General features: G+C 46.2%; 1 protein-coding gene across 1 annotated transcript; it reads left to right on the top strand.

The window, feature by feature from the left end:
• Positions 1-18870: 18870 nt before the first annotated feature.
• On the top strand, positions 18871-33604 carry LOC136506698 (uncharacterized). Its single transcript, XM_066501595.1, has 5 exons — positions 18871-19176; positions 32883-32959; positions 33067-33228; positions 33310-33378; positions 33447-33604. The coding sequence occupies exons 1-3, from the start codon at positions 18915-18917 to the stop codon at positions 33190-33192; spliced, it is 465 nt and encodes a 154-aa protein (XP_066357692.1). The 5' UTR covers positions 18871-18914; the 3' UTR covers positions 33193-33228; positions 33310-33378; positions 33447-33604.
• Positions 33605-72089: the final 38485 nt, after the last annotated feature.

The raw sequence follows: 72089 nt of genomic DNA, 5'->3' as shown, positions 1-72089 counted from the left end.
TAGATGTATTTTTATTTTAAAAGTTGCTGTTGTTGTATTACTAAGTGTTGCATCATCATTTCATGCATGTAGATCATGAGTTGGTAGAGTTCATGCCTGCGGACGAACAGGACTACGAGGAGATTATTGAGGAGTACGAGGAGGAGGTTCTCATATAGGAGGGAGCCCTAGAGCCATTCGTTGCTGACTTTGTTGACCCACCGCCTGCCCAAGGCAAGCCCTGGTGCATAACCCCTATTTTTTAATGATCAGTGAATATATATATGATGTGCATTTATGTTATAGGCATTTTATGGAAACTACATACATAAATATATCTACCTATAAGTCCTACTAGTATAGGTCAAGTAGCTACTATGCTTAGGATTTTGGTAGCATGAGTAACCTGCCGTTACTCATAAATAGGTGATAATTATGATCACTCATGATAAAATGGTGGAAAGGAAAAATGGTTGTCGGGCAGGGATATGGTTTGTGTATTGGTGGGTGTAAGAGGTTGTGTCCTATGGCCAATAGGGCATAGCTTGGTTACACTTTTTCCCTATCTATGTCGGTTAAGGACCGGCCATTGCATTGGGCTCTAGGCAAGTCACAGATTTATTATCCTGAGCACATACTTGGGTATGGACGTAGGGAAGACTTGTTGCTCTCTTGTCATGGGTTCTAGCTCTTTTCGGACTGACTGATTGGAGACGGGGATGGTGGAGGTCCTTGCACCGCACTGAGTCTGGGACTCAAGAGCGGGGGCTTAGAGTCTAAGTTTGGATGGGGACCTAGACCCCATGACAGGAGGGTGATGGGTTGGTCCTGCTTGTGCCTGGGGTACAAGCGGGGTGTATATTTTTGGGGTATCTAGCTAGGGGCATTGATTCGCAAATCGCCATCGTTCTGGTATGGCTTGTCTACGATCTAGCACCGTAGTAAGAACTGAAAGATGAAAGCTAAAGAAATGGAACCAATTGCTCAACTCTTGCTTGAAAGTAGAACATGTGCTTACATAGAATGGCTAGGCGATGAATTAATCATGGCTGCTAATAATAATATAAATAAGGATTCACTATTAGTATTGCTTTCTGCAAAAAGAAACCAGCAAACCATAAAGCTTATCATAATCCTTGGAGTCAGAAAATTATTCCCACTAGTCGGATAAGTCTTGCGAGTACATTGTGTACTCAGGGTTTATTTACCCCTATTGCAGGTATTGCTTGAGACGTAGCTATTAGGTGAAGGATTCTTCTGGTGGGCACAGACGGATCCTTGCTTCTTATTGATAGATGTTTATTATCATCCCGCTGTTTCATATTCCGCACTCTGAATTTGGCAATGTAATAATGAATTTCTAAGAACTCTGGATGTATGAAATGTACTAAGTATTGTAACTCGTACTCATTATTGGATCCTGGGGGAAAATGTGGACTATTCGGGCTCTCCTTTAGGGTGTGCCCGACAGAACCCGCCCGCGGTGGCGTGCTTTTGGGGCGCTTAGTGTCTAGTGGAAGATGAGTGCCTCCGTAAGTGTGTTATTTCGGGCAGTTCTGCCACACTTATGGCAATGAATAATTAATTCTAAGACAACCGAATTTAAGCAACTCATCAAATATTCGGTCACACTTAGAGAAATCAAAAGTAAATTTCACTTCTTCTTGCTTATTCTTGTGAATCGTCTTGACAGAAGTACAAGTGACCAATTTGTTTTGTGCTGGCCATACAAATTCAGCAGCTAAGCATTCTTTACTTTCATCGTGCGAGCTATTGAAATAGCTTTCTATGACATGCACATTTGGATGACAAGACATGAACATCACGACATTCTTTTAAGCGAGATTTGACCGCAACAGGCCTTTCATAGCAATTGATTAACATTAAGAAACTCATAATGCTCAAGTTTTTCTTTGATGCTATAATATAAACCAACAAAACAAAAATCGGTCAAGTCTCTTTCAGAGAACATTAAATGAAAGCATTGGTTCTTAATGTCCCTAAAGTGTTTAACAAAATCAAGAATAGATTCATTATGCCCTTGATGAACCGATGTAAGGTGAGACAATCTAGTTTCAGACTCCTTTATTTATAAAAGTGATTATGAAATTTCTCCTCTAATTCAGCCCATGAACCAATAGAACAAGATGGTAATGAAGTAAACCAAGCAAAAGCTATACCAGTAAGAGATAAAGGAAAATGACGCACATTCATAAAATCTATGGTACTTGCTTCACCCAGTTGTGCAAGAAACATACTAATATGCTCCATGGTGGATTTTACTATCATCACCACTAAATTTATAAAAATCTAGTAGCCTCCAATCATCGGGCGCTTTCATGAAATCAAAAGTGGAGGGGTACGGCTTATGATAAGTATTCCTATTGGGTTTAATTGGCACACCAAAATTGCTCTCAAGAGATTTAGACAAATCTTCTTTAAACTGATTCAAAGCTTCATTAATATCGGTCGTGGAAGTATTAGGAGGAACATTAAACATAGGAATAATTTGGCTAGGTGACTTCGGTGGGTTGGGAAGAACCATATTATACCCCCCCCCCCCCAAAAAAAAAGCTCGATTCGTTGTTGCCCCTTGATCAGTTCACATAATACGACCCAAATTTTGAGCAAAAGTGAATGTTGGTGTTGATGTACTAGCTCCAACACAACTAGCATTGTCGGATTCAGGAGCTGAAGGGGCCGATTGAAGCTTATGAGCTGATGCATAGGAGCTTTGATTCTCATAAAAATTTAAAGGCATGCCAAATTGGGGTTTCTTAACGCCCGATTGACCACAATCGGTTGTCTTGCCTTCTAACTTATTCATGCGAGCATTAAGCAAATTATCAATATGTTGAAGATTATTTGTTTGAATGTTTCTTTCATCTAAAAACATCTTAGCATAATTGGCATGACTAGGATAAGAATCATCATTTACCTCTTCATTGACCTTAGCCTTTTAAGGTCCTAAATGGCTAAAGGGGGTGAATAGCCTAATTAAAATTCTACAAAATTACTAGAGCAAAGTGTTAGATAATAAGATGATGAAAAAGCAATTTTACTCTAGCTCTATAGAGGGTGCTATGCAAGCCACCTACCGAATGCTAGTTGCTATGATCTCTACATATATATCACACAACAATTAAGCTACGTCGCTACTACTACCATAACTAGAGAGCTAGCTAGAAAACTATTTACAACTAAAACAACTAGGCTATTCAACTAGCAAGAAAAACAAGCACTACCAAAAAGCAAGTATAACAAAGAGAAGTAATGCAAAAGTGGTAGAGATATATACCGAACCGACCAAGCAACAAATCAATCACTAGAATACCAAGGATGACACAATGATTTATTATGTGGTTCAGTTGCTTGCCAGCAACTTAATCATGTTGTGACGATGCACTCACTTGGTGGTTGATGTGTTAATAGGCACCACACGCCTCGCCCTACACAAGAACCCCTCATAATCGAATGATCAGAGCCGGCGACAATCACCAATAGCCGCTCAACGATCCTCCAAGCTCCGGGCCAGCTAGGTGACAGCAATCACCAAGAGTAACAAGAAATCCACCAGCCCAATGTGTCCAACTAGTGCCACAAGATGCAGCAACTTGATGCAATGCACTAGAGGCTCTCAATTAATCTCACTCATAAATGTGATCCCAAGTGATACAAGTGAGTGGATTGCGTTCTATTGCTCCCAATAGTTTTGCTTAATAGTTAGGGGGTCCAAGAGAGTGGCCATGGCTAGCCAAGACGGGTGTTTACAACCCCCACCACGAAATAGAGCCATTACACATTGGAGCAACAAAGTGCATGGGCACCAGACAGCAGCGGTGGCACCAGACAGCTGGTCCAGTGCCTTCCCGATGGCTAGTACCATTGTCTGTGTCAGAGGCACCAGACTGCCAGTCTGGTGACCTTCACCCATGACGATCACATTTTCCTCCCTCTCTAGAAAAATAGGGCGGTGCCTCTGTCCGGAGCACCAGACAGCCTGTCTAGTGAACTCTGGGAGCGAAGTCTCGTTTTTGCTAGTCTCTAGAAATAAAGGGAGGTGCCCTTGTTCGACGCAGCGGACGAGCCATCGAACGCCGAGTTCGGTGCACACCAGACGTAAACGTGCTGGCCAGAAACGTGCTCGCGTGCAGCATCTCAGGCGACCCTGTCCGGACCCACTGAACATCCGGTCCATTGCCAACCAGTTGACAACACTAAGAGCCCAAGCTATCCTTCGCAAGCATTGCTAACTCTCAAACATTTTTCCAAAGATGTTAGAGCCAAGTTAGCATTTTCAAAGCATTTTTCATAAACATTTTCGCTTGCTTTCCGTTGCGCACTAGGCCTAAACACATATGCATAGATGTCCAACACCTAGTGGCACTAGATGACCGAATTATCTGATGAGCTCCACTCTTAGTAGTACGGCCATCTATCCTAAATCCAATCACACACTCTATTGCGTCTTGACCGGCAAAATAAAATCGCTATTTATACCTTTGCCTTGAGCACCATAGGTTTTTGTTTTTCTCTTTCTTCTTTTCCAAGTTGGAGCACTTGATCACCATCTTTTGGCCATCTCCATCACTTGAGTGCCATCTAGCTCCGTCACTTGAAATCAGAACAACCTATCTCAATTACACACTTAGAGCATAGGGTTAGTCCACTTAGGTTTCATCAATTATCCAAAACTAAACTAGGGCTTTCACCTTTTCATTAGGCTTTTCGGTGGCCTTTGCCTCGGACTCAGAAGATGTAGAAGTAGTAGCTTCTCCAAAGGTGGGCTCACAGAATTGAGTAACCTTGTCATGCCGATTCTTGGTGCAGCTCTCCAGGAAAGCCTTGATATCGGCATCGAGCTTGACTTGAAGCTTTTGGCGCAACTCATCAGGAAGCTTATCCATGGATTGTGGGAAGATGATGTTGGTTCGTTGAAGAGGCTAGTCTTGTCGCCCTTCTCACCACCATCGCCTTTGGCTGCCATCTCGCTAGTAGATTGGTTCTTGATTTGCTTCTTCTTCCCCAGCAGAGTCGCTAAAGAATTTGTTCACATTGGAGGGTGTCCAAATCACACACCAGCAGGGGATAGCATGCACAAGAGGTTGCAAACAACCTACAATGCAGCAAGAACGTAGCGTGATCGATGAAATTGATCTAGAGACCAGTGAGCCTGATGTTGAGCCTAGTTCTTGGCTAAGATAGACTCATGAACTTCTCCCGAGAAGACCCATCGAGGAGGAGCATGTGGAGGGTGTCCTAGGACTAGCAAGGCCGCCTAGAATGTCATCGAATCTCGCTGGGAGATGCGACGAATAGCAGGAGGGGTTGGAAAAAAGGTAAAGGGTGTAGTAGATGTGTTTTTTGACGATTAGATGGTTGGGAACTCAACCGGTCGTGATCCTCTCATATATGTTGGGGAGGTCTTATCCTAGTAGGAAACATGTCCAAATCGTAATCTCCAAATTTCCCACATAAAAAATATGCCAAAACCGACTTTTAGATGTAATCTAGTTGGTTTCTATGCACAACTTGGCTTAGCTGACTCCTGGATTACTTAACCTAAACGACCCCAATCCAACAAGCACAAGGATCCAAACCAATCCACAACCCATGGATTTGCCATGAATTCAACCCATTTGACATGTGTGTTAATTAGCCTAAAAACCATTGGGTTACCTAAATTAGTCAACTAACAAGTAATAATGCTTATAAGTTAGAACTTATACGTGGGACCCACATATTGATCTAGCCCTACTAATTTGCACAGAGTAGCTGATTGTCATACGGTGTTATCTCCAACAGATTTCAGTTGATTTATAATGCGCAAGATTTGTCATACACCTCTAAGTTATCACAGTGCCATCTCCAAAAAAGTAAGACATACCCCTACCTTCGTAGGTCATGTTTTTTTTTAAAAAGCCTCTCATCTGGGTATAGCTGTAGTATCCGTTTATACGCGAACACACACCCAGACCACACACGCACACACCATGCATGCGTGCACAACTAGATCTACAAATACACGTAGATTAGAAGACCACGCCCTTCTAGAAATCACCGGGACCCATGCATCCACGCGCTAGCCACATGAGCCTAGCTCGGCTCTCGTAGGTCGCGTAGTTACTGAAACTGAGATTCATGGCCTGTTCATTCTCTTGCTTCACTATGGTAAAAAGAGGGATTGGTTAATAGATGGCATCAATATCAATGCAGCCGCAATCTTTGACAAATGCATATGGTCTATAGCATGAAAAGCTTCAGGTAGAGCTAAGCAATCAGCCATGTGTAAGATGTAAATCCACCAAATAAATCACATGAAAACTCTCACAGTTGCAAAACACACTATTTTTTTTTTTTGAAACCGAAATGCAATTCCATTACTCTGTGTCTGCACGCTCTGCAGCAACAATGTTCAAGATACAATCTGGAGGATGAGTTATGATAGGGTCATCGTCCACCGAACACACACATCCTAAGAGCAGCTAGATCATGTGCCACACTATTACAAGAACGAGGGACAGCCCTGATTTTAAACTCCACACAGTTCAGACTCACAAGCTCTTTGATCTCCCTAATCAACCCTCCGGCCATGGAGAGGTCCCATCTCTGAGACTCCACTGCTTGCTGAACTTGCACGGCATCAGTTTCTAGATGAACTCTGGATATGCCCAAGTCAATCGCAGCTTGTAGCCCTTGTAGACATGCCACTACTTCAGCTTGGAAGGGTTCCAAAATGTGGGAAAGTCGACCCCGACCAGCCGAGATCATATCACCGTCCTCATTCCGGATTATGAACCCCCAACCGCTGTCCCCTGTCTCCCTGCGAAAAGATGCATCGCAGTTGATCTTCAAAATATTTTGTGCCGGTCGCTGTCACTTTTGGACAGTTCTGATCACCGTTCTGGTTTCCTTGGCGTTCTGTTGTAGAAGCTCCCCCGTGTAGCATTCTATCAGCTTGACTATGACACAGTCTGGTCTTCGTTTGCCTTCTTCTCTGATTTTATTTCGCTCCGACCACCATGTCCACATCCCAACCGCCATTGTTAGCTGTGGAAGTTTTGGCAGTCCCAAAATGTACCGCACAGTTTCTCTTGCCGATTCAACACTGGCTAGATGTTCACAGTGTGATGACATGCCCAGCCCTGCTGCCCATATTGAGGTCACCCTGCTGCATTTAAAAAATAAGTGGCCTCCATCTTCTCCCTTCTCATTACACACCACGCATCGATTATCAATATCCATTCCTCTGAACTCCAAATTAGACCTGAGCGGTGACTATTGTGAGCAGCTCACCTAACAACAAATGGGACACAATAATAAAGCATCTCCAACAGTATCATGTAATCCTTCCTAATCCATGATTTTTTAATAAAATAGAAAAAATTCATCTCCAACAACTCCGTAACTCACCTCCTAGTCTTTGAGGACCGGGGAAAACCTCGCCCCCGGCGCATAAAGTTACGCGCACCCCCGTACGCGTGTATCGGTGTTTCCCCGCTCGATCTCCTCCTTCTACGCTAGTGTTTTCCGCGAGCAGTGTTCTTCGCGCCAAAAGTCACCGTCCAGGCGAGAGGAACTTCGCCGCCGCCGACCTAGGACTAGGTAATCCATCGATCTTGCTCGCAGTTTGCCGTATTCTCGTTTGTTTCGGTCCTAGGGCATGGGGGCTGCCGCCACCGTGATTGGTACGGCCGCCGCCGTGATTGGTATGGCCGCCGCCGCCGGGGTTGTTCTGGCCACCGCTGGGATTGGCCTGGCCGTGGCCGTGGCTGTGGCCGGACGGTGCCCCAGTGATTTTTTTTAATTTTAACCATTTTTTGAATATAATTTTAAATCTAACACTGACGATTTTTTTTAAAACTAACACTTTTGGCCGCGCCTATTGCCCTGGCGCGGCCAAATGCCTGTGCCGCGCCATGCATGGTGGCGCGGCACAGGGCTGACGTGGCGTGGGGCGGCCGGGGGGGCCGCTGACGTGGCCGGTCCTGCCGCGCCACCCATCATGGCGCGGCACTGCAGCGCCCTGAACCTATGGCGCGGCAGGGCCAAATAAATATAGCGCGCGAGCCCCCCGCCCGCACGCACCCCTGCCCGCCCGCGCACTGCCGCCAGCCAGCCGCCGCGCCCCTCCGCCGCCCAGCGCATGCCTCCAGCGCCCGCACGCGGCCTGTGCCCCCCACGCCGCGCCCGCCCGCACCCTCGCCGGCCACTCCCGCCAGCCACGGCCGCCCGCGCCTCACAGTACCCTCGCCGGCCGCGCCACGAACTGCCGGTGCGTCAAGGCCGCCCACTCCTAAGATACATCTCTCTTGATTTAAAGTTATTTTGATTATTATTGTATTAGGATAATTAGTTTGTGATTTACGTAGGTAGTTTTTAGATTTTAGGTATTTATTATTTAGTTTGTGATTATTATTGTTTTAGGATATTTAGTTTGTGATTGATTAGGTATTTATTATTTAGTTTGTAGTTAGTTATTTAATTAGGGATTGTAGCGAGCCGGTCGATGGATCATAATTCATTCGAACGTTTCGATCGTGGGTTAATTCTACCGTGGCCGTAACGCTGAGCGTAACTCGCTCCCTCGCTTCTTGGTTGGTCTTTATTTTACGATCTCTAGCCCCTATCCACGCCCATAGCACATGGCCATCGGGCTTTACCTTTTTTGCTCGCTTGTTTATCCTAGCCTTGTGCCGATATATATATGTGCTTTCAAATTGCATTACAAGTAGTTCAAATTTTGCAATGCTACATAATGTTAATTTAAATTTTGTTAATTTGAATTCTCTAACGCTTTGTTTATCAATTTGTAACAGGATGGTCCTTCCCACGCAGCACCCGTTGTACCCCATTCTGGAGGTGGAGTACGACGACCAGCACCGAGCACACATCTTGAGTGACAACGACGCAGAGGTGTCCTTGCCTCCTTTGAGGCTCCGCACTCACACCAGGGCGCATCAGTGGGACGAGCGTTATACGCCATACATACGGCGTGCCGGCTTCCTCGAGCTTGTCCGTGTTGTCAACCATGGTCTTCCGCCCCTTGACCCAGCACTACTTACTGCAACTGTAGACAGGTGCGAGTGCATTCTTTGTACGTAAACTTTCTTGTAACAAATTAGAGGCAACTAACAATCATTCTATTCTTATAATAGGTGGAGGCCTGAGACCCACACGTTCCACCTACCTTGTGGCGAGATGACCTTGACGTTGCAGGACGTGAAGGCTATTTTAGTCCTTCGGTTGGGGGGACTTCCAGTGACAGGGATAGTTGACAACGATCACTGGAGGGAGCTGGTGGCTTAGTTTACTGGTTTCCTTCCACCAGACGACGAGGCTTCTAAGAAAAATAAGTGAGAAATTCAAGCATATTTAATACTTGCATTGCTTTCCTGCAGCAATCGGGTCTCATTTTCTTTGATCAATTACAGAAAAAGTTTCAGTGTTTCGTCGTCCTGGATCACAGAGCGCTTTGAGTACTTGGACCCACAAGCTGAGGAGGCACAGATTGATATGTTCGCTCGAGTGTGGCTCTGGCACTTTCTTGGTGCTTTCCTCTTCCCAGACGCCTCGGGCAACACCATAAGCTAGATCTTCCTTGACATACTTCGCCAGCCGTGGGAGAACATAGTGGGGTACAGCTGGGGCAGCGCAGTCCTGGCATGGACGTATCGACAGCTATGCGTTGCCTGCCGTCGCACCTCAGGACATGCGAACCTTGGGGGTTGCTCCTACCTACTCCAGGTTTGGTGTTGGGAACGATTGCCTGTTGGGAGGCCCCTTAATAATGGTTTATCGGTAAGTACTTCGGTTCATTATATTCTTCTAGGTAGTTAGATATGATGAGATTATTTGTTGCTAATTCGTTATCGTATTCAATGCAGCAATGAAACGGGCATGATACACTCCCTACATCTCTGTATATCTGGACGGAAGCACAGTTAGTTAGAGGGGATGCGTAGCGCAAGTACAGGGAGTATACGGATGGTCTCGACGTCCTGACACAACACCAGATTACGCTCTCTATACTATCGTAGCAGTGTCTTCTTCGATATACACTATATCACAACTTAACACAATTACGAAATTTTAGGTGTTTTGGTGTCCTTGGGATTCACCGGAGCTCCAGGACTATCTGAGTCCTATCACTAGGGACGAGTCACACGAGTACCGCTGTGACATCCCTCTTATTTTCTTCCATATGGTCGAGATTCACTTGCCCATCCGGGTCTGCAGACAGTTTGGAAGAATGACATGGTGCCTACCACCGCTTTACTCCACCAATCAAGAATTGCACGGGTGCGTTATCGATTAATAACAATGCTACAATTCAGAGGTGTGTTTGGTACAACTAACATCGTTTTGTTGCAGGTTTGATTGTAGGAAGAGGTACAAGACCAAGGATTGGCGCGTGACACACAGCTCGTACATCCATTTGTGGCAAACCAGGGTACCACATGCGGTCCTTGAGGGTTCTCCACACGACTAGCACACTTTCGACGAGTACCTGCGGTGGCTTCACAGGTCTACGAGGACATATATCAAGCCCCCGTACACTGACGTGGCTATTGACGAGGACTCGGAGGAAGATGTCATCGAAGATGTGTACGACGTCACCACTAGGGAGGACACACAGCTATAGAGAGACCCGCTTTAAAGATACGTGGTAAGATACTTGAATGGTACAATTTGTTATCCTTTTGGTATTAAGTATGTGTACTAAAACTGTCCAATCGCGTTTCTGTACCCAGGCGACACAATTGTGAAGGCTATCCAACGAAGCAGCGTTCCGGCTTCATGAGTCTAGAGGGCAGGGGCCAGGCATTCTCACGGCTTTTGTGGAGGTAAACATAAACTTGTCCATTTCGAAAATATTTCTTTATTGTATATGTGTTTGACTAATGAACTAACTTTAACGTCTATTTATGTAGAAGGTGAAGAAGAGCTGCAGGAAGCTAGCTCAAAAGTTGAGCTACATGGACACCCCTTATGAGGAACTACCACTCCCCGCGCGGTCGGGTGGCACGTCTTTAGCCTCTTTGAGGACACCAGCCGGCTCTTCTCAGGCGATGACGCAGGGTGCCACTTCCGCGGTACGTACACCACCACATCTTAGCGCTGGGAAGGACCCTACAGCCGAGGACGAGGAGGACGACGATGACGACGACGACGAACCCCCGGGCTTCCGCGGATAGCACGGCCAGTGGGACGAATGGCCGCAGGACGAAGATCGGCATGTCTCAGCTAGGTGGTGCCCCATTTGGCACCCAAGGAGCTTCACATGTACTAACAAAGATAGTTTATTTCAGTACGTAGGCTCCATGAACTAACGATCATAAAGAATTATAAGTAATCGTGCGTATCATATACCTGCAGGGTACGAGCCGTACGCACCGTCGACGCGACCATACTGACATTGGCTACACTCCCAATGTGTTGCCAACAAATCCGAAGAGACAGAGGCGTCCGAGGGATCCTTACACTCCTGGGTCTTAGTTTGTTTTGGTCAAACGAATATTGACATCCGAAACTTGCAGGGTTATTTGGTTATTTTATGTCAAACTTATGTCAAAACAATGAATACGTTATGTGGCAGCTTGTCAACTTGCTTCTTATTCGTTTCGTTGAGTCGCGGCAGCACTGTCGGCGAGATTAAGTACCCTGCGTTCGGGAAACCGGCAGTCCCGGCGTATCTGGACACGGGTGGCAATTTTTCGTAATTGATTAGTTAAAATGGTGCATAACCATATTATGAAAGACGAAAAACTAATCATTGGCTTATCAAATTCTCTATTCGGCCGTGAAAAAACTCAACAATATACTAGCGCGACGCGTTTCGATTCTACCATCCAGGTAGCCCAGGCCGGCGGCAGGGCGCAGCGGCAGGTGTGGGTGCTCGTGCGGTATGTTTGGTCCAGCCGCGCCACGCAACATGGCGCGGCACTGCTGCGCCAGGGTCGGTGGCGTGGCACTGCCGCGCCATGATGGGGGCAGGACCGGCAACGTCAGCGACCCCCCAGCCGCCCCACGCCACATCAGCCCTGTGCCGCGCCACCATGCATGGCGCGGCATAGGCATTTGGCCACGCCAGGGCTATAGGCACGGCCAAAAATGTTAGTTTTAAAAAAAATTCGTCAGTGTTATATTTAAAATTATATTAAAAAAAGAGTTAAGATTAAAAAAAAATCGCCCCAGTCGAAGCACAGCATCAACGTCCCCAGGACCAGCCCCAGCATCTGCAGAGCGAGGGCCTCTCCTAGGCACTTCCGCCTTCCCATCCCGAACGGCATCATGAATAGCCCTTCGCCTCGGCCGTCCTCGAACCGCTCTGGCCAGGACACGGCTGGGTCCGCCCACACCGCGGATGGTGTCTCTCTGTGTATCCGTGTATTTGGTTTGGTAGTCTGTGTTGGAATATGACGCGGATGGCTACTCGCTAACGTAAAAATAAGATCATGTAGCGTGCTAGCACTCGTTGATGCACACGGACTGCAACAGATCAACCGATACGGCACATGAACCCTCTCCACGGCCTCTCCTGTTCACCCGGGCACTAGGCACAGAGAAGCGGCAGCGTGCGTGGTGGCTGAAGGAACTAGGTTAATTGCCCTCTAGCCAGGTCATTAGCATTTATAGAATTGCTAATGGGCCAAGCATGAGCTAGTTGGGCCTGACCATTGGGCATTTATCCAACAATCTCCCACTTGCACAAGAGTCAGCCAACCATTGAGGCCATGTGTTGCAATATCCTGGATTCAATCCAATTGATCCATTTGTCCTTTGAGTTCTTTCTCCTTAAGTGTATGACCCCGTAGGTTCATGCAACCAACAGTCATGACCCGAAAACCATTTCCGCTCAATAGTTAGCATTGGCCACTGGCAAGGCATACTAACTCCTGAAGATTCATGAAGATCATATCTTGCACAACCTTTTAACACTCTCCATTACTATGTCCTTCTGTCACATGACACCTAGCCAAGTACAAGGCGAGTGAAGTGCTACCCTTGATTGTCAGCTATTTCTCGCTCTGTGCAGAACTAAATTTATCGACTAACCATTAGTCAAGGCATGGCCATACACTTTCAGTTCCTACACATCGAGAGGGCCCAAAGGAATCTCTCCTTGATACAAGAGGGGCAGATCCCATCTTGACTCGATGCACCCTGCAACTTGCTTCAGAACATACCCAAAAGTTACTTTTATGACTACCCTAGTTACGGAGTAGTGTTTGGAAGCCCCAAAGTATGACTTGCACAATCCGGGACTCTACGTCGATCTCAGGTTAGAGGACGTTAATATGTGTGTCATTTGTGAGACAAATCGATAACACATATTCACGGTGTCTCATAGTGGGTCGATCCGACAGTGTATTCTCAACACATGTCTACATTGTTGGTGCGATATCCAATATCGCTATGACTCATGAAACATGATCATCCACCCAACATATGTACCAACTTATCTCTACGCCACAGTCCCACGTGACGGATAGAAGTTGGGGATATTATTTAGTACATCTTCAATTTAAATCATGGAGTTGCACTAACGAATCACACATTCATTAATCGCATATTATGAAAAACGTCATGGAACATCTCATTGAAACATGCAAATTACAAATGTTGATATGATGTCATCATCCTATGACTACCATTAAGGTATACATCATCATAAGCCTCCCACTCACATTAGAGTTAATCATGCCAGCATCTTATACCCATCGCTATTATGTGTGTCTCATGCTTTTGCTTGTGGTTGCGGCTTGGTCAATGAACCTGCCATGTTCAAGTTAGTGTGCACCTTGCATATGTTCACATCTCCTTGACTAACAATTTCTCGAATCAGGTGATAGCGCCTCAGTATATGCTTATATTTTTGGTGCGACCTAGGCTCCTTTGCTTGTGCAAAAGCACCATTATTGTCACAATAGAGGTCTATCAGAATGGAGTAGTTAGGGACCACACCCAACTCAGAAACAAAATTTTTGATCCATACAGCTTCCTTTGTAGCTTCCGAAGCCGCAATATACTCGGCTTCCATTGTTGAATCTGCGACTGTCTCTTGCTTGGAACTTTTCCAACTCACTGGCACACCATTGATGCAGATGACATATCCTGACTGTGATTGGCTATCGCCCTTGTCGGTTTGGAAGCTAGCATTAGTGTAACCATTTACTACGAGCTCTTTCGAACCTCCATAGACTAGGAACTGATCCTTAGTTCTTTGTAAGTACTTAAGGATCCAATGAGCATCACCTGGGTTTGATTGGTACCTGCTCGTAACACTTAGAGCATATGAAACATCTAGGCGCGTGCATATCATGGCGTACATAATAGAGCCAATAGCCGAAGCATAAGGCACTCTACTCATCCTTTCTTGCTCATCAGGCGTCGAGGCACACTGAGTATCACTCAAGGTTACACCATGTGACATAGGTATGAATCCCTTTTTGGACTCATTCATGTTGAACCTATTCAACACCTTGTCAATGTACATGCTTTGACTTAATCCAATTAAGCACTTAGACCTATCTCTATAGATCTTTATACCAAAAATGTAGGATGCTTCTCCAAGGTCCTTCATAGAGAAACTTTCTCAACGAGGCCTTAACATCCTCCATTAGTGGAATATTATTCCTGATTAGTAGTATGTCATCCACATACAAGACCAGAAACACAAGTGCGCTCCCACTAACTTTCTTGTAGACATATGGTTCTTCTTCATTTTTGGAGAAGCCAAATGATTTAACTTCCTCATCAAAACGAAGATTCCAGCTCCGGATGCTTGCTTTAGCCCATATACAGACTTCATGAGTCTACAAACTTTTCTAGCATTTTGTTGGTTGACAAAACCTTCATGCTGTGTTATGTACACATCCTCACTTAGGTTTCCATTAAGGAAAGCCATTTTGACGTCCATTTGCCAAATTTCATAGTCATAATACACGGCAATTGCTAGAAGGATCCGGATAGACTTCAGCATAGCGACAGGTGAAAATGTTTCATCATAATCAACACCTTGAATTTGATGAAAACCTTTTGCTACTAGTCTTGCTTTATAGATGTGAACATTTCCACCAGCGTCTATCTTTTTTCTTGAAAATCCATTTACACTCTATGTCCCTCGCGCCTTTGGGTGGATCAACCAGGTTCCAAACCTAATTATCTCTCATGGACTCCATTTCAGATCTCATGGCTTCAAGCCATCTTCGAACTCTGGTCCCATTACCGCCTCTGTGTAACCGTTAGGCTCTTCGTTGTCCAACAACAAGATGTCACGCTGCCCTGTAGTTAGTAACGTGTACTTTTTAGGTGCACGACGTGCCTGTATTAATCTTCGTGGTTGGGGTTCAGCATGTTGGTCAGTGACCATCGCCGGCTCATCTTGCTGCACCTCCTCATCAGTGGAAACTGGAACATTTTCTTGTGTTTCTCGAACCTCTTCGAGTCGCACTGTGCTCCCACTAACTTCTTTTGAGAGAAACTCTTTCTCAAGAAAGACCACATTCTGAGCAACAAACACTTTGTTCTCTTGATGGTTGTAGAAATAATATCTTTGGTTTCCCTAGGATATCCCACAAAGATACACTTATCAGATCTAGGCTCAAGCTTTGTTGGCGTCAAACGCTTAACATAGGCATCACAGCCCCAAATCTTCAAGAACGACAAACTAGGATGTTTCCAGTCCATATCTCATATGGTGTCTTCTCCACATATTTAGATGGTACACGGTTTAGTGTAAACGCAGCTGTCTCTAGCGCATACCCCCAAAAATACATTGGAAGATCAGTTTGACTCATCATTGACCTCACCATGTCCAACAAGGTTCAGTTTCTCCGCTCGGACACACCATTCCATTGTGGCGTTCCAGGTGGAGCCAGTTGTGAAACAATTCCACAATTCTTTAGGTGGTCATCCAACTCATGGCTCAAATATTCCCCACCATGATCCGATCGTAGGAATTTAACTGTCTTGCAAGTATGATTTTGCACTTCATTTTGGAACTCTTTGAACTTTTCAAAGGATTCTGCTTTGTTCCTCGTCCAATAGATATAGCCATATCTACTCAAGTCATCGGTAAAGGTAATAAAGTACTAAAAGCCACCTCTTGCGGTTGAGTTCATTGGGCCACATACAATGTATGTACTAGGCCTAACAGCTCACTTGCTCTCTCACTTTGTCCAACAAAAGGAGCTTTAGTCATCTTTACAAGTAGGCATGACTCACATGTCTCAATTGATTCATAATCAAAAGAATCGAGAAGACCATCCTTATGGAGCCTCTCTATGCTCTTCTTGCCTATATGGCCTAAGCGACAATGCCACAAGTAAGTAGGATTAGAATCATATTTGCGAACTCTCTTAGCATTAACATTATTGATTCAGTTTCCTCAAGATTAAGAACATAAAGCCCGTTCACAACGAAACATCTCCCATAGTACATGCCATTCATAAAAATAGAACAACACTTGTTCTTTATTACAAATTCAAAATCATCCTCCTCTAAACATGAGGTGGAAACAATGTTTTTATTCAATGCAGGAACAAAATAACAATTATTAAGTTCTAGCACTAATCCTGAAGGTAGCGACAATGAATAAGTGCCGACGGCCAACGCAACAACCTTTGCTCCATTCCCGACACGCAAATCTATGTCGTCTCTTGCAAAGTGCCTAATTATTTTCAGTCTCTGCAACGATTTGCAAGTGTGAATCATTGCACCAGTATCAACTACCCATGCACCATTAGGACGTGTTGCAAGATTAATTTCAATAACATTAATACCTTGAGTGGAGGTCGCACCTCCATTCTTTTTCTTCTCTTCCAAGTACTTCTTGCAATTCCTCGACCAATGTCCTTTTACATCGCAGTGAAAACAAACATCATCAGAGGAGGGGTTAGCCTTTTTATTCTTTTCTTTGGCCTTAGTTGCCTGCCTAGAAGTCTCACTTTTGGTAGGTTTCTTAGCCTTGGCTGGACGCTTTCGCTTCTTACCCTTATGGACTGTCATCACATGACCAGGAGCCTTCTAAGGCTCACCTTTGCCGTCTTCAGCATCCCATACAACTCTGTCAACGTCTTCTTCATGCCATTCATGTGATAGTTCATAATAAATGGCTCAAAGCTAGCTGGCAGAGACTGCAGTATCACATCGGTGGCGAGATCATCATTGAGGGGAAAACTCAGTCTCTACAAGCTCTTAATGTAACCAATCATCTTGATTACATGAGGGCTGACCGGAGCACCTTCAGCAAGCTTGCTACCAAATAGGGCCTTCAAGGTGTTAAAGCTGTCAACCCTTGACTTATTTTTGAACATGCTATGCATCCCCATGATCATATCGTGCGGGTTGGTGCTCTCATATTGCTTCTGCAACTCAGAGTTCATGCAAACAAGCATCAAACATTGCACATCCACAGCATCATCAGTGTGCTTCACATAAGCACGATACGCATTAGAATTGTGCGCGACATTCCGAGGCTCATCAGGGTAAGGCGTATCAAGAACGTACTTTTTCTTTTCTTGCCTGAGAACAATTCTCAGGTTGTGGTTCCAATCAACAAAATTAGTTCTATTTAGCTTTTCTTTCTCTAGGATCGATCACAAATTAAAACTCAAGTTGCTCGACATTTTCTACAACAACAGAGATATGCAACGGTTGACACTACTTTTATTAAAACATTTTTTAATAAAAGAAACCCCACTATGACAATGCATAGCGAGACGAGACCCCACGTTCCCTATGGAACTAGTGAGCTTTGGCATCACTATTAGCATCAAAGTGAACTGAGTAGGCAACGCTTGTCAATCAGCATCCAATGTGACTTTCGTTCGTTGGTTGATATCATATATCTCGACTTCTAACGCTATGTCCCGAAACCCAAGTTCGACTTGATAGTTTCGTCAAGTAAACCAACACTATGTTGTGCTGTCCAACACCACCCAATAGAGGTAGAAGATGACGTCCTGCTTTGGCAGACCCATCACCTACTAACAAGACATAAAAGGTGCAGCTGTTGGAAGGGCATAAAAACTTAATTTTTATGAGGGATTTTTATACTCATCACAGGCAATGTATAAATATGAATGTCATAGATAATCAAATTGTTGTGATAGTATGGCTCTCTTCGTCCAACGAAAAATAGCGCATCCAAACGACCGCCGGCAACGGGCTGAGGGTGTCTACTCCTAGGCATCCTAATTTGAACGCTCTCTTCTGGACGGTGTGGTCGCGGAGTCAACTTGCCTCATGTCAATAAATTACATAATTTAATTTGCCTATTACATGCTAATAGCAAATTAAAATATAAATTACATCATATGAGCACTCCACAAGATGACACACAGGCCGAATACAATAAACGAATAGCCTCAACCTAGCTGTAATAAATTTGAGTTTTGGAAAGTGATTTATTAGAAACTCTTGAAGATGACCTTCTTTTTTTTCTCTCAATACCTTTTTAGGAGTTGAAAAGCATCATATTTTTAGAAAGAAAAAATAAGATACTCTTGGAGATGCTCTTATATGACTAAGTATAGCTCATGGAAAATGTATCAAACAACCACACGCACTAGGTGCAACAAGATATAAGGGACCTTTGTAGCCGTATCTTAAGTAGGCATGTATTGTAAATATGATACATACGAGGGAACTTGCTTTTTCATTGGAGAAAAAAATTCTTATCTGACACTAAGAAAACTTGCTCTTCCCTATATTTAGCACAAACTTCAAATCTTCCTTATATGACACCTGAAATTTTTGTGGCACTACCTTGAGTTTGGTAAAAAGACTAACATGCCCCTGGAAGGGGATCGGGTATTCCCGTACGGACTCGTGGAGAAGCGGCTCCAGCTCCTAAGATGGATGCCTGTGACTTGGCCAGTGGGGGCGGCTTGGAGGATGGCGGGGCCGGGGGAATCCCTGCGCGAGGCATGCGCGGTCGCGGCGGCTTCCAGCGCGAGGCGGGCGCCGCGAGCACAGCAGGGACGGGCTCCCCGCGCGAGGCCGACGCGTCTGGGGCGGGCGTCGCAGGCCGGCCAGGGGCGGGCACCGCGCGCATGACCAGCGCGGCCGGGGCAGGCACTGCTCGCATGGCCGGCGCTGACAGGGCTTTATCGTCACGCGAGTGGCCTATGCGGCCAAGGAGGGCGTCGCACGCGAGTTTGGCGCGGCCAGGGAGGCCGGTTGTACAGGGTGAGTTCACCCTTGTTTTCCATAGCAAAGTATTTTAAGTCAAGGTTTCTTCCAAGTAGCAATAGGATCCGATTATATGTACACAGATAGTTCTCATGCATTATGTGCCTGTTTGGTTGGAAGCCTCGACAATTTGCTTGGCAAAAAGTGTTGCCTAAAAAATTGATGAAAACAAACTTGAGAATGACCTGGTTAGTTGGATGCCGAGAGAGTTAATAGTAGAAAGCTTTCTAACTTTACATCTCAGGCAACACTTTGATTGTACTATTCAAATGGTAATACATCAAATTTATCTAGCAAGAAATTTAGTTGGACAGGTATTTTTTTTAAAAAAAATTGCTAAGTATTTAATCTAGCAATATAAGAAAATATGAAAAAAATCGTGATAAAGCTATATAATATTATGATATGTATATATTCTAATATCCACATACTGTAAAAGCTAACACAATTTGATTTGTCTTCTGTTTATATATGCCTGTGTGTTTCCTAACCATGGTGGCGCAAGGTGACTAGCCCAGGCAATGCCGCTGCAACGCCCAGACAGTCGAGCTTGGATGTCAGGATCATCTGCCTTTTAAATGAATACCCAACTCAATAGTCTTCCATTGACTGCTAGGTTGGACAATTCATTTAATCGGTCATCCCGGTACACCTCCCATATGATGTACTATATCAATGTTTGACCTTCATCCAGGATCAAGGAAAGGATAACATCACACACAAACAACTAGCTCATATTACAATATAAGTACTTAAGTTTACATCAAGGTTTCAAACTTAGTTCAACACATACAAAATACAGTCATAGAACATAACCAACATCATTAGAGTTTAGTGGAAGTCTTTTCAACAACATAGTTTTTAAGATAATAATGTATGGGTGTGCCACGCCACACATTTACAAGACTCTACTTCCTTCACTCTTGGTCCTCCTAGGCTCTGGAGCATAGAAGAAACCATTAACGGGTGCCACATTACCTGCGAAACTTAGATCATAACAGGGCGAGTACTCGATTGTACTCCACAGGGCTTGGAGAATGCATTTGGGGTAGTATTAAGGTATGCCCTTTGGTTTTGATTAAAAGCATTTTATACAAGAATCATAAATGTGGATCCTATACTTAAGCATTGACAAGCATAGCATGGTTAATTAAAATGAGCAACTAGCATTGGGATCTCGATCTTCCACGAGTCCTTGATTCAATTCAATTCAACTCTAGTCCGTATCTAGAAGTACAGAACTTATAGCTTTCAATGAAATCACTCTACAGAGGGGTACACATTAACCCCACTGAAGACAAGGAATATCGTCCATACGAACCGTCGGTACATAAGGGATATCTCGATGTCTCAACCTTTCCCCAATCCAGCCACGAGTGCCTATGAACGGTTTGAGAGGCACCCGAGTAACGACATCTCATCTACCTAGCATCACCTTCGCGCCAAATCCACGGATAGACCGATTGTAATTAAATACTTGGCTTGTCATCCCCATCCATGACAAGTGGTTTGTACAAGTATGTTTATGACTTACTACCACGGATACACGGTCCTTAATAGGTTAGCGAGCTATATCATCCAAGACCTTCACCCATCTTGCCATGATCCAAAAACCCCTCGCTGACCATTGATCATTATCATTCCTCATTGGTCAAGTTTAGATCATAACCCATTTATGTTGCTTAGGTGGACAATCATGCCCTATAACACGCGAGCGATGAGAAAACCATCATCATCTCGACTTTACCATCTAAGCAAACTAAGCATGAGTTATTCAAACAATGAAAGTAAACAATCAACATTTGAGTGGTGCTGTGTCATCAAGGTATGAAAGCTCAAAATAGGAAATCATAGGTAGCCTAGTCATATAGTAACATAGCAATGCAATAAGTAAACAATATCACATTATGCATTTATCAAAGAGTTGGGGATGCATAGGGGCCTGCCTTGGATCTGCTCAACCGGGGGTTCATTGACGATTTCTACCTCTTGGGCCTCCTCCACAACAATTTCCTCGGAGCCTACGTCACCTATTAGATGCATGATGCATAATGAGTACAATGTATAAGAGTAATGTCATGATATGATATGCTTTGATGTTGTTTGATTTGGGTTTAATCATCTATAGCAGGTGTGTGTAATTTAGTGTAAGTGTTCTGTCGACTAGCATTGACGGATGCTCTGTTAATAGGCTCGGATGGTCCATGGTGATGGCCCGCCAATACTTAGTGAAAGTTTCTAAGTGTGGGACTTCACAGACGCCCCTGTGAAATTAAATTGACAGAACCCGAACCTAATAGTTTGGTGTGCCAATTTTATAATCCAGACGGACGCTCTATGAGTGTTTACGGATGCTCCGTGGTTCTCAAGGACCTAGGTTAGAAATGGCTAAGTCTAGACTAGTGTTCACGGATGCTCCTTTGTGAGTGGCGGACGCTCCGTGAACACAAGTCTGTACTCTCTAGGTGTTTTAGGTTTGTGAGTGATCCGAGGGAATGTTTCATCAAGTTGATGGATGATCCGTCTTGACAAGTCTGTACTCCTTAAGCTCTCTAAGTGTGAAGTTCTCTCCATGGAACGTTCCGTCAACAACAGCGAATGCTCCGTAATAAACTAGCTGCTCACGGGCTTGGAATTATAGCAAAAAATAATCTACCGGATGCTCCACCAAATTTGACAGAGGCTTTGCCTGGTTAAGTCTATGATATCTAACCTCTCTAAGTCTGTGGATGAATTCATGTAACGTTCCGTCAGGGGTGGCGGATGATCCGTAAAATCATTAAGTGAACTGCCTAAGTGCTCTGGCTGTGTAACTGCATGGACGGAACCTTCCAACAAAAATGACGGATGGTCCGTGGAATATATTGTTTAGTGCAGAAACTTGCATCTCGAAATGGAAATCTTGCTCTAGGGTTCTTGCATGTCTAATTCCTTGCTAGTGTGGGTTCTTAAGACACTATAGAGCATATCTAGCTAGTTGGTTGAAGCTACATTGTGTGCAAACTAGCTCTAGGTCATTGGTGTAGGTTTCTAGGTGATGTGACAATGTGAAGTAAGAAAGGGTGTGGGGCTCGGTTTCAACTCACCAAGGGTTGCTAAAGATGGCTGTGAAGCTTCTCAAGGTGATGGAGAAGCAAGATCCAACCTTGGCTGCTCGGGCTCCTTCGTCTTGTTTGCTTCACCTCCTCCTACACTACAAGATTTCGACCCTATTGCCACTTGACGCCATTTGCATCACCACAAATTGTGTTGTAATAGGGGTGTGTTTTGCAACATTTGTCCAAAAAGGTGGCAATATGGGGACTATGTTGCCACAAAAATAGTGCATTGCAATTTTTATATTCGGCGTTGCAAGAGGTGAGATCTATAGCAACCCTTTTTTGAAAAGTATTGCTATTGCTTAATAATATTGCCATGATGATATTTCGTTGCATTAGTATTGATTGGCGTTGCAACTGTCTGGTGCTCTTGCAACCAAATAGAACAGTGTTGCTATTGCTTGAAATTATTGCCACATTGTTGTTGAGTTGTAATATTTAGCACTACCATTGCAATAGGCAGACCGTGTATTGCAACTAAATTTCTAAGGCGATGCAATAGTTTGTTGCTATTGCCACAGTTTTGTGTGGTTGTAATATTTCTCACGACCATTGCAATAGGTACTTGTTTATTGCAACTAAATATCTAAAGCGATGCAATAGTATGTTGCTATTGCCATGTGTTTTTGGTTGCTATAGAAACGTGTGTCGTTGCAATACGATATTGTATTGCAACACTTTTGTTTGATGGGCCTTTGGGTGTGAAGGTCTAGGAAAGCATGCACTGACCCCCGACATGAACAAAAGGAGACGTTGTTGCCCTAGAGATCAAGAGACGCCAGCACCACACCCTTGATCATCAAGACATCGACACTACACATGTCGTTCACATTAGCAATGCTTGCACCCTGATTCATCTTGCCTATGGTAAAGTTCTAACGATCTCAAGGGCACATACTCTCCCATGCCACAGAAGTGTGCAATTCTAATTTAATTTGTGTTATTGGCATACCGGAGGATTCTATTTCTCAACCAATAGTTGCCTGCTTAAATATACAAATATGTATTTAGTCATGATTTTGAGGGCAAACATAGCCACATAATTGACATTAGTTTATGCCAACTACCAGGTCATATATACATATCCATATATCGTGGTTCCAGACATAGCCACAAACTAACATTGGTTCATACAAACCAACTGCCAACACATATAGTGCTTCCATACCAACCACCAAGTCATATATACACATATACATCATTGTTCATACAAGCGATGACCTAATTACCAGCCACTATAAAAGATGAACACCAGGTAAGACTTGTATTTATTCATGACAAAAGATCCACCCCATCATGAGTTCATCACACACTTCATTTCTTGTGAGAGGCCCCTTGTTGCACTTCATCACTTCAGTTGTCTCTTGGCCGTCGATGATTGCGTCGTACACCTTGGTGAACCTCCTACAAATATCATATATTCACATAAATCAAGAAAAGTTCTAACAATTTCCCATCTTGATTAACTGTACATGTGCAATCAATTTACATTTTACATCATAAACAAGTATTGTATTGATCAATACACCAACGTTGCCAACCTACAGATTTATCTGTGAAATCACATATTCAAGATTATGGTTGTGCTTGGTGTTCACAGATTCAAGACAATACACTTCAGTTAAAGGAGACATTGATCGGAAAAAAAATAAAGAGACCAATCAGTCTAGTACTGGCAGGAGACATGGCAAATTGCTAGGGCAGTGGGCTGCCGCCCCCTCATACTGCAATGGCTTCTGGTAGTGATTAAATCGTTGTTGTTTGATGAAATCAACACACTGCAACGGCTTCAAAAATAAAGAACTGATGAAATGGCTTCAGAATTTGATGGGCTAATCAGTTTGGCCAATAATTTGCTGGGTTGATCAGTTATAGTGCTAGGTTATTAACGGGTAAACATGGAGCAAATTAATAAAGCAAAGCATATGGGTGTTGCATTGTTCGTTTAACAACAGCATATTTGACTGAATTAATAAATGTTCTACACATTAGAAAACAAAATTAAAATATCTACCTTTCAGTATTGTGAAATGGAAGGGCAGGCCTGGTGCAAGCGGTAGAGTCTTACCCCCTGTGACCGGAAGGCCCCGGGTTCGAGTCGCGGTCTCCTCGCATTGCACAGGCTGAGGGTAAGGCTTGCCACTGACACCCTTCCTCAGATCCCGCACAGAGTAGGAGCTCTCTGCACCGGGTACGCCCTTTTTTCAGTATTGTGAAATGCTCAAATTCAATGCTGCCTTTCAGTTTCAGTATTGTCACAGAAATGAAACACTAACAGGGAAAGCTAAAAGTGGTCCAAGCTTTTGCATACCTCGACACATGTCAATGCACACTAAATTCAATATGAGTATAACTGTTTGGAGATAAAGGTTGATTCTGCTAATTGAACATAGGGTTTTAGTCAGACTAGGGATAACAGTTACTGAAAATTGAAGATAATGTTGCAAAGACAGCCAAAAAATGTTGTGACCTCAATCATTAAAATGAATGTTGAAACTAAATTTACTCCCGAAACAAATTGTGACCTCAATATAGACTGGGAAAGCAAAGAAAAGTTTGGCACTTACAATGGACTGCCATCTGTAGATAGTATGTTAGTTCCCATGATAACTCGTATTTTCCAAACAGTAGAAAGATCATTTTCTCTTGTGCAAATAAACAGGAATGGAAGTAATGGACATCAGTAACTAATAGACAGCAGCAGTAATGGAAATAGCAAAAGATAAGTCCACGACAAATGTAAAACAAAAAGCAATCAGTCTCTTTCAAAAGTTCTTTCTTTTCTTGTGGGCACAGAATTATCCAGTTATGCAGAAATCCAGCTATCCTGAACATTACCATCCCCATGGTTTTCCATCCAATTTCCTGGAAAGAGTTCATTTCTAAGTTTCCAAATACTCCAAAAAACTGCAGAGGTAACAATATTAAGAGTACCATGTTTTTTATTGCTAAGCCACTACTTCCCTATTTCTACCAGATTTTCTCCTACTTTCACATTCACAACATCAGAAATCATACTCCAACACTGCTTTGCTACAACACAGTAAAAAAAGACATGCTGAACTGATTCAACTTCAGAGCAAAATAAACAGATACTGTCTTCAACCTTCCTTCTTTTGGCCAGATTATCTCTAGTCAAAACTAGTAGAGAACTGCCAGACTAGAGCATCTTCTTCCTCAGTCATCTGAACTGTCAAAACTAATTGAACTACTTTCAACCAAGTGTTAAACAGCTCCTCATCTAATGCTCTCCTAAAAGTGCATTTCCAATTTTTTTCCCATCCCAAAGCTCTGCAAAGGAGCAGTTTTTCTTATTGACTATTCTATATAACAACCAAAATTGTATAGCAAGACTGGAGGATCCTAACCAATTGTCTTCCCATTGCCTAACCTTTTTTCCATTCCCCACCTTCCACCTATATCCCATATTAGCACCTTGGGCAGCCCACATGAACCCTTTAAAGAAGCTGGAAGCACCTGCAGTTTTTGACATAAACACATTGGGCCTGCTTGTGTCAAAATCTATCAACTCTTTCCAGATTTTATTTTTGTCTTGTTACGGCGCCAGAGGCGGAGACGAGCTTGGACGGCTCTTCCTTGGACAGTGCCACAGTCTTCTGAGGCCTTGAGGTGGGGACCTGCTGAGTAGGGATGCAAGCGAGCCCATCTGCAGGTAGCCACAGTACACCTCACGAGCCGCAGACTAATCTAGCTGATTCTGCAGAGTTGAAGAATACTACCCATGTGATACATAAATTGAAGAATGCTTTAGTAAAGCTTTATATGTAACCATGCCTTGGCATGGAGATTACTTAATGAAGGCGCTCCTGGACTCCCTGCAGATTAGCAAAGCCAATCTCTCCCTCAAGCTTAGCTTGTAGTTCACCAGCAAGGCCAAACAAAGCAAATAAGGCAGGAAGCTTCAGTTCCTGCTGCAGTGGTTCAAGTTCAAGAACAGAAAAAATAACTAAACCAAATAAGAAATGTGACACCATCATTGTTGTAGATTAATTTTTTTTAGAAAAATAAAATCAAATGAGTAAACTCATATTGCCTTGGCTTTCATTTATTTGATCTGATACTGAAATACAGAGAAGAGCCCTTCTAAGAAGAATTTAAAAAGCACAATAGCATCTCGTAATCGTAACTGTGACTTTTTATTGAGAAATTACCATGTATCAGATCTCAATTGTAAGGGTAGAATGCAAATGAGAAATAGATAGGAATCCCTCCACATACAGACGTTAATCCAGGTTGACGGGGACAGGAATACATACCAACTCAGCAAAAATTAGCTGTGATCTCATCCTAACAGATATCAGTTGTGTAGTCACTTTGCAAGGATGCAAGTCATTCTCAACATGCAAGGGAGCACAATAGCCAATATGCATATCCCAAATGAAATGGACTAATTACTCACATAGATACTGAAGTTAGATGCAAAAACGCAGCTGACAATAATCTTGCTTCTGTGGAATAGAGGATGATTTTCAAGTTAGATGCAATAGAGGATTTTCAAGCTAGATGCAATGGAGGATGCATCTTATAGCAACCAAACCTTGGGCGTGGTAATTGCACATGTTGCCACCACTTCTTGGTGTTCCCACATAATCCTTGTTGCCACACGCATTATGCGTGGCAATATGTTTTCTTGCAACACACGTCCATCGTTGCTAGTGCATCATTTGCTACGACATGGTCAAGTTGCCATTGCAAGGTCCAGCAATGCCTACGGTGTTGCATTAGTTACTGTTGCCACACCTACGACCGTAGCAAAAGCTTAAGTTGCAACGCCTAGGTTGTCAAGGGCGTCAAACCCTCGGATAGCTGGCCCTCGGCTACGCAACTCGTAGCCTCGGTCCGTCGTCTTCTCCGGTGAGGTTGCCCTGCCGCAGGCTTGGTTGAGAGAGAGAGAGTAGGAGATTGGTTCGGTAATATCTTTCTTGATCCTTTCCAATAGTCTGTTACAGAATATATGGCCTTTGGCCCCAACTGCGTGAGCAGCATGCAGCATGCACCTATAATCTAGGAACTGAAAATAGAAGCCTATCTCTACTTTCCATCTGAGCCACTCGGTGCGATCGCACCCTGAGCGTCCTCACGCGCGCGCAGCGCTCCCTCAGCGCGTTCTGCGTCGCGCTGGATGTCCCTGGCCCGGCGGCGCCTGTAAGTTCTCCCGACCATGACATCTCTCCCCCCGTCGAGGAGCAGCTCGTCCTCGAGCTGGAACTCCGGGTACTTGGCGCGGAATGGCTCGACATCTTCCCAAGTAGCAGACGCAGCTGACTCGCCCTGCCACTGGACGAGGACCTGCTGCACGCCACGCGCTAAACGGAAACGCACCGCTCGTTCCGGCACAGGAGCAATGGCACCATGATGCATGGGTGGCAGCGGCGGAGGTGCGTCCGGTGGTGGTCCCTGAAATTTCTTGAGCAGCCCCACGTGGAACACGTCGTGGATGCGGGCACGGGCCGGCAATGCGAGACGGACAGCGACATCGTTGATCAACTCGGTGACGCGGTATGGCCCGAAAAAGCGAGGCTTGAGCTTGCCGGAGACCGCCTGTGGCAGCGAGGACGCGGCCCGTTGTCGGAGTCGGAGAAGCGCCCAATCGCGGTGCACCTTGTCATAGTGCAGCTTCTGGATCACCTGAGCTTGCTCCAGCCGATGACGAACGTCGGTCAGGAATTCTTCACGCTCCTCCATGCTCTTGGCGACAGCAGCCACGCGTGTCTCCCCTGGTTCATAGGACCGGATAGACGGCGGATCACGGTCGTACACGACGCGGAAGGGCGTGTCCCGCAGCGAAGTCTGGTAGGCGGTGTTGAAGACGAACTCCGCCCAAGGAAGCCAGCGCAGCCACTGGCGTGGCCGATCTCCCGTGATGCACCGCAAGTACATGATGATGACGCGGTTGGCAGCCTCCGACTGCCCATCGGACTGTGGGTGGAACGCCGTGGTCATGTGTAGCTTGGTGCCCATCAGGCGCATCAGCTCACGCCAGAACGTCGATGTGAAGACCGGATCCCTGTCCGACACCATGGACTGGGGCACGCCGTGTAGTCGTACAATGTCGGTGAAGAAGGCCTGCGCGACGGACTCGGCAGAGTACGGGTGTGCCAGGGGGATGAAATGGCAGTACTTGCTGAACCTGTCCACCACGGTTAATATAATAGATTTGCCACGGACCTTGGGCAGTGCCTCAACGAAATCGAGGGTGATGTCAGTCCAAACCCCCTGGGGAACGGGCAGGGGCAGCAGGAGGCCAGCCGGGTGCAAGTGCTCGGACTTGTACCGCTGACAGACGGCGCACGCGCGCACCAGGTCCTACACGAGCTGCTTCATTTTAGCGAAATGGAAGTCACGCCTTAGGCGGTGCAGCGTGCGCTGAACCCCTTCGTGGCCGTCCTCGTGGACCGCCCCCATGATCTCCTGGAGCAAGGGTGAGGCCGGCGGAATATAAAGCCGCCCAGCAAACTGGACAAGGCCATCGACGACCGACCAGGGTGCCCCACGGGATCCGCTGCTGATGTCATCACGAAGGGCGACGAGGGCGGGGTCGGTGTGCTGTGCTTGCCGAAGACGGTCGACGAAGTCAAAGCATGGAGCGAAAAGCGCAAGGAGCGCCCCCTCCTCCGTGTCACGCCTGGACAGCGCGTCAGCCACGGCGTTCGTTGCTCCCGGCTTGTACTCCACGGCGAAGTCGAAGCCCAGCAGCTTGCCCACCCAATGATGTTGTGGAATGGTGGCCAAGCGCTGGTCCAGCAGGTACTTCAAGCTGTAGTGGTCCGTCTTGACGAGGAAGCGACGACCCCACAAGTACGGCCTCCAGTGACGCACGGCATGAACCAAGCCGATGAGCTCCCGCTCGTAGGCGGCGAGGGCGCGATGGCGGGGCACGATGGGCCTGCTGAAAAAAGCGACCGGGTGGCCGTCTTGGACGAGCACGGCCCCAAAACCATGGGACGAGGCATCGCACTCGACGACGAAGAGCTTGGTGAAGTCCGGCATGGCAAGGATGGGGGCCGACGTAACCGCGGCCTTTAGTGCAGCGAAAGCCGTGGCCGCCTCGGCGCTCCAGGAGAAGCCGTCCTTCTTGAGGAGGGCTGTCAGTGGTGCCGCGACCACGCCATAGTTGTGGACGAACTTGCGGTAGTAGCCCGCCAAGCCGAGGAACCCGCGCACCGCACGCGCCGATCGAGGAACCGGCTAGTCGTGAATGGCCTGGACCTTAGCCGGGTCCATCGCGACTCCTGCCTCCGAGATGATGTGGCCAAGGTAGGAGACAGAGGAGACGCCAAACGCGCACTTGGATCGTTTGACGAAGAGCTGGTGGCGGCGTAGCTCGGTGAGGACAACGCGGAGATGACGAAGATGATTCGCCCAAGACTTGCTGTAGATCAAGATGTCGTCAAAGAAAACGAGCACAAAGCGACATAGAAAGGGGCGGAGTACATCATTCATGAGCGCCTGGAACGTTGCTGGGGCGTTACACAACCCGAATGGCATGACTAGGAACTCGTAGAGGCCGTCGTGGGTGCGGAACGCCGTCTTGTGAACATCTTCGGGCCTCATGCGCACCTGGTGGTACCCGGAGTGCAAGTCCAGCTTGGAGAAGAACCGCGCGCCATGTAGCTCGTCCAGCAGCTCGTCGACGACCGGGATTAGAAACGCGTCCTTCACTGTGAGCGCGTTCAATGCGCGGTAGTCGACGCAGAACCTCCACGACCCATCCGGTTTCTTGACGAGGAGGACGGGGGAGGAGAACGCCGAGTCGCTGCGGCGGACGATGCCCTGCCCGATCATCACGGCGCACTGCCGCTCGAGTTCATCTTTATGGGCCACCGGGTACCTGTACGGGCGCACCGCCACCGGCGCTACGTCGGTCTTGAGGATGATGCGGTGATCCCGGGCGCGCGCTGGTGGCAAGCCCTGCGGTTCGGCGAAAACGTCGTTGAAGGAGCCCAGCAGCCCATCGAGGAGTGAGGCGTCGACCGTGACCGTCTGGAGGCTCGGCGCGGATGGTGGTGCCACGCCGCGCCAGCAGACCGTGCGCCCCTCCCTCTGGAACATCATGGTCCGGGTCGCGAGGTCCCAAACAATGGGCCCCAATGTGGCCATCCAGTGGGTGCCGAGAACCACGTCATACCCGGCCAGTGGCATCACGAAGAGATCAACGCAGAACTCCAAGCCGCCGACGAGGATCGGGGCCTGGCGGATGACGCTGGGACAGGGAACGCGTTCCCCGTTCGCCACTGTCGCCGTAAGCCATGGTCGCGGCTCGATGGTTAGCCCTGTGCGCCGTGCAGCTGCCTCCCCAATGAAGCTGTGGGTGGAGCCCGTGTCGATGAGGGCAACGAAGGAGGCGGCGGCCAGCAGCACCTTGAGCTGGATGGTGGGACCGACGGACACCCCGGCCACTGTGTGCAAGGAGAAAACCGGGGCTTCCGCGTTTGGCGCGTCCTCAGCCACGGCCTCGTCGGCGTTGTTGATGTCGACGCCGCTGATGAAGAAAATCCGCTTGCAGACGCGGTTGTGCCCTCGCGTATACCGCTCGTTGCAGTTGAAGCAAAGGCCAAGACGACGACGCTCTTCCTGTTCTGGCAGGGACAAGCGCTTGACCGCTGGCCGGTCGGCGATTGCAGCCCCGGGCGCGTCCGCCTTGGCGATCGGTGGTGCTGGAGGTGCCAGGCGCGGTGGCGGTGCTGGTAGGAGGCCGCGTCCTGGGGCCTTGGCGGGTGCGGCAGTGTACTGCTCCCGTAGTTCCAGTTGTCGCGCCAGGCTCATGGCCGCCCCAAGGGACTACGGGTTGTGGATCTGGACGTCGAGGCTGAGCGGGGGCAGGAGGCCACCCGTGAACAACTGGACCCTCTGGGCTTCGTCCAGATGGCCAGCGCGGGGGAGAAGCGCCTGGAATCGCGCCTGGTACTCGGCGACGGTGCCAGTACGGCGGCAGTCAGCGAGCTCGAAGAGTGGAGCGGAACGGAGGGGCGGCCCAAACCACAAGTTGAGGAGTTCGGTGAAACGACGCCACGACGGTGTGCCCTCGTCCGTCTGCACCTGCATATACCAGAGCTGCGCCTCATCGTCGAGGTTATAGGAGGCCATCCATACCTTCTCTTCCTCCATGATCCGCTGCTGGTGGAAATACGACTCGCAACGGTTGATGAAGGTGAGGGGATCCTTCGTGCCGTCGTATTTCGGAAAATCCATCTTTTGGAACTTCGACGGCCGATCATTATGGTGCTCGCCGGAGCCCGGCTTGGTGCCCGACAGCGACGTGTGATCCGCGGTGAGGGAGGCGATGGCCCTGGCATTGGCCTCGACCGTGGCCTGCAGCGACTTGAGGGCCTCGGTGAGGGACCGGATGTCGGCGGCGTCACCCATAGTTGCGGCGGCTGGAGGTGGTGAGCCTGTGGCAGACGGTGGTGGTGCGGCGGCTGAAGGTGAGGCGTAGCGGGAAGGCGAGGATCGCCTGGAGCGTGATACCAGGTTGTCAAGGGCGTCAAACCCTCGGATAGCTGGCCCTCGGCTACACAACTTGTAGCCTCGGTCCGTCGTCTTCTCCGGCGAGGTTGCCCTGCCGCAGGCTTGGTTGAGAGAGAGTAGGAGATTGGTTCGGTAATATCTTTCTTGATCCTTTCCAATAGTCTGTTACAGAATATATGGCCTTTGGCCCCAACTGCGTGAGCAGCATGCAGCATGCACCTATAATCTAGGAACTAAAAATAGAAGCCTATCTCTACTTTCCATCTGAGCCACTCGGTGCGATCGCACCCTGAGCGTCCTCACGCGCGCGCAGCGCTCCCTCAGCGCGTTCTGCGTCGCGCCGGATGTCCCTGGCCCGGCGGCGCCTGTAAGTTCTCCCGACCATGACATAGGTGTTGCAAATCAAAAACGCATTTTGCAACGCTAAGCAGAAAAGCGTTGTCCAAAGCTTTACCCACGCAAGCGCCTGCAACGCCTTCCAACGAAAAAAGTGTTGTTATTTCTGATATTGTAACTATTTCGGGTCTATTGCAACACTTTTCAGGCGTTGAAACAGGATCAAAATTTATTAGTGCTAGCTCCAATGTGATGAGGAAGAGAGGTCTCCTCCCTCTTCTCTCCCCCACCTCTTGTTGATGGCAGCTTCTAGATGACCTCCATGGCATGTAGCAGCTGTTATCACCTCCAATCTTCCCCTTCTCCTTCCCTTGCTCCTCCCCCCTTGCTTGTGTGAGAGAGTGTAGAGAGAGAGAGAGGGATGAGAACAAAACAGAGGGAGTGAGGGTGGGAGAGTGAGTTGAGGGTGCTCTACTAGTGCCTTGGGTCGTGCTGGTCGAGGTGTGGACAAGTGTGCCGACATGTGGGACCAAGTGAGTTCCACAAGTGACACCTAAGTGTTTCTGCATGGGAAGAATTGAACGGACGGTCCATCATTTCCGGCGGACACTCTGTCAGTGTAGAGATTTCAATGGAACCTTCCGTCAAAGCTGATGGATGGTCCGTCAAAATGTGTAGTGTGCAGTTTTATTCAGTTTCTTCACAGTTTGGTTTCCAAATTTGAAATTCAAATGCATATGATGCTCATAATGATGATAAAATTGAACATGTCTTGACTAGGTCATGGCATTGGACATAGGCAGCTGTTGCCTCGCAGGCAACTTTTCAGGGTTCTAAGCAAACAATGTACAGACAAGGTCGTTCATGCAACAGTTTTCACGGGCAAACTCAGTTCGTAACGAAACAGGCATATACTTGCTATGTGCTGTGTGTGTTAACTAATGACGTATTTTCTCTTTTGTAGGTCAAGAAGAACGACTTTAAGCATGATTGCTCTACTAGAAGGAAAAAGAAGGTCAGGAATGGAACCAAACAATGGGTATGCAAGAAGGTGAAGGGCTTTCTAATTGAAGATGCCATGGGAGGGTGAAGCTCCAGCAGCTTCTATGTACTTTCCACCACCAAGGTTTGTTCATCTCTCATTTTTCTAAATTCATATTGCATCACATGGTGTCTCATCGTAGTACTTTCCTTCACACTTGTGTAGTCAAAACTTGGAGACTACAACAACTAAGAAGAGAAAACAAGCTGACTCATGTTCTGAAGCTTAAAAAAGGTAGCTCTTCTATTTCTGAAAGCTCATGTTGAACTCTAAGACAATATACTAATTCAGATTTTTCATAGCCAAAACATGGAAATTTCAAGTAAGAAAAAGGGAAAACATGGTAACTCTAACTCAGGAGCCTCGAAAAGGTAGCTCTAAAAAATCTGAATTTTTTTTGCATGGTCAGTTTTCCATATGTTCTTCAAATAATTGTTGATATACATGAACATGTATAGGTCAAGAAGTGGCTCAAATCAACCTAAGGCACATTCAATTGTATTTTCTACACCCACAGATGAACCTGAAGGTGTTAAGAAGGCGAAGGGCAAAAGGTCAAATATTCAAAAGCTGCAACTTGATAGCCCTGCAATGGGCACAAGGAGAAAAATGGTTGAGCCTACTAGCCCTGCAATGGGCACAAGGAGCAAAAGGGTTAAGCCTACTAGTCCTGCAATGAGCATATGGAGTAAAATTCTAAGAAGCTGAAATGACACGTGTTTTGGTTTGGATGTGAACCTGCATGCAAATTGTCTTTTCTGTTTATGTGAAGAGAACCTGAATGTGTCTATGCGTGCATGTGAGCTTGATATTTATGTGTGGATGTGAACCTAGATGGGTGTTTGTGAACCTGGATGGTGCATTTGAATTATGCACATGGATGTTGCATTGTTGCATGAACTCAAAATAATTCCTCGCTACATGAAATCTGTACCATGTAAACAAACAAACATCCATGCTAAAAGCAAAAATGGTGCTAAAGAAAAAAAACACCAAACAATTATGTACTCCCTCTGTTTTCTAGGGAACGGTGGCCATGCTATAAGAAAAAAAAAGGGCGCCAACACTGTTCTGTACTAGAGAGAATGGCGCCCCGGACTAGAAATTGATGGAGGGGCAAAATCATCCTTTTCGTGTTTGAATTAACACCGTTACAAGTCCAAACTCACGGTAGTGTTAGTTTAGGAACAAAAATTTCAAGAGGTGCCAGATAAGGATGTTGGTCCCGAGATCTCCGGCACGGGTGAGCCGACCACTCATTGTCGTTGCCGACCACACACACTACAGCTGGAGGTAGAAGAAGGGAGGAAGAATAGAGCGCAAACATACAGCACAAGCACCAGCATTGGCCGGAGCTCTGCAGAGGAGATGGCAAAACTAAACTCGCTCATTTTACTGAGTTGTAGAGGGAAGCTATATATACAACTCTACCCATCTAATCCTAGTACACAGACATACCAGACTGTCATGCTGCCACAACGACTAGATGTGACAGCAGAGCTAACTTTGGCGTCTGTATCTGCTGTGGCTACAGTGCGGCAAGGGAGCCTTTCGGCACCTGCCCCTGCCGTGGCTATAGTGCAGTAGCAGGGAGCCCTTTTGGCGCCTGCCCCTGTCGTGCGTTCAGAGATGGGAGAGCAGCAGATTACTTTATAATTCTTCCCCAAATCCTGCTGCTAACCCTAGAACCTCCACCATGCCGATCATCTTCTTCCGCTCCATGAACCGAAGACGGTCGAGCGGCTTGGTGAGGACGTCCACGAGTTGCTGACCAGTTTCTATGAACTCGATGACGATCTACCCTCCATCGACACGGTCCCTGAGGAAGTGAAACTTGATATCGATGTGCTTGCTCCGGTCGTGGAGAACCGGATTCTTCGCGAGGGCGATGGCGGGCTGGTTGTCCACCATCAGTGCTGGTGGGTGAGCTTCCACACCGGTTAGCTCGCCTAGCAGCCGGCGTAGCCACACAGCTTGGCATGCCGTTGTGGCCGCCGCCACGTCCTTTGCCTCGCACATGGACAATGCCACCACCTTCTATTTCAGCGACAAGTATGAGATTGGAGCTGACCCAAGGAAGACGAGCACGCCAGAGGTGCTTTGTCGTCCGTCAATATCCCCCGCCATGTTTGCATCGCTGAACATAGTGAGCTGCAGCCCACTTCCACCAGTCCTAGGGAAGATGATCCCCTGATCCACTGTCCCCTTGACGTAGCGCAGCAACCGCTTCACCACGGCTAGTGATCCTCTCGGGGATCCTCCATAAAGTGGCTGATGTAGCCCATGGTGAACGCAATGTCCAACCTCATATGGACTAGGTAGCACAGACCACCGACGATGCTCCGATAGAGTGTTGCATCTACCTTTGCTGCAGTATTGGCCTTCGTTAGCTTCAGCCGCTCCTCCATCGGAGTCACGCACGGCTTGCACTCAGCCATACCGCTCCGCTCCAATAGCTTCGAGGCGTATGCACTCTGACCGAGCATGAGCGCCTCCTTCCCCTATCTCACCTCGATACCGAGGTAGTAGGAGAGCACGCCGAGATCACTCATTCGAAAATGAGCCGTATCTCGCGCTTGAAGCTATCGATGGCCTTCGCACGCTCGCCGACGATGATCAAGTCATCCACATACACGCCGATCACGAGCTCCTCCTTCCCCCATCGCCGCGTGTAGGGCGCATGCTCGGTTACGTACCGCGTGAACCCAAGCTCGCCCAGCGTGTTGTCAAGCTTGGCGTTCCACGCTCACGGAGCCTGCCGTAACCCGTAGAGTGCCTTGCGTAGTTTGAGCACCCTATGCTCCGCTCCCTTGGCGGTGAAACCCGGAGGTTGCCTAACAAAGACTGTCTCCACCAGCTCGCCATTGAGGAAGGTTAATTTTACGTACAGGTGATGGACGTGCCAGTCCTTCGTTGGTGCCAATGCCAGTAGTAGTTGGATAGACTCCATGCACGCAACCGACGCAAAGACTTCCTCGAAGTCGATGCCCTTATGCTGGACAAAGCCTCGGGCAATGAGGCACGCCTTATGCTTGATAATGGCGCCACGCTCGTCCCACTTGACCTTGTACACCCACTTTAGGCCGATCAGACGGCATCCTAGAGGTGGATCAACGAGCTCCCAAGTCTCATTTTCCTCGATCACCTTCATCTCCTCCAGCATCTCCCGTCGCCAATTTGCACCGTGGTTGGCCAGCGCAAATGTGGGTGGTTACTCTGCACTTACGAGAAGCAGCTCTAGGTCATTGAGTAGCCGACCCACTAGGCCTGAGGACCCTGTGCCGCTGACGATGTAGTCCAGCATGCGGAACCACACCTCATCACCATCGTGGAACGCATCCACGAACTCTATGATGTTGCTTGGAGGTGAGGTGAACTCGATCGGCGTCGATGGAGTCCCCTATTCTACCAAAGTGGTCGGCACAGCACCTGGAGTGCTCGGCACCCTGACTGCAGTGCTCGTCACCACTTATGGAGTGGTTGGCACAACTGTAGGAGTGCTCGGCACCAGTCTTGGAGTGGTAGGCACCACTGCAAGACCTTTTGGCTCCGCTACAGGAGCGTTTGGCACCTGTCCTGGAGTGGTCGACACTACTATAGGACCGCTCGGCACCACTCCTAGAGTGCTCGGCACTGCCCTAGGAGTGCTCGGCTCTATTGCTAGAGTGGTCGGCACCTCCTCTCCAGCGTCTCCATCACCGTGGATGACCAAGTGCTCGACGACGAAGGTGCTAGTGAAGCCGCCAGCTTTCCCCATGCCCGGACTGTCCTAGTCCCAGGCCGCCTTCTCATTGAACATGACGTCGCATGAGACAACCACCTTGCCTTCGCGTGGGTCATAGAGCCGGTATGCCTTGGTACCTTCCTCATAGCCCAAGAGCACCATCGGTGTGCTCCTGTCCTCCAGCTTGGTGAGGACAGGCTTTGTCTTTCAGATGTGGTCGATGCAGCCTAATGTCCAGAGAAAGGACATGCTCGTCTTGCGCCCATACCAAGTTTCGAACGGCGTCACGCCCTTTAGGGCCTTTGTGGGCTCGCGGTTGAGGATAAACACCGCCGTGGTCACCATCTCACCCTAGAACCTTGCCGGCATGCTCTTGGCCTTCATCATGGATCGAGCCATGCCGACCACCATCTGGTTCCGCCGCTCCACCACACCATTCTATTGTGGTGAGTATGATGCGGTGTCATGTCACACCACACCTTGATCCACGCAGTACGCAGCGAACTCCACCGAAGTGAATTCACCGCCGCGATCAGTCCGCATCACGCGTAGCTTCTTGCCGCTCTCTGCCTCCACGCGCACCTTGAACTTCTTGATCACCTCCGTTGCCTCATCCTTGCTCATTAGGAGTTGCAACCATATATAGCGACTGCAATCATCCACGAGAAGGAGGAAGTACCATCGACCACCGTTTGTGGCTGGCGTGATTGGCCCATAGAGATCGTCGTGGACGAGCTCAAGAGCGTCCGCAACGCGATACTTGGCCGCCTTTGAGAACGGCAACCTCCTCTACGTGCGATATCGCCATCAGGAGAGTGGCCTCATCATCCTCATCAGCCTGCGCTAAATGAGCCTCAGCCTTCTTCTCCTGCTTGCGATTTGGGCACTCCTTTGCCCAATGGCCCGTCTTCCCACAGCGCCGGTAGGCGTTGGGGTTGACCTTCTTCTTCTTCTCCGAAGAAGCCTTTCCACGACGCTTGCCATCGCCACCGCGGCTGGAGGAGGCTTCCCTGGACTTCTTCATCTGGGCAGCCCACTCCTCCTCTGTTAGTAGCAACTTACTGCTCTCCATCGTTGCTGTGGCCTGCTCCATGCGCTCGTCCACCACCCGTAGACGGCCTGTTACATCCTCAATGGTGAGGGTGGATAAGTCCAGCATCGTCTCTATGGAAAGAATGATCTGGATGTACTTCACCGGCACGGAGTGGAGGTACATGGAGACCGCCTCTTCTTCGTCGATGGTGACGCCATGGCTCCTCAGCTTGCTGATGAGCGACTGCAGGCAGAGGGAGAAGTCCTCCACTGACTCACCATCCTTGAACTTGAGATTGGCGTACTTCTACATTAGCAGCTGGGCCGTCGCCTTCTTTGCGCGGTCAGAGCCGACGCGTATCGCTGCAATGGCCTCCCATGCCTCCTTAGCAGAGTTCTTCGCCCCAACGGCTCCCTGTACTCCACTGGCACAGTGGCGAGGATAGCCTCCAATGCTGACATGTTGTCTTCTTTGTTGTCGGTGCCCTTGTCAATGGCATTATAGAGCCGTCGGGCTCTGAGCTTGACCTTCATGGTCACCGCCCACTCACCATAGTTGGTGCGAGTCAGCATCGGCCAACTGGTGCTGCTGGCCTCCCACACCGTGCACACGACGACCTCCTGTCATGGCTGGGCAGCGACAGCAGTGCCGCTGCTGTCGCCCATCTCCAAACCGTTCGTCATCGTCAGCGGTTAGTCCGGCGACGGTGCTTGTACGGCTCCGATACCACTTGTTGGTCCCGAGATCTCCGGCACGGGTGAGCCAACCGCTCAACGTCGTTGCTGACCACACACACTACGGCTGGAGGTAGAAGAAGGGAGGAAGACTAGAGCGCAAACATACAGCACAAGCACCAGTGTTGGCCGGAGCTCTACAGAGGAGATGGCAAAACTGAACTCGCTCACTTTACTGAGTTGCAGAGGGAAGCTATATATACAACTCTATCCATCTCATCCTAGTACACAAATATGTCAGGCTGCCATGCTACTACAGTGACTAGATGTGACAGCAGGACTGACTTTGGCGCCTGCCCCTGCTGTGGCTACAGTGCGGCAGGGGAGTCTTTCGACGCCTGCCCCTGCCGTGGCTATAGTGTAGCAGCAGGGAGCCCTTTCGACGCCTGCCTCTGCCGCGCATTTAGAGATGGGAGAGCAACAGATTACTTTACAAAGGAAGATTTGAAGTTTATGTGCTAAATGGGGAATTGTAATTTTTTTAGTGTTGGATTTTATCTTTTCATTGACTAATATTGTCTTGGGGAACCAAACAGTTATATGTATTTAAATAGAGAAAAAATAGCAACAATAGAAAATATAAAATTCCTAGAGCCAAGTATTTACCACGTATAAACCATAAGATAAAGAAGAAGAGAATTTCACAAAGGGCGTTCCCACCAAAATCTGATTTTTTTTTACTCTAAAGCAATTCAACAATTCAATATTAAACCATGACAACATTTAGATTAAGCAGCGTCTATAGGATACCAAAATATTGATGGGCAGAGAATATTTGTGAGTACCATAGATAGTACACCTCCTATAAAATTGTTCATCCTCTATAATAGGAAGACTAAAATAGCAGCAAAAGCAGCACAAGGTTTAAGCTCCATGGTTCATCCACAAAAAAGTACATCCACATTTTTTACTTGAGAAATATTGAATGATAAAGATCACGTTCACGAAAGTGATCAACCAAATTTATGATGTTGTATCTACAAATTGCAAATAAGTATATATGTCATGTAGGATTGGCAACAGTACCTCAGTATCTCAATTTGGGATCAGCAAAATAGAGTGTGGTGGTATTCTCTGTTTGGCATATCATTTTATATTGAGTTAAATGCACCAACAGTCTTCAAATTTCACGAACTTTGAAAATGTATTTATGGATCCACAAATTTGTTGAGCGATGCACCGTAGGTCTATGTCAGACACATGTGCATTCCATGCTGATATGGCATGTTACTGTGGCATATTATTTTATTTTTATATTTAACCCCTCCCCTTCCCTCTTCTCCTATGAATGGATCCTTGCTTCCCTCCTCTCCCATGCAGACCTTAGCCCGGTGGATACCTTGATTCCCTTGCCTCGCTGCTTTAATTATGTTTAGCATCCATTGTCTTGTGATCTTTGATCTAATGGCCCCGTTCAGCTTACTGAATCTTGGCTGAAATTAGCTGAAAGACACTGTTTTGGCTGAATTGTTGTGAGAGAAAAACACTGTTACGGCTGAAAAAATAAGCCGAACAAACCAAATATAGGGTAAGCCGAACGGAGCCAACATGTGCTCCCAATGGAGGGCTGAGAGCTGCTGCTGCTAAATAGAATTGTAAAGAGCAGAGCTTGCATGTACCGAGCACTTTGTTCGGGCAGCAGTTGTCGACCTGCTGCAACCTCAGTGAAGAGAGGACAATAAGCAGCTGAAAATTGAAGATTTGCCCAACTGCTGTGGCGCCGTAGCCGGTTGGAGAACGACAAAACTGAAGCTGTTGTCAACGAAGAAAAACTGCAGCTACCAGTCCACTTTCTTCAGAAGAAAAACAGAGAGCAGAACAAGGGAACAAAGTAGCACCACAAAGCCTGCTGTAGTCTTGACACAGTACTAAAATGAATTGAACTGATGCTCCGAGGAAACCAATGCAGCTGAACTGATGCTGCTACTGAAATCTGTAGAAGGAGATGCAGGCACTGGTTCCATTGAATTTCATACTGAGTTGATGAAGCAGAAGAACCACACGAGCTGCATCCAAACGAACTGAAAAAACCAACGCAGCTGTGCTATCACTGCTTCTGAAAACAGAAGTTTCAGAACAGACACAGTAAGCAGACTATTGGCTGAACTGCTCCCAATTTAACCAAACTGAATCAATCCAAAACCAGATGAACAAAAGTTTGGAACATGGTCTCAGTTCATCATGGGAAAGCAAACCCGATCAGATTCGTCCAAAAAGATCGAACCTTTCTCATGAATTTCAGAAAATCATGAAATCACTAACATTTATGATATCGAGTAAGTATCATAGATTAATAATGCAATATATTTTTATAGTAAACCTATTTGGAGACACAAACGTGAAACTTGAAATTAATTTACCCTTTGGAATGCGAGATGTGTACTCTTTTTGGAAACGATGGGAGTATGAGAAAAGGAGCTGGTTTGAGACCTGAATCCTCCATGTTTGTACTTGCAATCCTGCTCTTGCTCGCTAAAACAGCAGCCTCTGATACATGGCAGCATGGAGGATGCATCGCGAGGGAGAGGGAAGCCCTCCTGTCCATCAAAGCAGGCATCGCGGACGATCCCTATGGCCTCCTCTCGTCATGGCAAGGGCAGGACTGCTGCTGATGGATGGGAATCAAGTGCAGCAACAGAACTGGCCATGTCATCAAGCTCGACCTCCGTAAGGGTATGACCAAATTTCTCTGATAGGCGAGACAAGTTCTTCTCTGAAAGTTCTAGAGCGTCTGCAACACCTAGACCTCGCTTTCAGATGTGTTACGGCCTCTTCTTGATCTACCGTACCTCGACCTCTCTGGCCTCAACTGTTCCGGCCCAGTGCCCCATCAGCTTGGTATGTGAAGATGCGTGGAATGAGATGCCTCGATCTATGGGCATGCATGCAACGCTATGCATGCCGTAATAATTAGCGGCCTCAATCCTATTGCAGCAGTACACGTACTACTCCCAGCAGTATGTAGCACCTGTTTTCCATAGGCAAAATTACAAAAATCACCCCATATGTCACTTTACTTTTGAGACTCCACCCCATAAGTCATTTTATTTCAAAAGCCCAACCCCTACCTTTTTTTTGTTGCAAAAACCACACACCACTTATGTACGTAGCCAATTTAAAGTTGTTTATGTATTCTTTAGAATGTGTGTGTAAAGGACCATCGATGAAAAGTGGCTTCTCCCGGCTCCTCCTCCAGGCCCCTAAAAACATGCTCTCACATGGAAGCCATTTTGTCAAACGGTTTACCAAAACCGCTTCAGCTCCACCAGTGGAACTGTTCGTGGAGCTGAAGCAAAAAAAAAAAAAATGGCTTCACTAATGAAGTGAAGCCCTGCCAAACGGGGCCTAAACATCGTGACACCAATTTTCACTTTGTGTAAAAGTTTTTCAGCACAACAAGATGAACGAATAAGCATAATTGAAGCACCAAAAATAGTCATGTTACGTCTAGCTTGGCTTTTAATGGGCCTATGCATGTTGGCGGAAACAACAAGAACAAATGAAGCACATGCGTACTAGGGTGCAGTGGGATGGACTAGGGGCCGGGCATGTGCAACAAAACATTTTACGTGGTGGAATCTCAGAATCAAAGTGACTTATATGGCGATTTTTGCAAATTTTTTCCATTTATTATTATGCATGTAACAATGCTCCTTAAATCATGCACATAATTAGCATAAAAACACTCTTGGATTATTAGTTTCATACCAAGAAAAAAATAAAAGTCACGCCATTGTATTTTAGCTCTCATTTGCTTTTTGTTACCAATTTTTTGGCAGAGCCAAGGTAAAAAGAAGGTAGGAGCCTCCCCCTCCCTCTCCCCCATAATGCGTTGGCATGTGAACATGTGATGATGCACATATAATGCGTTGCTTTGGAATTGGGGTTTACCTTTTGTCTTGGTACGTACTAGTAACCTTGAAATGAGTTTTTATTTTATTTCAAGGCTATTGCTGCGGCATATCCAATTTGCAACACGCACGATCAATGTAAAGTGTTGGAATTCCTAAAATCTTAAGACCTTGTTTGGATGCGCATGCATTCATCTCAATCCACGTGTATTAAAGTGGATTAGAATGGAATTAAATTAAGTTCCATTCTAATCCACTCCGACGTATGTGGATTGAAGTGGATACATATGCATCTAAACAAGCCCTAAATATAAGTAGGAATGGAGATTACTCGCAAAAAAAAAGTACTCCGTAGGAATGGAGAGGCATCTCATATCTTTGGTGCACTTTTTGTTTATTCATAATGTTAAAAACCATGTGGGACCCGCATGCCACAGAAGTACATGCTATGGCCCCGTTTGCTTCTTTTATAATCCGTACTTTTCAGCTTATTTTTTCAGTCGGAACATTATTTTTCTCTCATGACAAATCAGCCGGAACAGTGTTTCGATTTGTTTTTTCAGCGAAGCGTACGGAGCCTGTATATCAGTAACGTTTGAATCCCGTAATTACGTGTGGTACACGTATACACACTAGTATATAATTGAAACACAGTTGCGTTAATTAATTAATAAATTAAATATCTTGGCATATCATGTGCCCATGCCATTATATTACTTTGGTCTTGGTTCTAATTTATTTGGGCATAGAAAGAGCAGGCACCATGCCCCCCTTTGTTTGACGAGGGTTCTACATCCTGCATGGCCTCCGACCCTCCTAGCAGTAGCAGGCTAGCCTAGCCGTAGGCATGCATCCAGTCCAGGGCCATGTTTAGATTGCAAAAAATTGCAACCCGATGAATAGTAGCGCTTTCGTCTTATTTGGTAAATATTGTCCAATCGTGGACCAACTAAGCTTAAAAGATTCATCTCGTGATTTCCAACTAAACTGTGCAATTAGTTATTTTTTTTACCTACATTTAATGCTCCATGCAAGCGGTTAAAAATTGATGTGATGGAGAGAGAGTGAAAAAACTTGGAATTTGAAGGTGATCTAAACAAGGCCCAGGTTTCTCTTTCCGTGCAAGTGCAGCATGAACGAGGAGAAAACAAAATAATGTAGTATCAGATGGGATGGGAGGAGAAGGCTAGGATTTGCTTGTGACTTGACTGGTGCTGTGTGCCGTGTAGGAGTATTGTGTGTGGTGGGTGCAGGCTAGCTAGGGTGCTTGAGAGTTGATTATTTCTACTGTTGTACACCCATTGTTGATTATTTCTACTGTTTGTTTGAATTACTTTTTAATCGAATCAGTTTATTTCAGCGTATTTTTCATCACAGAATACTATTAAATCAGCCGAAACCAATCAATTTATGTACCAGCCGAACAGGACGATTGTTTTTTACTCCTATATTGTTGCAAGCAAGGATTCGCGGGGGAAAGCGAGGATCGATCGGATCGGAGTGTTGGGCGCCACCAAGGATGTGGGCCCATCCTGTCCCATGCACTGCATGACGGCATCCCCTGCAAAAGCAAACAGCTACAGTATACCCTCCTTTCGCTAGGCACACCCCAAACCTACCCCTCTCCTCCCTCCCTCAGTCCCTCCTCCGGTCTAACCCTCACCGCTCCACCATACCAGGACACCCACTACCAAAACCCCAGATTGCTCCACCAAAACTCCCAAATTGCTTCAAAAACCCTAACTCCCTCTCCCAAAGCGAGGCGCACCCACCGCCACCGCCTCCCAAATGGCCGCCTTCGCAAGATTCATGGCTTCCGCGATGACCAGGGGTAGCCGTGCCGCCACCGCCATGCTGGCGCCCCGTGTGCCAGCGTTGGGGCAGCCAGTAGGCCGCAACTGTCCTAGCACAGCCGCGGCACCACCCCTACTGTTCGGGCTGCACGCGCCTACGCCGCGCCACCTTCCGCCATACGGGCACCGCTTCGGCTCCAGCGTCGTGCGGACTCGGCTTCCGCGACGACCTCCGTCCACTCGGGCCGCACGCGCCTACGCCGCGCCACCTTCCGCCATATGGGTGCCGCTTCGGCACCGGCGTCGGCATCCTCGACTCCAAGCCAATCCTGGCCTCAGCGACGATAAGGGGCAGCTATGCCACTGCCGCCGTGCTGGCTCTCGCGTGTTTTAAGGCCATGAGAAGTATGTAGAATCACTACTATACTTCGTGTCTTGCTGGCATTAACATTTGTGATTGCAGCACTCATCATTGGAAATATATATGAGTCTAGTTTCCAATACAACAAACGGTGCATCTTTTGGACTTCCAAGCTAAGAGTTATGACCATTTTAGTGGAAGCTACACATGCTGTTTTGTGGCTGCGGGAGAAAACCGAGGACTCTTCAATTTCTCCACCAAGATGATCTTCACTTGCTTTTTTATGCTTATGTTCGCACCCAACAAGGAGGGGTATTCCTAGTATAAATAAACCATGTAATCCATCATTTGAAGCGGAGTTTATATTGATATGATATGAAAATTGAGCATGACTCTTCTTTGAGAAACCCGTCGAGTAATCTCCGGTGGTAGTTAATCTTGTTGAGTAATCTCTGAGTGATTCTAGTTTTATTCTATATACCACATACCCTTCTGCGGAGTTGATCCTTATCATTTGGTATCAGTGCTTATGGTGATGGCCGGCTGCCAATGTCGTCGAGCGAACTTCGGCAGCGACAACATCAACCAAGAGCATGATCACCACAATGTGATCCTCGAAGGCCTGGGACCACCAAATTGAAGAACACATGGAGTGTCTTGAAGCTACTGGTTGTGAAGCACTTCGTCAAGAGATGGAGAGCCTTTTTGTTATGATTGCTGCAAGCAACGCTGTCTTGGAGTTACCGATTCGTATGGGTATGTTCAACAAGCGGTGTTACTATGTTCCACCAATATATGATGAAGAACAAGAAGATCATGAAGGACTTCATCAAGAGGTTGGTTTTCATGATGCTACCACCCATGATTTTTGTGGTCATCTTGTTGCTCGTCATGATCTTGCTCTTTTTGATGCTACTCCTTTCTAAGTTGTTAGTCATGATGTTGATGGTTCGCGTCAGAGAGAGAACTCTTTTGATTATGATTGTTGCAATCAATGTGGTCATGAAATTATTGATTCATATGGTGCATTCAAGCAATGGTGCTATTGTATTCCACCAATTTATGATGAAGAACCTGATGATCTCAAGTGAAGCATATATATAGTTCAGAACATGGTGATCTTTGAGTCTATGCATCATTCTTCTTGTGCTGATCATGAAGGAATTATATATCAAGTTGATGGCCGTTTAGTTGATTCTTGGATTTAAGATGGTACAACCTGTGATCATGGTCATATTGTACCTATCTTGCAGCAAAAAGAGGGTATTTCATTTGTGATTCCGTCATGGAGCCATGGTTGTGCAAGAACTCGGTACAAGGCAAGAAAGAAAAGCAATGAGAAAAGTGGTTGGAATGAACTTGCAAGAATTCCAAGATGGAGTTGCCATGCATCAATATTAGTTGGGTTACGCCACCAACATACTATATGTGGTAAAGGATGTTATCAGAATGATGATCATAACATAAGAAAGTATGGCATCAATATCATCATGGTTCCAACTAATCCAAACTCGAGGACGAGTTCTTTTCAACAGGGGGAGGATGATAAGGCCATGAGAAGTATTCAGAATCACTGCTATATTTTGTGGCTTGCTGGCATTAACATTTGTGGTTGCAGCACTCATATGCTATGTTATTGGAAAGATATATGAGTCTAGTTTCCACCGCAACAAACGGTGCATCTTTTGGACTTCCGAGCTAAGAGTTATGACTATTTTAGTGGAAGCTGCATAGGCTATTTTGTGGCTGCGGGAGAAACCGAGAACTCTTCAATTTCTCCAACAAGATGATTTTCACTTGCTTTTTTTATGCTTACGTTCACACCCGACTAGTACGGATATTCTTAGTATAAATAAACCATGTAAACCATCATTTGAAGGGGACTTGATATTATGATATGAGAATTGAGCATAATTCTTCATTGAAAAACACGTCGAGTAATCTCTGGTGCTAGTAGATCTTGTTGAGTGGTGTCCGTCCTATCCACCACATACCCTTCTGCAAGTTGATCCTTATTAGCATGCCAGCGTCAGGGCAACCGGTAGGCTGAAGCTGTCCTTGGACGCCGCTATATCTACTCAGGACGCACACGCCTACACCATGCCTTCTTCCGCTGTACGGGCAACGCGTCCTGGCCAAGCAAGGCATCTCCAACGGCGTCCTCAAGCCTGGTGGTGGCGGCAGCGTCCCCAGCGGCAAGACAAAGGATGTCCTTGCTATGGCCTACAATGACTCCATCTCAGGGGACACCACAAAGGTCGCCAACGCCGAGATCCTACATTTCGATGACACGAGGTACTTTCTCCTCTCCGTTCATAGTGATTTCTTCCAGTCGATCCGTGGCTCGTGCTCGCCAATAGAATTGGCCATTGTCTTCTTGTAAGTCACAACTGGGAGCTGAGGTGAGGGCCAGTTCAAGAGGAATCTTTTCTTGATTGTTTGATTTTTTCTAGAATTCGTGATTGTTCTTGCCATTGGTGTAGCTTTGGGTGTGTGGCCGATTCTCAACTAGATGATGGAAGCTGCTCATCACTTGAGCACCACCGAAGAAGGGCAGAAGATGGTTACCGAGTTTCTTGACCCTGTCCTCAACCACCTTGAAATTAGGTACCCAAGGATCGCTTGGTTGGGGAGCCACAAAGAGAAGAAGGTATTTTCTTTGCTGCGCCATTTTCAAGATATGAGGTATCCCTTCTACTCTCCGCTACTTAAAAAGTATACTTGACTACCATACCTAAATTTTTTCTACATTGACATTTACTCTCTATATAAGAAACCATTAGTCTAGGGACACCATTTCACTTTGCACATAAGATACAACACTTGCCTAGACTATGCTCTTTAGCTTGATGTAGTGGTTTTCCATGTGCTTTTTTTGTTGGATCTGTATAAATGGACCTGCACTAGAACTTTGCTTCCCATTTATTAGTGCTACCATCCTTGCATAATGGACAATTACTTGACATTCAAGTGACTCTTGTTGTGATGATAAGTATGTTGGTTTTGCTAACAAAGAAAGAGCGAAGGAAGAAAGAGCGAATGAGATATGAAGGAAGAGAATTGAGTGATCAGCCCCCCTTTCCCCGTCCCCATCTCCCCCCTTTTATAGGGGAGGTGGGAGGAGATGTTCTCTTTATTTCCAATGGTGGGGCTGGTATTTACAAAAAATACCACTAGGGGCTACAAATGGATCCTAGTGGGATTTTTATTTACAAAAATGCCACCAAAAGCTACAAATAGACTCCAAATATTATTATGCGAGAACCTAGGCTATGTTGGGCCTTGAACACGATAATGGTGGTCCCAACATATAATATACCCCTCATAGTAGCCACTCAACTATTTGGTTCTGACTGAAAGTACAAGATCTAATAGCTGAATACAACCAACCGTGGCCCAATTACAACTCAGATTCGACACTGGGACTTTTGTCTTCATAGATAGTGTGGGGACTATTTTGCCTTTGGCTAGTCTTTGGCATGTCTTCGGCTAGTGAAAGGTCCTAAATGGCTAGAGGGGGTGAATAGCATAATAAAATTTCTACAAATTCACTAGAGCAATTAGTTTAGACAACTAAATGGCAATTAAGCAAGTTTTGCTCTAGCTCTACTTTGTGTTGCAAGCCACCTACCGTACACTAGTTGTTATGATCTCTAATCCACACAATCAAAGGCTATGTCACTACTTTACTAACCAGTGAGCTAGTGTTGATAGAAGATGCTCGGCAGTCCACCAAGGGGTATACCATGATGGTAGATTTGTCGTAGAGGTGAGCGAGATTAGGAGCGAGATGGTAATACAAGCACCAAGACATAAGATTTAGATATGTTCGACCATCAGTATGACGTAATACCTACATCCTGTGTTCTGATGTATTGCATTGAGATGTATTGACCGTGTCCACTAGGGGACCCCTATCTCTCCTTATATACTCTAGAGGGGTAGGGTTACAAGGAAAGTAGTCTATTTAGTACTATACAATATCTTGCGGTGCACGCCGAGTAGCAGCCGTGCATGCCTTGATCTTGTGGGCTGGGCCACCTCTGATGGTGCATCCCATGTCTTGTCTTGTGGATACCGGGGGCCATACCCCCATAGCTAGTCCCTAGGCCTGACAATAGGTGACGTAGTCACGTGGTGCCAGGGTCAGAAAGTAGAAGACCAGCCAAGCAGGCAGCCAGTCCCCAGGCGTAGCCTCGAGATGAGAAAAGCACACATTCACCACTAGGTGAAGTGTGCCCACTTAGTCCCCGAGCCTACTAAAGATGAAGAATGAATCTTGTAGCAGGGTCAAAGAAAAGGAAGTCTGAAACCTTACCGATGTCATCTGACATGCATGTATCAAGACCCTAGATGTGCTGCCCAAAATCAGCACCCTGATCCAAACAGCATGGAGCAGCTTGATGGCACACCGACAAGACATAGCAAGATCTGACCACTAAGGGAGCACCGAGGAGTACTTGGCATCGCTAGTGATGTCCTGAGCACCGAAGAGCGAGGAGTCCCTGGCGTCGCTGGCGATGTCCGAGCACCAAGGAGCAAGGAGTCCCTGGCAGTTGCTGGTGATGTCCGAGGGCCAAGGAGTCCCCGACGTCGCTGGCAATGTTCGAGTACCGAGGAGTGAGGAGTCCCCAACGTCGCTAGCAATGTCCGACCACCGAGGAGCAAGGAGTCCCCGGCATCGCTAGCGATGTCCGAGTACCAAGGAGTCTCCAGCGTCGCTAGCGATGTCCGAGCATTGAGGTGCGAGGAGTCCCTGGCGTTGCTGGCGATGTCCGAGCACCGAGGAGCGAGGAGTCCCTAGCGTCGCTGGCGATGTTCGAGCACCGAGGAGCGAGGAGTCCCCAGCATCGCTGGCGATGTCCAAGCATCAAGGAGCGAGGTGTCCCCGGCGTCGCTGGCGATGTCCGAGCACTGAGGAGTTCCCTGCGTAGCTAGCGATGTCTGAGCACCATGGAGTCCCCGGCGTAGCTGGCGATGTCCGAGCACCGAGGAGTCCTTAGCGCAGCTGGCGATGTTCGAGCAGCGAGGAGTCCTCGACGCAGTTGGTGATGTCCAAGCACCAAGGAGTCCTCGGCGTAGCTGGCGAGGTCCGAGCACCGAGGAGTTCCCGATGAGGCTGGCTAGGTCTGAGCACCGAGGAGTCCCCAGCGTAGCTGGCGATGTTCGAGCACTGAGAAGTCTCTGGCGTAGGCAGCGATGCTCGAGCACCGAGGAGCAAGGTGTCCCTAGCGCCACTGGCGATGTCTGAGCATCGAGGAGCAAGGAGTCCCCGATGTCATTGGTGATGTTCGAGCACCGAGGAGGGAGGAGTCTCCGACGTCGCTGGCAATGTTCGAGCACCGAGGGGCGAGGAGTCCCCGGCGTTGCTGGCGATGTTCGAGCATCGAGGAGCGAGGAGTCCCTGGCATAGCTAGCGACATCCATGCGGTGAAGTGTGCCCACTTAGTCCTCGAGCACGAAGAATCCGAGCACCGAGGAGTAACCGGCGTAGCTAGCGATGAAGTACGAGCGACGAACAGTCTAGTCAACTGGTCGGCGATGAAGTGAGTATTGAGTAGAAGCGACCGACAAACAGTCTGATCAACTGGTCAGGCGATGGAGTCCATGAACCAAGTCGTCCAACTAGTTGATTGGTGGAGAAGTCTGAGCACTAGATGGTCCGATCACCTAGACAATGATCCTGCTATAAAATATGTAGAACGGGTAGTACATGATGTAAAAATATATGAACTCCAGAGAAAAAAATAGCGTATGTAGCTCGGCGATTAGTTGGAGCGAAGATGTATTTATATTTAATATAAACCGCTCGGCCAGTTAGTGTGTAGCTAAATCTCCAGCCCTAGCTAGCCCATAGTACATAACGTTAAGCGCGGAGCCCGTGCACGTGTAGGAGGAATAGGCGTCGCTAAGGAGCCGCTTGCCAACCACCCATAACGCAGAGGGCAGACGCTCATGCACGTGTAGGGAGGAGCCGGAGACAGGGCCATCTCTAGAGGCATCCGAGAATCAACATGATTGTTCAGGGGTTTGGAAAATCGTTTGGAGAGCAAACATGGAGAAAACAGCTCGAAGAAACATTATGGCGATATACGGAGATCGGAGAATATTTAGAAGAATATTAAAGCGAGACTTAGCTTTAGATAGAAAGTCTGGTCGGCGATGTATGGCGTTATCTGGTCAGCGTTGATGGCGAGCACCTAGCGGACGGTGAGTTGTTGGTGAAGGCAACCTCGGAGGTGGTTTCGAGATCGAATCTGCTGTTGCGGGGGCTGATGTAGCAAACGATGAATCATCGTCGTGGACCGGCATGGATCTCCACGAGATTGATGACGAGAACACGCTGTTGATTTGAGGTCCATCTGGCTCGCCATGGATCAAGTGCACACCCCTACCTAGCGTGCCAACTGTCGATAGAAGATGCTCGATAGTCCACCGAGGGGTATCCCATGATGGTAGATTTGTCATAGAGGTGAGCATGATTAGGAGCGAGATGGTAATATAAGCACCAAGACACAAGATTTAGATAGGTTTGGCCGTTAGTATGACGTAATACCTACATCCTGTGTTCTGATGTATTGCATTGAGATGTATCGATCGTGCCCACTAGGGGACCCCTGCCTCTCCTTATATACTCTGGAGGGGTAGGGTTACAAGGAAAGTAGCCTATTTGATACTATACAATATCTTGCGGTGCACGCCGAGCAGCGCCATGCACGCCTTGATCTTGTGGGTTGGGCCACCTCTGATGGTACGACCCATGTCTTGTCTTGTGGATATTAGGGGCCATACCCCCATAGCTAGCTAAACAAGAGACAACCAACTACTTACAACTATCTACAACTAGTGCTACTCAACTAAGCAAAGTAAACCAACACTACACAAGTTATGAAATTGGAATGTAAGGAGCGAGTGTAGGAGTGATATACCGAGCCGGCAAGAGACAAATCAATCAACAATACCAAATTGATGACGCAATGATTTATCCTGAGGTTCACTTGCTTGCCGACAAGCTAGTCCCTGTTGTGATAGCCAATTCACTTGGTGGTTCACGCGTGTTGACGGTCGCTACAGCAAAAATAAAACGTCAACTTTACCTACTCAAGTCCTTAAAATCAAACATCACCATAGGTTTAGAAGTTTTAAACTAAAGAATTCAACAAGTCTTGGTGAATATTTTCATGTAGGTTGATTTAACTATTCTACGGACCAAAGTGGGCCATAATACGTCATGTAATTTAGATGATCCACGATGGAATCAACTCAAAAGGGCCTCAAGACCATTATCCAAGACAAACCACCAAAGATGAAGGAGAGAGGGTGATAGGTGGGGTTGGCCGACCGCACCACTAGGTCAACCAACCTATGGACCCCACCTGTCAGTCTCCCCTTCAACGTGGAGCCAACACCGCCTTTGAGGATCAATCTCCACCATGCTTCCATGTCGGTTTGAATCGAGGGGCGAGATGGAGCCGTGCCATGGATTCATGGGCCCACAGGGTGCTAGGAGCCCCATATAAAAGGACCCCTAGACCCCCTCCAAGAAGGCATTCGATTCATTTGAGTCAAACCAACTTTAGAGAAGAGAAGAGCTCCCATAAACTTGGGTTTTGGCATAGCTTAGTCAAGTTAGATCAATTAGAGTTGGGCTTTTGCTCATATTCTGGATTCAATCACCGGAGGCTTGGTATAGCCCTTGTATCCATCACATTCATCTTACATTATGACTTTGATCTTCATTTATATCATGTTCTTAGTTATCAAGTTCATAGCTTGCTTTGATTATAAGCTTAGTATAGTCAAAGTTATTAATATGATTATGCATAGGATCACAGAGCGCTCGATTAAGTGTTTGAACTGGTTGAGTAGCTGAACCTTGTGTAAGTGTGATGCTTATACAATGTTTTGCCTATGGATGCACCTTACATGCCGGAACATATGGTAGATCATGGGGGTGACAGTCTTGTTGATCCTTTGTAACCCATCTCCCATATGTAGGACTAGTAGGACCTAGTCATGATGGAGATGGTATATTTAGATATTCCCCTCCTAAGAGATGTCCCTTATGCATAAAAGTAGAGATAATCTTTTGCTATTGCTAAGTATATAAAATGATGGTATGCTATGACTTGTAATTAAGAATGACCTAGGAATTTAACTCATTTTGTATTTAACTTAGACTAGCTATTGCTATCTTTTGGAGTCAGTATCCGAATTTATACTTATCATATACATTTATCTTTTGGTTTACCCCAATTTAGAGTAAGTGGATATAGTTACTCGATTCATCTCAAGTATAAGTTTATCAATCTCTTTAAATGCCACCGTCCCTCCTTGAGGTAAAATATAAATAACGATACTTGGAATACTCCCGGTGAAACGCTACAATGGTATTACGTGCGCTTGCAGAATTCTTATTTTCTTATTTGCACTCATAAATACCAACAACGTGCTAATAGGCACCACACCTAGCGCAACACTTGGGCGCCATAAGAACCAACACAAATGAGAGCACTCAATGCCACGAGCAATCCACTAGAGTACCTTTTTGCGATCTCCCGTGGGGACTAAGGTCAAGAACCCGTTACAATCACCTTGATCGGAGCCGGAAACAATCACCACCCTCTGTTGAATGATCCTCGTTGCACCAAGCCAGCAAGGTGGTGGAAACCACCAAGAGTAACGAGCAATCCCACAGCCAACACGATCTCAAGTGCCATTAGATGCTCAAACACAATGCAAATGCACTTGGATTACTCCCAATCTCTTTTGGATGAACAAATCAAGAGCTAGATGAGTGGGAGCTATAGGAGTATGCTCACAAGGTGTATCAATATGTTAGAGAGCCAAGAGTGTGAGCAAGCGCCGGCCATGGCCTATTTATTTCAGCATCCTCATCGGACACTACGGTGCAGCCATCGGTCCGATGCTCCACATGTCGTTGCGTCGTGATTCGACCGGATAAAAAGAGCTATTGGTGCCCAATGGCTACCTACGTGCGCTTGCAATCTTAGCATCCAATGAACTATCAGACTCAACTATCCTCAATGTCTGATGTAGTCCAAAGAGCTCCCAAACACATCGGACACGTCCGATGACCCCCCATCTAACGCTACTCAACATACGGTGCTCCATTGACTGCCTGGTCACCAAGTGAATAGTTGTAGCATCATGTTCGGTGCCTCTCCGCGCCAGTGTCTGATGCACCTGACACTACTAGGAATATCCACTTCTATGACAAACATCTTTCATCATTGAAGGAGCCAAATTCGTCATAATTTCAGTTTTATGATGAATTTATGACGAAAAACGGTTCATCATAGAAGTCGCATCATTCTTGAACTTCTATGACAAATCTAGAAAATCATCATAGAAGTGGATAGATCTATGACAAAAACTGATTGTCATAGAACTATTTTGGCATGCGTGGCGGGGGATAGCCATGCTGGCGGTTGCTTCCATTGGAGATGCTTTCCACATGTACCTGCTATAGCCGGTTGCATTGTAGATGGTTCGGGTATGTGTCACCTTGTTATTGGACAACATGGCCATCTCTGGTTCTTGCACATTTTAGGTTCTTAATGGACCATGTGTCGGGCCCCTATTGTTCCACATGTTAGTTTTCTATTGGCACATGTGTCGTGTTGTGGTTGGGTCACGTGTCATTTCTTCATTGGATCATGTGTTGTATTTTTATTGGTCCACATACCTGTTTCTTATTCGACCACATGTCACGGTGCTGTCCATCTAGGTTTTATTTTTTTATTCGGCCACATGGCTTGATGACTTCCTTCTACGTGTTGGATTTTTATTAGCCCACGTGTCGTGCCATGGCTATTTTACGTGTCATGCACTGGTTCGTCCACATGTCGCATTTTTATTTGATCACATGGCCTGCCCAGGTTCTACCACGTGCAAAACAATCAATTCATCATAAAAGTAATTTAAGATCGTCACTGCTGCATAGATTGACTACATAATTATTCGACAATGTCTACAAAATTATTTAGCATGACAATCAAATACAATAAATTACTATTTAAACATCAGCAGCAACTCATTGTCAGTTTCACCACATCAAACTAGCACACGAGTACACACATCAAACCATAAATGTTCACTGCATCAAGCCAACAGAGTTGACGACTGAGAGTTACCAGAAGAAGAGCTGAAGCGCATGATATCCTCACGTAGCTTATTGTACTCCTATTGCTATCTTGAACTCCTCAAACTCCCTTTCAGTCTTTTCTATCTTTTTCTTTAGTTTATCCACTTGCTCGACAAGGTTAATGGAACTTTCCTGTTCAGCAACAAGCTGTTCCCGAAGCATTCTCTCCATCGATGTCTCTGTTTTGGTGGAGCTTGTAGGGATACTAGCATTCTTCAAAAAAGGGTGTCACCGCTGATCTGAGAGTGGACCTGGCCATGGGAGAGGCAAAGGACCTTGGGAACAACATCAACACTTGTCATTGGTTCGTGCCCATCAGCAACATGTTCTGCTTGCATAGTTTCCATAGCTTCCTGTGAAATTCAAGCAGTAAACATTAGGTTACAGATAGTGGAAGAGGACTTTAATTAAAAACCCAAGAGATTAGTTCATAACAAGTAATGTAGGTTTCATATTGAAATGGATTACATAAGCACAACACACAGGTATTGATATGGATTACATACTACAAAAATCAAGCTGTAAATAATAGGTTATAGATATGGATTGCATAAGCACAATGCACATGTATTTTAATTTCAAAATTAAATGATGACGCCAAATTTAGGGCCCTTTTGGTTCATAGGATTTCCAAAGAAAAAATGTAGGAATCAGTAATCCTATGGAATCAGCATCGTAGAGACCTTGGGTTCACAAGAAGAAATGGGGGAAGGAAAACCATAGAAAAGTTTCCTATCCTTCAACTTTCATAGGAAAAACAAAGGAAAAACATCTAGTGAAATCTCAATGTATTGGTTTCCTATCTTTTTTCTGTACAAAGCCAAACACCCCTTCTAACAAAATTCCTCTGTTTTTCATATGCATTCCAATCATATTCCTGTATTTTTCCTGTTCCTACGTTTTTCCGATCCTGCATTCCAAAGGGGACCTTAGGCTCCTGCCACTATTGCTTCTATTAATAGTGCACAAGAGTTTATGTTTATACAAAGGCTAGAGTAACAATAAAATACAACCATCACTTACAAATGATTGTAGCTATACAACATAGGAGCAAGATCTTATAGCCTGGTGGTACTTCACTTTTGCATGATTTTGCTTGTTCTTCTTAGATCCATGAGTCAACTCTCCAGGCCATGTTGACTTCACTCTCTTGGTCTGCCTTCCTCTAGGACTGATATTAGCGCTGCCTTTTGTCTTGCTGGTAGAGCCTGCTCTGCGGCTTCTTCGAACCGGACGTTAAAATTGGACAAACAAATTTAAGCAGGAAACATGTACAAATTGTATTGCTATCCGGACAACAAAGCATTGCATTGCCCTCTGCACCCCCTAGCCCCTCCTACCCAAACTCAATACAAGGTAGAACAAGCACCTCAACTACAAGGGCCACTGGCTCATCTTGTAAATCTGAATATGTTTCATCTATATCACCAAATCCCTCAACATCCACTCTTGGTTCTTCCATCTTCCTACGATTCTTTGTGACTTGTGCCTCCCGCTCTCGTTCAAAAGCATTTAGTGGTTGTTCATCTAGATTACAAAGGTATTTATTAACTAAAGCTTCTAGTGAATGTCAACATAACAGAGAGCAAGAGTATGCAAATAAGCGCCTAACTAGTAACTATATCTTATACGGAAGTCATTAATCCAATAAAGCACATGTCAGCTACACTCAACTATAAGAAATATGCAAGCCCATCTCTATCTACATATCCCAGGTTGAACCACTACAATACATCACATATCATAAAAGGAATTTGGGTACCTCTTCCTCTACATACCCTGGCTACACTTTATCGGTGGCACATCCGTCTTGTAATTGTGGTTGTGGAACTGGTGCGGCCGGCGTTGACAAAGGGGTACTAGATTCGGTTCCGACTAGGGTTTGGAATCTGGCTGGTCATGACCGGTGCTGAAGTAGGGGATCTAGATCCAGCCTAAACCATCATCAAGGTGGTCCTTCTGTCGTTAGCTGACCTACTATCGATGAACCGAAGGGATCTGGCTTTGGCTAGGGTTCGAAAAGCTATGAGAGAGGGTGTGGCTAGAGAGTTCAAATTGATGAGTCGAGCTGCTATGCCGATGGTGCCTAGGTTCCAGAGAGGGGTGGCAGAGGGGGAGGTTGGAGAGTGGAGAGGAAGGCCATAGGGCTAGGATTTGGAGTAGGAGGAGAGATGGTGGTGGCTGGAGGATAGAGAGTGAGGCCGAGGTAGAAGCAGAGACAGCGACTCCCTGCGCTTTTATGTGGCCAACACAGTACCACAAATGTCGTTGTCTAAAATCGATGGCATAGTAAACCTAATTTCCACATGGAGGGCAAAAGAGAGACATCTAATTTATCGATGCATGTTGGTGGCACTTCTCGACGCGGTGCGAAATTTTTGCTGAAAATCAAATTTTCGCGCGGGCAGATCTCCCCATCTATTCGGGGACCACCAACACTGCAAAATGGAATCCCAAGAAATGAACAAAAGAAACTAAAAAACTTATGGCTCCTTTGGAATGGTGGAGAAACATGAATTTTGAAGGATCCAAATCCTATGAAGCCCTTTGGACCGACAGCTCCGGCGGGAACCTTGGCTCCACCACACGCAAGTCTGCATCTGAATGAAGGTGGGTGGTAGCCAGGGTTGACACAGCTCCATGGCAAATGCCATGCATCACTACCTCCCGGATCCGCGCCGGCAGAGCATGGACGTGCTCAAGGAAGTTTGGCCCCGCTGGCAGCACGAACATGACGTTCACCTGCTCCATCACGGCTGAAAGAGCAAGAACAAAGAAAACACTACCATATAGTAAGATGCAGTGCCACATAAAACAAGGAAATACGGTAATGACAATGCCTTACCAGCGAGCTACGCTTGCGCTTAACTTGTTGTGGCTTCAGTCGCGGCCGTCTCCCTATCGGCTGCGGCGAGTGTCGTCTCCATAGCGGAGAGGCACGGCCACAGCCGCCCCACCCCCGGTTGTCACACCCCAAAATTCATGTTTTGGGTGTGACTAGAAAATACTAAAACAAAACAAAACATTTTATTATTTTCTAAAATTTCCCAACTTTAATTATGTTGTCAACATTTCATATAGTGGAAAAATATGGGTTTTAAAATTTTTGCAATTTAATTTAGTGGTTTGTTGCATTCATGTCGTTGCATAGTGTTTATGTTTCAAAATTGAATTTAATTGTAGAGTTGGAAAGTTGGATGGCAAGCTTTTCGAAGGCAAGTGTAACATGAGCACCCTTGTTATGTAATAACTATATAATCGCCTTTTATGTGCATGTGTCTAATTTGATGAACCCCTAAGGACTTCACTATCATGGTGTGTTTGGAGCGAATAGCTCTGTGGCCCGGCATGGCACAACCTCCTTCGTCAGTCTCTCTGGCCTCTCCCGGGTGCCGTTAGTGTCTCCGTTGAAGTCAAAGCTCGGATGGGCCCTATCCTTGTAGGGCTAGATGCGGCGCACGATGAAGCTCACCGCCACAACCACTCTGTTCATCTTCATGCCCTTTATTAGCCTGAGGAGCTCCTTCACTTGCTCCATATCGGCGTTGGTCGGCTTCTTCGACCAGCTCGTCTGGTTCTCTAGAATTTGGTCGATGTTGCACCGGATGGTAGGATGACTCTGCTTCATGTAGAACCACCTGGCATTCCACCCCTTCAGCGAGGTATGTAGTGGCACAATAATGTACTCGCCCGCCATCCCTGTTGTGGAGCTACAGATACACACCACCGACCACCTTGGAACCGCCCCCGTACTTCTTCTTTAGCTAGAGTAGGTGTCGGAAAAGATTGAAGTGGGGAAGAATGCCAAGATAAGCCTCGCAGAAATAGATAAACACATCAATGTGTAAAATGGTGTTTGGATGCAGATTGCACAAGCTCACTCCCCAGAACTCTAACAAATCATGCAAGAAAGGATGCACCGGAAGTCCTAATATGTGCCAGAAATAATCTTGAAATACTACGACTTTATCGGTGTGTGGCATCGGATAGGGCTCATCGTCAGCCGGACACCATCCGACGATGACTCGGTCTAGAAGAATGCCCGCCTCCACCATCTCGTTGAGCTTCGTCTCCCCCATGAGTGACGACACCCATTCCTTGTCACGGCTTGCTCCGGCGGCCGCCTTCTTCGGGTTACCACCTCCCCTCTTCGGCGCCATCCCTCATATCTGGATCGGAACTGTTTCCTTTGCGCAAGCTTTCTAGCCCTAGCGGCGGAGCGTGTGTGAGTGCAAATCAGGAAGCACGAGGGCTGAGGAGGAAGACGAACTGGTGAAGTGCGAAAGGTGGGAGCGCGGAGTGCTGCGGCGCAGTTATAAAGACACCTTCTCCACTTTTCACATTCATGGGTTTTTGGGAAACCACACCATGATTTGCGCCCTTCTGAATTCCCCGAAGCAGCGTGCTAGGCTGTTATCTGGGCTTCTGCGCAACTACGGCCCATATCGCCTATTCTTCGACGCAACTTGGAACTGCACACCGAATATTCACCGACTTCTCCGCATTGTCATCAAGACTCTGTGCAGCCATCCGGCTTTTTCTCCATGATTTGATTCATCCGAGATTTCCACCTGTGGCTCGGGGACTACGTCATCATTATGACTCGATTTCTCACCATACTAGGGACTTCTTCTGGTTACTGTTATTTCTGACCCTGGCACCACGTGACCACGTCACCTACTGTCATGCTCAGGGACTAAGTGGGCACACTTCACCTTGCGCTGACTGTGCGCTTTTCATTTCAGGGCTCTGCCAGTGGACTGGTTGCCTGCCCAATCCAGCCCCTCCCCCTCTCTTTCATGTGGAAATGCCGCAACTCTCCTCTCCATAGTTGTCCTCCCCTACCTCACATGCACAAACTGCAACATCTAATTCTTCTTAATCACCTAACCCTGCCTCCTTCATCCTCCCTCTTCAATTCACCATTATTTCTCTTCACTGCATGTGGAAAAGACCATGGCCAGCTATGTGCTGCTCCCATGCCTCTTCCCTCCCTTCCTCATGCAAAAATAATTCCTCTCTTAATTTTCTTCACTCCATCAATTGCCCCCTCTTCTCAATTGCATGCAATGGCAGCCGTGTCTCTCTCCTTTCTTACTCTCTTCTGTTTTTACATGCAGCCCTTCCATCCTGTCCTCCCTCTCTCATTCACAACCAGATGGACACCACCTCCCTGCCACCCCTACTCTTCCTCCATGTCACAGAACCGCCCAATTTATAAGAGCACAAGTACAAAAACAATCGCCGGAACGATCAAATTCTCGAACTTGAGCCCATATAAACCCGGTAGTCAACCAAAATCTCGAAGGATCTCAAACCAACTTGCATACAACCAAGATCACAGTAATCCAACATAACATATCGTATGTTACAACATTTCACAGATGTTCGCAATTAGATTACATCATCACAGAGTCATTGTTATTACAAAACAAGTCTCGTAAACATGCGGAAGCAAATAGTTTAACTCACACACCGAGTTCAAATACACATACTGGTTTGCTGATCACAGACCGCAAAAGCATTCAGATAAGAGAAAGGAGATCATGCCCATGATCTAGTCCTCATCACCCGCCGGGTGGAGACAATACTTGCAGAATCCCTGATATAGGAGGTCATCTACAACAAGAGGGAATAAACCCTGAGTACGGGAATGTACTCAGCTAGACTTACCCGTCAAAAACCAAGCAAATGACACCAAGGATTATGCATAGCTTAATGTAGTGGAGCTGGCTGACATTTTCTTTTTGCAGAAAAGCATAAGTAATAATGATCAACTCTTAACCTGAACTAGCAGTAACTTTTTAGCCATTAACATGTCATCTATATTAGCACCTATACTAAGCAATCATTTTATTAGGGTGCAAACATTAATAACCATATCAGGTATTTATTGTGGCAACCTTATCATCATCCATTTAACCATATCGTTAAATTAATTGAATCTACGTTGCCGCTGCTCAGTCAAGTTCTCACTATCCGGGAGAGACGGCGATTTGAATCGATTCCTATCCAGCTGGAGGGGTATTCCTAAACACAAACCCTGCTCCCCCCGTTAGGGTCGCAACAAGTCACCTTTGGTACAATTCTGGAGTCGCGGGTCCAAACAGATCGGCATTCTCAGAGAACCACTCTGCCAAGGTTGTTCGGGACTCTAACCCGCCTTGGACTTATGCCAATGGCTCTCCGCACATCCTTACTACCTCCAGAGTGCCGCCACTGCTCGCGTTCCCAGCCTGAATCGAGCTACTAGGCTTCGCGGTCGGAACGACTTATCTGGCCAGCTAAGTGTTAGGCTGCGTTCAATATGACATGAGGACATACAGCGTATCGGTCCTTAAACGACTCAGACGGAGTCACTATGTTCAAACCTACACAAGACCTCGCCCGGTCTTAATTCATTATTCACATGGTTCTTTTCCACGATAGCAAATATAGCCAACCGTGATCCACCTCATCCTAAAGCTCGCAGGTGACAGGAAATCACCTGACTTCTACCGCACTAAGCATGGCTAAGCATTTAACCCGTTCCTGAACTTAAATAGGATTCCAGTGCGATATCTGGACAAGGAAGGATATATAATGCAGCAATTGGTTTCAACCAATTCCTATACTTAATGCATCATCAACAATAAAAGATACTCAATGTATTTGTGAAAACATAGGAGGCTTAATATGCTCTGGGGCTTGCCTTTCAGGAACGAGGAAGGCTGGTGGTCAGGGCACTCGGGCAATTCCTCCGCGGTGACTGCTTCATCGGCTTCCTGCACCTCGGGTTCCTCCTCCTGGTTGGCTCCCTCGAACTTCAGCAATGTCACTCCCTCCGGCACACCTATTGCATGAATGCACAAGATAATTATCATGGATGCACATGAACGAATGTCAGGGATGCTCGGGAATGCACATGTTCGCTGTAGTTTGCATATTCCAACTTAAGCCCTATTCAAATCACTGTCACTTACCACGTTTATACAACCTAAGGTATAATTGCTCATCTTCCGTTAATGACCTAGCACCTGCACCTAAGCATATTCTCAAGTTAGGCTAACCCCTAAACCATCAACGAGAACATTGCAACAACATACACTCAAGCATTTGCATTTCAGCAAAATGAAGGCTTTGTAGCGGTACAGTAAACTAGCTATAACTGGAGATTTATAAATCCAAATGATATGCAGCAAGACAATCTGGAAAGCTTATAAAATTGTCTACAATATATTTTTAGACCTCAAAGCATGATTCACACCTTTACCAGGTCGAATTCATCAATCAACAGAGTTCTATCCTCACAAGGCAGAGAATAAGCAAAAACTGCAACCTAACTTTAAATAGCTGTAGTTTCTAAACTACAGGGCCAAATGCCCTCAAATTTTGACATGAGCTAGATACATAAATTATCTACAACTCTTGTATTCATTACAATCACATAAAACCAAATTATCATGGGGAACTTTCCAAAGTCCCCAGATCTGTCCAGAGGGACATGATGCAACAAATAATTATTAACTTATGATATAAACACTTAATTGGACAAAACCAACTCTACTGACATATCACACATATCACAAGCACACCAGAAAGTAGGGTGTTCATCCCCAAAACATTTCTTTTAATACCTTTCTTAATTTATTTAATTAATTAGTGGAAATAGTAAACATATATGAAAACTACACCATTAATTCTACAAAAATTACAGTAGACACTACATGCTCTAAGTAGACTACCATAAAAATTTCACACCATTTGAGTAAGTATAACAACCTACACAAAAATGGTAAGGCAGAATGACTTAAAATGGCATAATTAGGAAACCTTAGTGAAAAGTGTCAAGCAATAGATTTCATATTTTTCCTAGCATCTATAAGGTACCAAGATACTACCTACCAAGTTTCATGGCCATAGGATTCATAGATAATTTACAAAAATTCCCACAAGTATCTACCAATGATAAAAGGAAAATCTATAACTCAAAAACTACACATGCAATGACTCTCAAATTTTAACCAGATCTTCTACTATACAAGACTAGCTTACCCACAAAATTTCATAATTTTTGGATCACAGAAACTCAAGATATGATTTAAACAAGTTTGCATGCATTCAAAAACACTTTTCAAGTTCCTATTTAATTCATCCAAAATTTCTACATAATGTGTTCAAGACATATTTTTCTTAAATACTAGACCTAACTGTGAGTCCAACAAAATTGTAAGTACTCAATTTGGATCTACTAATTAGGAGTTATAAAATTTACAAAACAGCACTCAAAACTGCATTTTTGAACTAGCCCTAAGAACTTCAGCCACTGACACGCGGGACCCGGGTGTCAGCTGACCCCACCGGTCAGTGACAGCGAAATAGGGGAGGCACGACGACGGCGCGGCACACGGCGAAGCTCGCCGATGGCGGCTCCTCTGGCAAAAGCGACGGCACCGGCGTGCTCGCCTCGACGAACCGCATCTAGCCATGTCCTACACGCAACCTCTACCGAACCCTAGGTACGTCGGCCATGGCGCACGGCGGCTCGGCCATGGCGCATGGCGGAGCTCCGGCGAAGTACGGCGCCCAATGCCCTGTTAAGGTGCACGTAGGCCTCCTGGGATCACGGCGGACCTATCTATTCTACCGCTATAGGCTGAGGTGAAGTGCTCGAGCGTGGCCACGGGAGGTCACCGGCGGCGACCATGGCGCGGCGGTGCACGGCCCTGTTCTGGCTCGGCCGGACTGGCTTCACCGGTAACATCAACGCTAGAGCAACTACGCGTGCTAGGGAAGACGGAACGAAGGCTAGGGAAGAAGGAGTGGTGCGGTGATGCTCTGGCCACGACGAATCGCAACACCGGCGAGGTCCGGCCATGGCTATGGTGTCAGAAAAAGGCCAAGGGACCTCACCTAAGGTCGATTTGACACTACAAGTCGGTGGAGACGATGGAGCTAAGCAATGCGAAGCTTCCAGCTAGCTGGAGCGAGGTAGAAGGCGATAGCGAGCGCTCTATGCATCGGCAGAGCTGCTCGGCGGGACAATGGCGGGCGGTGGCTCCGCTTCGGCGCTTCTGGTGAGCAGAAGAAGTGAAGGAGGAGGCAGAGCGCGTGCGGAGGGCAACAGGGCGTTCGCCACTTCAAGCCGGCCAGTGCACGGCGCGGTCAGGACGAGCTGGGCACATGGCGGACATGCGGCGGCCATCATCTGATCTCGGTCAGACATGACCGGTCTGAAGCTCGCGTTTCAGAGTTCATCGATTCCGACTGACAGGCGAAGTTTAACACTGATTTACTCCTAAACCATGGTGATATAGCTGAAGGTGTAATTGACAAAGTTGAACATCTACATGTGAACTACAACTTTTACAATTGGAGCTCGATCTGGTTTGGCTTTGTTTGGGAGATACACTGCGCTAAACATCAGTACATGGAACTGAAACTTGCAAAGTGACTTAGAAAATTTTCAGAGTTACAAAATAGATCTCCAAACTGACTTGTGGGTCCTTTTTGAACATGTTGTGCACATTTTCATGACTTAGCTTCTAAACAAAGTTTGTTCCTTATAAAATTTGCTACAACTTTGTTTTAGGTTGCTCAGACATGCAAACATCCTAAGCTACACTTTTTAAATAGTCAAACACAGGAGCTCTAGGGGTCCAAATTGGTCAACCATGACTTGGAAACCTAATTAGGCAAAATGATCAACATGAACAATGTTCCAATTGACATTTTAGGTGTAACTAAGTTACTTACAAGCATTTTTAGTCACACCATGCATTGGTCACACAAGAGTCAAGCAAGATATATACTGAAACAATGAAAAACACAAGAAATGTTGCAAATGTTTCATAGTCATGTTTCACATGTTTCATGATCTTGTTGTATAGTATTAACTAATCTTGTTTCACTAAGTGAGTGGCACATGTTGCACTTAAGTGTTGCACACTTTACATTTCATAAAAGAACAACACACATGAAATATACAACATGTTGCAATGTTTTGAAATCATGTTTCATGTGATATAAGTTCACGAATGGATGTATGATGCTCGTGTTCATGAAATGCAGTGCAAATGTGGAAGCTAAACACCTGGGGTGTTACAGCCCTCCCCCCTTATAAAAATCTCGTCCTGAGATTTGAAAAGCGTACCATTGTTGATAGAATTCCTTATAACCATCCCTCAAATAGTCTTCCCTTTCCCACGTTGCATCGCGTTCACTACCCTGATTGCTCCACATGACTTTGTAGAACTTGACTACCCGACTCCGAGTCACTCGCTCACGAGTGTCAATCACTCGAACCGGCTTTTCTTCAAAGGTCAAATCAGATTTTAACTCGATATCCCCCAATGGAACTCTCTCTTCAGGGACGCGAAGACATTTCTTCAATTGGGATACATGAAAGACATTGAAGATAGCGCTCATCTCAGGAGGTAATTGAATCTTGTACGCCACTTTACCACTTTGTCCAATGATTTCAAACAGACCAACATATCTCGGCGCAAGCTTTCGCTTCACACCAAAGCGTTGGACACTCTTCATAGGTGAGACTTTTAGATAAACGAAGTCTCCAACTTCGAACTCAATAGGTTTCCTACGTCGATCAGCATAACTCTTCTACCTAGCTTGAGCTGTGGCCATGTGGGTTTGAATAGTACGGACTTGTTCTTCAGCTTCTTGAATGAAATCAATTCCATAATATCTCCTTTCACCGGCTTCTACCCAGTTCAACGGGGTTCTACACTTCCGACCATACAAAGCTTCAAACGGTGCCATCTTTATGCTCTCTTGATAACTATTATTGTACGAGAATTCAGCTAGGGGTAACCATTTTTCCCATGAGCCCTTAGCTGAGATGACACAAGCTCTCAACATATCTTCTAAGATTTGATTCACTCAGTTCAGTTTGCCCATTGGTTTGCGGATGATAGGCAGAACTTCTTACGAGCTTAGTCCCTAATAATCCTGTGTAAGTGCTCCCAAAAGCGAGCAGTGAACTGTGGTCCTCTATCCGAGACAATAGTACGAGGGATCCCATGAAGTCGGACTATCTAGGTTGAAGTACAACTCCGCGTAGTCGGTGGGACGAAAGTCTATGCGGACAGGAATGAAGTGTGCCGACTTGGTCAGTCGGTCCACAATTACCCAAATTGAGTTAAAATTCCTCTGAGTGGTAGGGAGTCCAACTATAAAATCCATACTTATCTCTTCCCATTTCCAACCTGGAATAGAGAGTGGCTGAAGTAATCCTAGCTTTCATGTGTACCGCCTTGACCCGACAACAAGTGTCACACCTAGCCACATAAGCGGCTATCTCTTTCTTCATTTTGGTCCACCAAAATCGTGGCTTTAAATCATGATACATTTTACTACTACCAGGATGAATAGATAGTTTAGAGGAATGAGCTTCGGATATGATTTGATTTCTAAGCTCTCTATCCTTCGGAACTACCAACCTATCCTTGAACCATAACACGCCTTCCTCATCTACTCGAAAATGTTTGGTTTCTTGCTCTTTCATCTTGCGCTTGATGTGAAACACACCTGCATCTGTCTTCTGTAGCTCGATAATTTGACTCTGTAGAGTACAACTGGTAGTGATGTTGTGTAGGACTGCAGGATGAAGGAGCTTTGACAAATGGACATCACTCTCAATCAACGAGTGGCAATGAGACTTTCTGCTTAAGGCATCCGCGACGATGTTTGCCTTGCCAGGGTGATAGTGCACTTGAAGGTTATAATCCTTGATCAACTCGAGCCATCTTCTCTGACGCATATTTAACTCTGGTTGAGTGAAGATGTACTTGAGGCTTTTGTGATCAGTGTAGATGTTGCACACATTGCCAAGTAGATAATGTCTCCAGGCCTTCAAAGCATGAACAACTGCAGCGAGTTCCAAGTCATGCGTTGGATAATTCACTTCATGCTTCCGAAGTTGGTGAGAGGTATAAGCGATGACTCTACCCTCTTGCATAAGAACACCTCCTAACCCAATACCTGATGCATCACAGAACACATCAAAAGGTTTATCGATATCCGGTTGCTGCCAATACCGGAGCCGATGTTAGAAGAGTTCGCAAGGTATGGAAAGCCGCATCACACTCAGGAGTCCAGACAAACTTCATGTCTTTTTGCAGCAATCGAGTCATAGGCTTGGCTATTTTAGAGAAATCCGGGATGAAGCGACTGATAATAGCCAGCCAACCCCAGAAAACTCCGAACCTCGTGCACCGAGATGGGAGCCTTCCAGTTCAATACTTCTTGCACCTTGGTGGGATCAACCATAATTCCACCATCGGACAACACGTGTCCAAGAAAAGGTACCTCATGAAGCCAAAATTCACATTTGCTGAACTTTGCATACAGCTAGGTGTTCTCGCAATCTAGTAAGAACCACCCGCAAATGTTCAACATGATCTTCTTCATTCTCAGAATAGACTAGGATATCATCTATAAATACCACCACAAATTTGTCCAACTCAGGCATAAACACTGAATTCATCAGATACGTAAAATGTGCGGGGGCATTAGTCAATCCAAAAGACATAACCAGGTACTCATATAGACCATATCTTGTAGAGAATGCAGTTTTTGGGACATCCTCAGGCCGAATTTTGATTTGATGATACCCAGATCTCAAATCAATCTTGGAAAAGACTTTTGCTTTAGATAACTGATCAAACAAGATATCTATGCGTGGTAGAGGGTACTTATTCTTGATTGTAACTGCATTCAAGGGTCTATAATCTACACACATGCGTAGAGATTGATCCTTCTTCTTCACAAAGATGGCTGGGCACCCCCACGGAGATGAACTAGGGCGGATAAGGCCTTTCTGTAGCAGTTCATTCAACTGGGTCTTGAGTTCGGCTAGTTCATTGGGAGGCATTCTATATGGCCTTCTAGATATGGGAGTTGTACCAGGAAGCAACTCTATCTTGAATTCTACTTCTCGATCTGGGGGCAATCCAGGCAAATCATCGGGAAAAACATCCAGAAAGTCACACACGACAGGGATATCTGCCAGAGACTTTGCTTGCACCGCATTGGTTGTGCAAGAAAGATTGATGTCTCGGGGTAACTGTACAAGAAAACCCTCCTGATTACCAGGATCTCTGAGCTACCCTAGTCGATGTATCAATAAGCACTCCATGATGGCTCATCCAGTTCATTCCCAATATCACATCGATACCTAGCCCCGATAAAACTACCAGATCAACCTGATAACTTTGCCCCTCTATCACAAATTGTACATCCCCAACTACCAGCTTGGTTGGGATAATACCACTGGCAGCCCTAATACAATAACCCTCACCCTCAATAGTATATGTTTTCTACATAAACTTGGATGCAAATGCTGGACTAATGAAGGAATGCGAAGCACCTGAATCAAATAGTACAACTACGGGGTGTTGGTCAATCAGAAACTTACCGGCAGTCACTACCTCTCCTAAAGGAATCTCAGTAATATTAGTGTGGTTCACTTGTCCCTGACGGCCACCCTGGTAATTATTCTTCTTAGGGTAAGGGCATTCCCTTGCCCAGCTGGCCTAGTCTTGTTGCAGTTCCAGCACGGCATGTTGCTTGGTGGAGCCCTGAAATTGCCCTGACTGGTAGTGCCCTTAGGAAGAGCAATTGTAAATGCCTTGCGAAACCCAGTCTTGGCGGGATTCTTCTTCTGCGGGGGGCGAAACTTGGCGGCTGACGCTGGAGGACGAAATGGAGCCCTTTGTGCGATGGGAGCCTTAGATTGTGAGGCACCCGCCTCATAGGCCCTCTTACGACTTTTTGAAGCAGCATACACAGCATTGTTATTCTCTTGCGATAAAGCATCACTCACAAACTCATTAAAATGAGCGCACTTGCAATTTCCCATGGTCTTCATCAGTTTGGGGCTAAGTCCCCGCTTGAAGCTTGCAATCTTCTTGGCATCTGTGTCCACAAACTCGGTAGCATACCTTGCAAGGTTGTTGAAAGCTTGCAAGTATTCATTCAGGCTCTTGTTTCCCTGAGTCAGCTTCATGAACTCTGTATGTTTGATTGCCATAAGACCAGGAGGAATGTAATTTCCCCTGAAAGCAGACTTGAACTGATCCCATGTGATTTGGGCATTAGCAGGCATAGTGGACCGATGATGACTCCACCAAATGCCAGCAGGCCCATGAAGTTGGTGCGATGCGTACTCAGTTTTTAGCACCTCAGTCAAGCGGAGCAGACGGAACTTCTGCTCGAGAGTATTCAACCACTCATCAGCTTGTAGAGGCTCCTCAGCCTCCTTGAAGATTGGGGGTTTCGTGTCAAGGAAATCCTTGAAATCACTGTATTGATTTGGATCCGGTCCTTGGCGTGGACCACGGCCATCACGATTCGCAATCGTACGGAGGGCCTCGGCCATAGTGCGCTGTCCTTCTGCAAGCATTGCTATAAGTTCCGTGGGTGTGGGTGGAGGTGGTGGCGGAAGATCATCATCATCACTCGCACCGGTGGAACAAGTACGAGGCATCTGCACAATGCGCAACCAGTAATTATTGATGATGTCAGCACATTGGAGAGGAACAACATAATTGTGCCAAACTGTATTTACTGACGAGAATGAAAACTTCATACAATAAACAGAGGCAATAATTCATTCTCCAATCACCACATCATCAAGTAGATTACTAGCGCCATACGTAGTGCATTCCAACATGGCAAGTTTTCAACTTTACCATAACGTTACGCATCCCGAAAGGAGCGAATTTAAAGTACATTACCAGTATGACTACAAAAGCTTAATTCGTGAGACTTGCTAACGAACCACTCGTCGAAGTGATCACTGTCCACATCGAAGACACCTTGGACTTCTTCTGGGTATTCCTCTCCTTCTAACTTCTTGCCGAGAGATTTCACTTTAAACTTGGGATAAGCAATTATAAGGGAGGGAGTAATGCAATATGAATGTCATGAGTGAATATGATGCATGCTCGTTCCGTACGTCCTCCCAAACCTAAGAAAATTTAAGCTGTAGCGGACTATACGGTGGCATACATACGTTCTCTCAATTAGCGGTAACTAGTCGATCTACACGGTGCGTTGTTAGCATACCTGCAGAAAAACTTCATTGCAGCCCAACCCAACAAGATATAATGCTAATTACACAAACAGTACTAAGATACTTTCCATATATACATCCCCCGATATATATACTTCGGCATCCAAACTACCCGACAAATGTACCCACAATTAAGTACTTTCATATATACATGTATGCAACATGTAAATACTCCAGTAACCACAACTAGCTCTCCCCTAGACCGACGGTTGGACGGTCATGCTCTCTCAACTCACACTTACCTTAGCGTAGAGGCAATTGATCCATACATTACCATTCAACGAATGGCACCCATGCAATATCACGCCGCATGGACGACGAAATAGAAACAATCAATTCCCCCAGTTAGTAATTATATATAAGCCACCTAGAAGTCCTTAAGTGGGCTATAAGGGATGTGATCACCAGTATACCATAAAAATTTTGATTTTTGAGCACTTATATATATAATTATAAGTTCGAAAACCATTTTTACAACAAAAGCTTTTGTTTTAAATAGCCGTAAGACATGTTTAATGTTGAATCTAGCTCTGATACCAGCTGTCGCAGAACCGCCCAATTTATAAGAGCACAAGTACAAAAACAATCGCCGGAATGATCAAATTCTCGAACTTGAGCCCATATAAACCCGGTAGTCAACCGAAATCTCGAAGGATCTCAAACCAACTTGCATACAACCAAGATCACAGTAATCCAACATAACATATCGTACGTTACAACATTTCACAGATGTTCGCAATTAGATTACATCATCACAGAGTCATTGTTATTACAAAACAAGTCTTGTAAACATGCGGAAGCAAATAGTTTAACTCACACACCGAGTTCAAATACACATACTGGTTTGCTGATCACAGACCGCAAAAGCATTCAGATAAGAGAAAGGAGATCATGCCCATGATCTAGTCCTCATCACCCACCGGGTGGAGACAATACTTGCAGAATCCCTGATATAGGAGGTCATCTGCAACAAGAGGGAATAAACCCTGAGTACGGGAATGTACTCAGCTAGACTTACCCGTCGAAAACCAAGCAAATGACACCAAGGATTATGCATAGCTTAATGTAGTGGAGCTGGCTGACATTTTCTTTTTGCAGAAAAGCATAAATAATAATGATCAACTCTTAACCTGAACTAGCAATGAACTTTTTAGCCATTAATCTGTCATCTATATTAGCACCTGTACTAAGCAATCATTTTATTAGGGTGCAAACATTAATAACCATATCAGGTATTCATTGTGGCAACCTTATCATCATCCATTTAACCATATCGTTAAATTAATTGAATCTACGTTGCCGCTGCTCAGTCAAGTTCTCACTATCCGGGAGAGACGGTGATTCGAATCGATTCCTATCCAGCTGGAGGGATATTCCTAAACACAAACCCTGCTTCCCCCGTCAGGGTCGCAACAAGTCACCTTTGGTACAATTCAGGAGTCGCGGGTCTGAACAGATCGGCATTCTCAGAGAACCACTCTGCCAAGGTTGTTCGGGACTCTAACCCGCCTTGGACTTATGCCAATGGCTCTCCGCACATCCTTACTACCTCCTAGAGTGCCGCCACTGCTCGCGTTCCCGGCCTGAATCGAGCTACTAGGCTTCGCGGTCGGAACGACTTATCCGGCCAGCTAAGTGTTAGGCTGCGTTCAACATGACATGAGGACATACAGCGTATCGGTCCTTAAACGACTCAGACGGAGTCACTATGTTCAAACCTACACAAGACCCCGCCCGGTCTTAATTCATTATTCACATGGTTCTTTTCCACGATAGCAAATATAGCCAACCGTGATCCACCTCATCCTAAAGCTCGCAGGTGACAGGAAATCACCTGACTTCTACCGCACTAAGCATGGCTAAGCATTTAACCCGTTCCTGAACTTAAATAGGATTCCAGTGCGATATCTGGACAAGGAAGGATATATAATGCAGCAATTGGTTTCAACCAATTCCTATACTTAATGCATCATCAACAATAAAAGATACTCAATGTATTTGTGAAAACATAGGAGGCTTAATATGCTCCGGGGCTTGCCTTTCAGGAACGAGGAAGGCTGGTGGTCAGGGCACTCGGGCAATTCCTCCGCGGTGACTGCTTCGTCGGCTTCCTGCACCTCGGGTTCCTCCTCCTGGTTGGCTCCCTCGAACTCCAGCAACGTCACTCCCTCCGGCACATCTATTGCATGAATGCGCAAGATAATTATC

This window comes from Miscanthus floridulus, chromosome 15, assembly GCF_019320115.1.
Source record: "Miscanthus floridulus cultivar M001 chromosome 15, ASM1932011v1, whole genome shotgun sequence".
In the NCBI taxonomy this organism is placed as follows: Eukaryota; Viridiplantae; Streptophyta; class Magnoliopsida; order Poales; family Poaceae; genus Miscanthus; species Miscanthus floridulus.
Note: the sequence above shows the minus strand (reverse complement) of the source record. Positions and strands in the feature narration are given on the sequence as shown.

What these genes read in the sequence shown, in the direction of transcription:
- LOC136506698 (XM_066501595.1), top strand. Translation starts at nt 18,915, where the DNA reads ATGCGCGGTCGCGGCGGCTTCCAGCGCGAGGCGGGCGCCGCGAGCACA. An exon ending in AGGGAGGCCGGTTGTACAGG is followed by an intron (nt 19,177 to 32,882) that starts GTGAGTTCACCC and finishes TGTCTTGACTAG; the next exon opens with GTCATGGCATTGGACATAGG. An exon ending in GCAAACAATGTACAGACAAG is followed by an intron (nt 32,960 to 33,066) that starts GTCGTTCATGCA and finishes TCTCTTTTGTAG; the next exon opens with GTCAAGAAGAACGACTTTAA.